This window comes from Arachis hypogaea, chromosome 3 (assembly GCF_003086295.3).
Source record: "Arachis hypogaea cultivar Tifrunner chromosome 3, arahy.Tifrunner.gnm2.J5K5, whole genome shotgun sequence".
Lineage (NCBI taxonomy): Eukaryota > Viridiplantae > Streptophyta > Magnoliopsida > Fabales > Fabaceae > Arachis > Arachis hypogaea.
Window position 1 is genome coordinate 91293113 of NC_092038.1, and position 72089 is coordinate 91365201.

The window sequence follows — 72089 nt, forward strand, 5'->3', positions numbered from 1 at the left end:
GAAAACATGAAGAAAACAAGGAAAAGTACACACAGCAAGGTGTGCGTGCGCACAACCCTGCGTGCATACGCACAAGCAAGAACTTTCATGTGTGCGTGCGCACGAGCACTTGTGCGTACGCACAGGAGGATTTTCAGCCGAGTGTGCGGACGCACACGTCTGTGCGTCTGCACAGGACCCAAAACGTGATTTCATTGATGAAACACATGCAGCGCATTTTCTGAGGCCTTATGGCCCATTTTGGAATGCTTGAAGGCTGAATTGGAGTGCTATATGAAGGGGGATTCAACACAATTCAAGAGAGCTCACTTAGATAGTTTTAGAGAGTAATTAGGAGTAGGAGTAGGAGTAGTGTAGCATTGCTCTCTTAGGGTTTTAGTTTCCATTTCAATTGTAGCATTTCATAACAAGCTTTGATCTTTGATTTTGCCTCTTTAATTGTAAGTACTCTCAATTTCCTCTTTAATTATAGTACATTTACTTTCATTTTCCTTGGTTCAAGTTACTTGTTTATAATTGCAATTTTGTGTTTCTTGAAGTTTTGATTGATGAATTTTATGTTTCATGCTTCCTTTATGTTTGATTTCTTGTTTACATTTGGTTTTGTTGATAGTTGGTTATGGTTTTCTAATTTTCCTTGCAATTTCCCATGTTTTACTTTTATGCACACAAGGTGTTTGTGAAAATGCCAACCTTAGATTTTGAGTAGATTTTCATACCTTGGCTTGTGGGTTGAATTCCTAGGATACTAGAGTCATAATGTCTGACATTTAGTGGTAATTCTTGGGTAGTTAGTTGACTCTTGTTTCCATTGATGCTAGCCTTTTATCAACTAATTTGGTAAGTTGGTTAGGACTTAGGGATTAAGGTCAATTATGCTTGCTTGATTTACAACTCGATGGTTGGGGTTGACTAGGCGAAATTGACTCATCATAATTACCATAGTTGTGGTTATGGCGATGATAGGATCTCTTGGATTCTCATTCCCAAGTCAAGGCTCGTTATTGCATATCTTGCATTTTTGCTATTTTTGATCTTGCCTTCTCTTTGATTGCATTAACTCCAATTTTGATCATTTTTTAGTTCTTTTATTTCTTAAGTTCTTTTAATCTTTCATTTCTTGCTTGAAAACCCCCCTTTTGCCTTAATAGCCAAAGAAATAACACTTCAATTGCGTCCTAGGTAGAGCGACCCGAGGTTTAAGTACTCTCGGTTTATATTGTGTTTTCAATTTTGACATTTGATTAAGAGAGTTCATTGTTGGTTTAGACTATACTACCAACAGATTGATTCTTGCTTTTGATCGATTCTAAACCATGCAAGAAATTCCTCTTCGTCATTTTTCACCAAAATTATTTCCTATATGTATGTATGATGCGATGGATGCAAATTTTTCAAAATTTTATAGTTCTTTCCCTAATTTTCAACAAGCAAAAATTAATCATGAATAATTATGATCAAGATAAACTAGGCATAAGCTATTCACATCATCCAATCACAATCCATATCTATCCTATGTACCATGCAATATCAAATGCAATATATATGTATATATCATGCGTGAGCATCTTTCCTATCTTTTCCTAGTGAATTTGCATCTAATTTGTTGAGTTTAATAACGAATTAATTATCTTTTAGCCATTATGGATTCTACTTTGAGTCTTTCGCAATTTTGGTTATTTTAGGTAGCATCGGCTGGATTTGATGGAGTTTTTGCAGCACAAGAAGAAAAGGAGATGGCAACGAGGAGCGACGCGTACACGTGACTGACGCGTACGCGTGATTTGGAGCTTTCCATGGCGACGCGTACGCATGACTGACGCGTACGCGTGATTTGAAGAAATTTACAGTGCCGCGTTCGCGTGACCAACGCGTCCGCATGACTCGCGAAAAAGACCATCGACGCGTACACGTGACATGCGCCACGTGCAAAAAATGCTGGGGGCAATTTCTGGGCTGCTTTTTACCCAGTTTTCAGCACAGAAAGTACAGATCAGAGGCTGCAGAGTGAAGGAATCAAGTGGTCCCCACCCATCAACTGAAGACTTGATGATTGTTATAATTAATTCTAATTTAAATTCAAATTTGAATTTGAAAATAGGAAAAAATATTATTTTAATTTTAGAAATTAGATTTTAAATTAATTAGGATTAGTTATAAAAAGGGGGAGATGTCTCTTCTATTAGGACATTCCATTAGGGGGATTCCATTAGGGAATTCTATACAAATTTACATTCCGTGAACCATGAGCAACTAATCCTTCTTTGTTAAGGTTAGGAGCTCTGTCTATTTGTATGGATTGATTTTATTGCTTTTTCTATTTTAATTTATGCATGAATTTATAATTTAAGAATTGTTTTCGCTCTTTATTTTATGAATTTGGGTGGAACGGAAGTATGACCCTCTTTCTATTTGAGTTCTTGTATAACTTGGAAAAACTCTATACTTGAACAACAGCTTGAAAACAACTTCTCCTAAATTTTAATTATCTGAATTTAACAGGATACGTGACATATAATCCTTTTATTTCTTGGGTAATTGATGTGTGGAAAACGATCCAACACAAAACTCACCGGCAAGTGTACCGGGTCGCATCAAGTAATAAAACTCACGAGAGTGAGGTCGATCCCACAGGGATTGAAGGATTGAGCAATTTTAGTTCAGTGGTGGATTTAGTCAAGTGAATCAAGTATTGGTTGAGTGATTTTGTATCCAACAGTAAGTAAATAGCAGAGAATGTAAAGGGAGAGGGAGGAATTGCAGAAATTAAAGAGAACTGAAAGTAAAAGAGCTGAATCTTAAAGAGCAAGAAATTAAATGACTGAAACTTAAAGTGCAAGAATATAAATTTCAGTAACTTAAAGTGCAAGAAATATAAATTGCTTGAATGGAAAAGGGATTTGAGGACTGGGATTTCAGAATTCAAGCAAGGGAAATTAAATTGCAACAATTGTCAAAGCAATAGATGATTTGAATTCTGTTAGATCTCAAACAGAAAGGGAAATTAAATTGCAGCAGGGGTTCACAGAAGAACCAATAGGGGAAATGGGATCTCAGGACTCCAGAGACTAAATAGCAAAGTCTAGATCTCAATTACCTTCCCAGATCCAAGTTCACAAAGCAATTAACAAGAAATTAAAGAAGAAGCAGTAAAGGAAATGTAATTGAACTCAATTATGCAGAAGAGAAATTAAAGAGAGCTTGAATGGAGATTGAGATAGAAATTCCTCAATTCTTCACACCCAAGACTCAAACAAGGAAAGTAAAAATGCTCAAGCAAGAACGAGGAAGAAGAGAGATCAATTCTCCTTCCCAATTCTCTCAATTCTCAGTTCAAAGCTCTCAGAGAAAATGAAGTTTCAAAATGTAAAAATTCTAAAATCAAAAGAAGGGTCAAAGGTCCTAATTACATCAAACTATCTCCTATTTATACACTTTCTATTCTTGGATTTTGGAATTTGGATGGGCTTTTGATTTGGTGAAGAAATGAATTAAATTGGATTTTTAATCCAATTTTCAGCCCATGAGAAATTTGCTTCTAGGAGGCTGCCCTGCCCTTGTGGAGGGCAGAGCAGGAAAATTGTGCAAGCGGCCTCGTGCGTGTGATGGGCATTCAAGATGCTGCAGGATGCTGCCCTGCCCTTGTAGAGGGCAGGGCAGTGTTGCCATGGTGCGCCAAGTGCTGCCCGTGCGTGCGTGCTTGCTGGCCGAGTGCTCATGTCCTGGCCATGCCAAAATGCTGCGCCATACACCAAGAAATGCTGCCCTGCCCTTGTGGAGGGCAGGGCAGCGTGCCAATGGTGAAGTCCCACGTTCGAAACTCGGTGGAGGCACATGCTGCTCCTTTTTCCTTGGTTTTCTTGGCACCAAAGTAACGCCTAGTTCCTTGCTTCCTCATGGTGCCGTGTTCGATTCTTGGGGATTGAAAGCAAGCCAATTTTTGCTTGTTTTCCTTGTGTTTGAGCGCTACTTTTTTCCTCTTTATTCTTGGGTTCGAAACCCATATGAAACACTAGGAAGCAATTTCCTTTGAATTATGCTTGGATGAAGCCCGATATTGCTCTTGAGGAGGGCAGGGCAGAGTTTTTGCTCCCTTTGGTCCTTGGCATCAAATTGTGCTCCGCCCTTGTTGTGGGCAGGGCAGTGATGATTTTCAAGGCTTGGTTCAATATGCTGCTCTCCTGGAGGGCAGTGTGCTCTTATGGAGGGCAGTGTTTGCCTCCTCCTACTATGTTGCACCACACTTCTCATTTCTTGACCACACTTTTTAAGCCACGTTTTTCTTCTTTTCTTCCTTTCTTTACCTACAAGAAACCAAAATAACCAATCAAAGTATCTCTAAACTCATAAGGTTTATAATTCATTAAAAATCAATTAATTTTTGCTCAAACCTCATGATTTAGCATCAATTTAATGGTGGTTGTTTGATTTAAAGAAGTTATGCATTTTCATTCCAAATCACTTACTTAGGATGCAAGAAAGTGCATAAAGACTAATGAAACAAGTGAAATTAGCTTGAAAAATGGGTATATGATGACCTGTCATCACAACACCAAACTTAATTCTTGCTTGTCCCCAAGCAAGCATCAAAACTAAGAGAAAATGAAATGAACAAGAAGAGAAAACATATCCTTTTTAGGCATATAGCAGAATTTGATTCATGGAGTTTTTATGCAGACAATGGTAAGTCAGTTATTGTTGCTGTTACATAATATACATTTTTCCTCAAAGGCTCACTAAACTTGCTGTTATAAGGTTTACTCTTTACTTGCTCCCTTGCTAACTTTTCTTTTCTCATTTTGCTTAACAAGCTTATCATTCTTTGAAGGCTTGGTGTCAAATGTTGTAGTAGTAGCCTTTGGCTTTATTTTTACTCACATCTTTCCACCACAGACACATGGCTCACTATTTCCTCCTAGGATCATTGATGCCCAACATCTCTTTGGATAACTAAATGTTCTGTATCTAGGTTGCTCTTTATTGTGGACTTTCAATTGGCCATCCCAAATCAGTTGATCTAAGTGACTGGGTTTTGAAATACCCCTCAGAATTTACTTGTCCAAGCATATCCTAGTACAAGAACACCACAGGCATGTGTCCTAGGGTCCAAGCTATTGGTGTCCAACCTTTATTCTTTGTTTTTTTTCTTGCCACATTGGCTTTTTCTTCTTCCTTTTCTTTCTGTTTTATTTTTGTTCTCAAGGGATTTTTCTTTATTGATAGGAACCTTTATAACAGCAAGGTAGCTCACACTTCAATGAAAATGACATTATGCAGCAATTATTTTATAAGTTATGCATTTAATCAGACACATACACCACCATTAACTTCCATTCTAACTTATGCAACATTGGATATTTACTTTCCAATTCAAACAATTCTCTTTTATTCAAGCATATGGGAAACAAAACAAAATTCAACTAGGTGATGAATGACAAGCTTCATGCAGATTAGCATTCTTAATCAAACAACTTCACTTGTAACTAGATAAACACTTTAGCAGGATATATAATGGTTCCCATGTTCAAAAAAATTCACAGCAGCAAGGATTAAGTTTAGATACAACCTTTGAAGTTGCAGCCCTTTGATTCTTCCTTTTGTTGTGTTTTCTTTGAGTTAAGATGCACAATATCTTCAATTGTGGACTCATGTCCTGCATAATTCTCAAAGTTGCTTGCTTCTCAAGCCCTTAATTGCATGGTTAGTATGCATAAATTGAGTGTGGCTCTTGAATTTATTTAGGTGTTGGAGACACCAAACTTAATTGCTTGCCACTGCCTCTGATGCAACAAGTTAACCATATGTGAAACCTTGTGTCCTTGCTAAAGGTTATGGAATTAAAGCTAGAAAGCAGTTAAATAGTTGGATAATTTGTTTGATTGCTTGGAGCTAGCATTATGCAAGAGGTGAGAATGTGTTTTTAAATGAAATTTTTGGTGGAACACCAAACTTAGAATCTTTCATTCTCCCTTAAATTGTTTTGGTGTGCAACACCAAACTTAGCTTATTGCAATGCATACCAATTATTCAACATTTTTATTGAAAAAGCTATGAAAAGAAAACTACCTCAGGTTGGGTTGCCTCCCAACAAGCGCTTATTTATTGTCACTAGCTTGACATCCTCCATTCTGCTGATCATGAAGATTGAAAATCACAGTGCCTTAGCTTGTCTTTCTTCACGGTGAACTTCCTTCCGGTTTCCTCTTTGATGACCTCTATGAATTCCTGTGGAAGGATCTTAGTCACAATGTAGTGATCAGACAGCTGTGGGGACACTTTCATGGTTTGAATGTTTATCATTACTCTATCCCCTAGTGAAAATTTTCCAGTGGGGATTTTCTGCTTTTCTTTAATTCTATCCTCTGTCTTTCCTTGTAAGAATTCCTTGTTGTGTTTTTCTTGGCTGGTACTTTCTTTGTCCAAGGTTTTCTTACTTTCATCTATGATCCTTTTCCATCTTTCCTTCTTTGCAACATCTTCGTTGTTAGTTGGTTTGTCTTCAGTGGCTCTGGGGAGAGTATTTGCCCTATTCTCACCCATTTCTGCAAAGAGCTTCGCCAGTTGAGCTATCTGCCCCTCAATTCTTCTGATTGAAATCTCTTGGTTTTTTGTTATCTCCTCTTGGTGTTTCATCATTCTCTCTATTAAGATCTCCAAGTTAGTGATCCTCTGAGAGTCTTGTGAGATTGGTCGGTTGTTGTTACTATAATGGTGTTTTTGTTGGTTTGTGAAGTTGGGGTTGTTATAATTGAAGTCCCTTGGTTCGTAATTTTGGTACTCGGTCCTTCTCCAGTTGGAATGAGTCTGGAAGTGTCTGTTTTGTGAGTATTGGCTTTGATTGGTATTAGTGGGTGAGTGATGTTGGTTGTTTGTGGTCATGGATTTGCCCTGGTTGGAACTTCTTTGTTCTTGATGTTGAGACTCCCCCATTCTCAGATAAGAATGGGGCCTCCATGGTGGAAATTGGGCATTCACTGCAGCAGACTGCAGGCAATCAACTTTTCTATCTCTCAACTCCATGTGTTGCTGTGTTTGATGGTGCATTTGTTTGTTCAGGTTCATGAATGCATTCATTCCTTCAAGATTCATCACTTCTCTTTCTGAAATTGCATTCTGTGGTTTCTCAAATGAGTGTTGGTTGTTGACTCCTTTGTCATTGAAATTTGCAATTCCTTGGGCAGTTGTTGTTGTTTTGAGTAGGCCATCTGAGAAGTAGTCCACTACTTTTCTTGTTTCTGGGGTTAATCCTTCATAGAAAGCTCGGAAACCCACTTTATCAGTTGCTTTCTTGTATCTTTCCCATGCCTTGAAGAGTGGTTCTTCTTCTCCTTGTGTGAATGGATATTCCCCCTCTTTCAGCTTGATGATCTGTCAGGATGAGGAGAATTTGGCCAGAAATTTGGTGACCAAATCGTCCCAACTAGTGATACTTCCTTGGGGAAAAATTTCAAACCATTGTGCAGCTTTACCCCTTAATGAGAAAGGGAATAACAAGATCTTATAAGTGTCATGATCTAGACCATCAGTTTTGATAGCACCACAAGTCCTCAGAAAAGTGGATATGTGCTGTTGAGGATCCTCCAATGGATTTCCGTCATAGGAACAATTGTTCTTGATTAGTGTAATGAGTGGTGGCTTCATGTCATGCTATTCTTCATCTGTAGAGACTTCTTTTCCAATGATAGTCTTTCCTCTAACTTCTCTACTTTCTTGTGGCACGCAAACAGTCAGGAGGAACAAATAGCAGCACTCTTGAGAATTGAGTGCAGTTAGTTGAGACAAACTCTCAAACAGTTAGTGAGTTGATAGAGGCAAATTTTCAAACAGTTAGTGTGTTAGTAAAAAAAAAAGAAAAAGTGCTTGATCTAGACCTCCACTTCACTTAATCATTGTCAATCTATTTCAATCCCCGGCAACGATGCCAAAAACTTGATGTGTGGAAAACGATCCAACACAAAACTCACCGGCAAATGTACCGGGTCGCATCAAGTAATAAAACTCATGGGAGTGAGGTCGATCCCACAGGGATTGAAGGATTGAGCAATTTTAGTTCAGTGGTTGATTTAGTCAAGCGAATCAAGTATTGGTTGAGTGATTTTTTATCCAACAGTAAGTAAATAGCAGAGAATGTAAAGGGAGAGGGAGGAATTGCAGAAATTAAAGAGAACTGAAAGTAAAAGAGCTGAATCTTAAAGAACAAGAAATTAAATGACTGAAACTTAAAGTGCAAGAAATATAAATTGCAGTAACTTAAAGTGCAAGAAATATAAATTGCTTGAATGGAAAAAGGATTTGAGGACTGGGATTTCAGAATTCAAGCAAGGGAAATTAAATTGCAACAATTGTCAAAGCAAGAGATGATTTGAATTCTGTTAGATCTCAAACAGAAAGGGAAATTAAATTGCAGCAGGGGTTCATAGAAGAACCAACAGGGGAAATGGGATCTCAAGACTCCAGAGACTAGATAGCAAAGTCTAGATCTCAATTACCTTCCCAGATCCAAGTTCACAAAGCAATTAACAAGAAATTAAAGAATAAGTAGTAAAGGAAATGTAATTGAACTCAATTATGCAGAAGAGAAATTAAAGAGATCTTGAATGGAGATTGAGACAGAAATTCCTCAATTCTTCACACCCAAGACTCAAACAAGGAAAGTAAAAATGCTCAAGGAAGAACGAGGAAGAAGAGAGATCAATTCTCCTTCCCAATTCTCTCAATTCTCATTTCAAAGCTCTCAGAGAAAATGAAGTTTCAAAATGTAAAAATTCTAAAATCAAAAGAAGGGTCAAAGGTCCTAATTACATCAAACTATCTCCTATTTATACACTTTCTATTCTTGGATTTTGGAATTTGTATGGGCTTTTGATTTGGTGAAGAAATGAATTAAATTGGATTTTTAATCCAATTTTCAGCCCATGAGAAATTTGCTTCCAGGAGGCTGCCCTGCCCTTGTGGAGGGCAGAGCAGTAAAATTGTGCAAGCGGCCTCGTGCGTGTGATGGGCGTTCAAGATGCTGCAGGATGCTGCCCTGCCCTTGTAGAGGGCAGGGCAGTGTTGCCATGGTGCGCCAAGTGCTGCCCGTACGTGCGTGCTTGCTGGCCGAGTGCTCATGTCCTGGCCGTGCCAAAATGCTGCGCCATGCACCAAGAAATGTTGCCCTGCCCTTGTGGAGGGCAGGGCAGTGTGCCAATGGTGAAGTCCCACGTTCGAAACTCGGTGGAGGCACATGCTGCTCCTTTTTCCTTGGTTTTCTTGGCACCAAAGTAACGCCTAGTTCCTTGCTTCCTCATGGTGCCGTGTTCGATTCTTGGAGATTGAAAGCAAGCCAATTTTTGCTTGTTTTCCTTGTGTTTGAGCGCTACTCTTTTCCTCTTTGTTCTTGGGTTCGAAACCCATAGGAAACACTAGGAAGCAATTTCCTTTGAGTTATGCTTGGATGAAGCCCAATATTGCTCTTGAGGAGGGCAGGGCAGAGTTTCTGCTCCCTTTGGTCCTTGGCATCAAATTGTGCTCCGCCCTTGTTGTGGGCAGGGTAGTGATGCTTTTCAAGGCTTGGTTCAATATGCTGCTCTCCTGGAGGGCAGTGTGCTCTTGTGGAGGGCAGTGTTTGCCTCCTCCTACTATGTTGCACCACACTTCTCATTTCTTGGCCACACTTCTTAAGCCACGTTTTTCTTCTTTTCTTCCTTTCTTCACCTACAAGAAACCAAAACAACCAATCAAAGTATCTCTAAACTCATAAGGTTTATAATTCATTAAAAATCAATTAATTTTTGCTCAAACCTCATGATTTAGCATCAATTTAATGGTGGTTGTTTGATTTAAAGAAGTTATGCATTTTCATTCCAAATCACTTACTTAGGATGCAAGAAAGTGCATAAAGACTAATGAAACAAGTGAAATTAGCTTGAAAAATGGGTATATGATGACCTGTCATCATAACACCAAACTTAATTCTTGCTTGTCCCCAAGCAAGCATCAAAACTAAGAGAAAATGAAATGAACAAGAAGAGAAAACATATCCTTATTAGGCATATAGCAAAATTTGATTCATGTAGTTTTTATGCAGACAATGATAACTCAGTTATTGTTGCTATTACATAATATACATTTTTCCTCAAAGGCTCACTAAACTTGCTGTTATAAGGTTTACTCTTTACTTGCTCCCTTGCTAACTTTTCTTTTCTTATTTTGCTTAACAAGCTTATTATTCTTTGAAGGCTTGGTGTCAAATGTTGCAGTAGTAGCCTTTGGCTTTATTTTTACTCACATCTTTCCACCACAGACACATGGCTCACTATTTCCTCCTAGGATCATTGATGCCTAGCATCTCTTTGGATAACTAAATGTTCTGTATCTAGGTTGCTCTTTATTGTGGACTTTCAATTGGCCATCCCAAATCAGTTGATCTATGTGACCGGGTTTTGAAATACCCCTCAGAATTTACTTGTCCAAGCATATCCTAGTACAAGAACACCACAGGCATGTGTCCTAGGGTCCAAGCTATTGGTGTCCAACCTTTATTCTTTGTTTTTTTTCTTGCCACATTGGCTTTTTCTTCTTCCTTTTCTTTCTGTTTTATTTTTGTTCTCAAGGGATTTTTCTTTATTGATAGGAACCTTTATAACAGCAAGGTAGCTCACACTTCAATGAAAATGACATTATGCAGCAATTATTTTATGAGTTATGCATTTAATCAAACACATACACCACCATTAACTTCCATTCTAACTTATGCAACATTGGATATTTACTTTTCAATTCAAACAATTCTCTTTTATTCAAGCATGTGGGAAACAAAACAAAATTCAACTAGGTGATGAATGACAAGCATCATGCATATTATCATTTCTCTAGCTATTTATTAAGAAAATAAGAAAAAAAAATTGCATGAAAATGAAGTAAAAAGAAATAAACAATGGAGGCATGTCATGTTTCAAATATGCATCTCCTTATTAGGAGTATGAAAGAAGAAGTATGAAAGAACTTTGCCACCTTCTAATGATTGTGGCTGCTGCTTGATTCTCCCTTTTTCTTCTTTCTCTTCCCTAGCTTGGAGTAGTCTCGGACTTCTTCACCAGGACATCTTCTATCCCAGACAGAATCTAAGAGTCCTGAGAGCCCAACTTCTTCCAATCTGTTAAGTGTTACCTCCATATAATGATGAGACCTTGCTTTCTGCTTGGCTTCAAATTCAGGGCATTGCTCAAATGGCTTGATCTGTGGATTGAGTGTTGGCAAATTGTGAGTCAAGTACTCCAACCTCGCTTGCATGTTTTCATCACTTTCCATTCTTTGCACATATCTAACTTCTTCCATGGTGTGATGAATATTCTTCCATTGATACAGGTTGTGACTATATTCCCCTGCTTTAGCTTGACTAAAATACAGCTTATCATACGATTCGTTGAGTTCTTTGTATTGCTCTTTTTGTCCTTCAAGAATCTGTGCTTGAAACTCTTGCTGCTGAGTCATCATTTGTTGTTGCCATCTCTCTTGCTTCTCCTCCATTTGACGCTGCCAAGCTTCTCGTTCCTCTTTATCCCTCAAATATTGCCCCCTAAACTCTGGATGGGGCTCTAGATATTGCTCTTGGCGCCTTGATTTTGCTCTTGTTGAGCTTGCACGAGTTGCTGAGATTGCTCTTCAATTGCTCTTTGTAGCTGGTTAATGTTTATGGCACCATGAGCTTGCTCTTGTCCTTCTTCTCTTTGAGATCTTCTTTGTCTAGGAGCTACCACTCCCTCTTGATCATCTTCTTCATTCAACCCTTCCATGCTCCTCTTGGTGATTCCTTTCCCTTTTTTCACTTTTTTCTGTGTCCTCATCTTCAAAGATTACTCCAGCTTTATTGCACAGTCTGAGAATTGTACTTGGATGGCCAAGACCACTTGATTTGCTTGTGCTGTTGGCCATCTCTTGAATACTGTCGGATATGAGTTGTGCAAGGTTGATTTCACCTCCATGTAGGATGCAGTATGTCAAGAGTGCTCATTTGATTGTGACCCAAGAGGCGTTTCCAGTAGGAAGGATAGATCTCCTTACTATCTCATACCATCCCTTGGCCACAGGAATGAGATTTATTTTTTTCAAGTGGCTTGGGATCCCTTTTGAATCTCTTTCCCAGTCTGTGTTTTCCATACATAACCCTTGCAAGATTTCATCAGGATTGTTTTCCATCTGCAATCTGGTCTCATAACTAGGCTCTGCATAAGTTATGGTTCTCAACTTCAGGGCCCTTGTAATGGCTGCTGGACTGAAATTCACTTCAACTCCTCTGACATAACTCGTATAGGGGACACTATCTTTGTTCTCTTTTACAGCATTTGCATAGAATTCCCTGATCATAACTGCACTAATGTCAACGAGAAGAGCACATAAAAGTTCCCACCTTCTTTCTTTAGTGATCTGCCTCATGATGGGGTAATCCCCGTCCTTCAACTCAAGGCCCTTCTCATAAATGACATTCTTTGTCTTCATGAACCTATGATATCTCCCTTCGTGAAATTGGGACCTAAATTTTCTTGCATCATATGATGGAGGCTCAGTCACCATTGGTTCTTTTCCTGGCCTTCTTTTTGAACTTGAGGAGGCCATTAGATTTGAGGTGGGAAGAAGGGAAAAGTGGGAGTAAAGGAAAAATGTTGGTGTTTGGGATGATGCTCGGTTTTGTTGTGCAAGAGAAGGGAATTATTGGCTTTAGTTTTGGGAGTAGAAGAGATTATGGTTTACAAGTGAATGTAGTTTGTATGAATGTGTGAGCCATTTAGTGCTAACGGCTATTTATAGGCAAATCCTTCAAACTTTCTAACAAAACAATAATGAATGAGGAAGGAGTTCGTTGGTGCATTATGAAGGGTTGAGATTGAGTTGATCATATAGAAGGCTCATGGATTGAACGGTCTGCATGCATTATTGAAGCTTTGACGAGGATTCTCTTCTCATTGGTTGCATGCATTTAGGTGTTCGATGATGCATGCATGCGGATTCTGCTTCCCAAGGAACACGCTTTTCTAGGCACATGTGACCACTCCTCACTTAGCTTGTCCTAGCCGTGGCCCCTCCTTGTATTTCTCTCAATCTCTTTCTCCTAAATAAACCAAAACAGCTAGCCTTAGGATATGAATATATATGTTAGTAAGTGAATTGCAATAAAGAAGAAAAATGTAATGATGCATGATCCCTCTCTGTATGATTTTGATTCCATGAATAGGAAATTATCCTCTGAACATTGTTACATATGCAGACACCAAACACTTTGTTCATATGCTTCATCAAAAATGATTATGCATATGTTCTAAGAATAACCCCCCTCTTTTTTTGAAAAACAAATATTGGGTGTGCTTTAAGGCACACCAAACTTAGAAGTCTGACATATGCTCTAAAACGATGTATGCATTTATGAAAGTTCAAAATCATGCTCAGGTGATCATAGCTTATTAAATAAAAGAAAGGACAGAAATCTTAAATCATGGGTTGCCTCCCATGAAGCGCTCTTTTATTGTCACTAGCTTGACATTGAACTCCCTTTAAGGTGGTTGATGCTGGTGATGTCTCAACTTGTCCCCTCTCACTGTAAGCTTTCTCTGTGTGCCTTGATGCTCTATTTCAATGTGCTCGAGAGAGAGTACTTGGTTAACAGTGTAATGGTCTTCTGCTCCCAACTGTTGATATACTAATTGCACCTTGTCACCTTTGGAAAATCCTTCAGTTGGGATTTTCTTATTCTTCCACCCTTTGTAAACCTTCTTCTTGTTCTTCATCTTTTTCTTTTTTTGTTGACCTTTCTCCCTTGACAGTGACTTGAGTTGTGATACCTCCCTTTTTGTTTATCATTCCGGCTTCTTTTTGAATTCATTCTCCTTCTTGCACCTGCTCATTTTTCTGTTCTACCGTGTTGTTGGTTGCTTACCTTGGAAGAAAGTCACTACTTTTCTTGCTTGTTCCTTCTTTACTTTGTGATTCTGGAAATACTTTCAGGGTGATGCTTTCTTCATGCATCCTGAGGGTTAGCTCTCCTTGCTCTATATCTACAATGGCTCTAGCAGTGGCCAAAAATGGTCGACCAAGTATTATGGAATCATTCTCATTCTCTGCTGAATCTAGGATCACAAAGTCTGCCGGAAAGATGAACTTGTCAACCTTAACTAAAAGGTTTTCAATCAACCCTTTAGGATATACCACTGATTGGTCTACCAATTCCAAGGACATCTGTATTGGTTTCACCTCTCCTATGCCAAACTTTTTCACTAAGGAAGATGGAATTAGATTTATACTTGCTCCTAAGTCACACATCCCCTTGTTGATGAATAGGCTTCCAATAGTGCAAGGTAGGAAGAAACCTCCAGGATCTTCAAGCTTGGGAGAAAGTCCTTTTCTGATTAGTGCACTACATTCTTCAATGAGCATTACAGTCTCCTTCTCATTCTAACTCCTTTTCTTGTTGATGAGCTCCTTTAAGAACTTGGCATATAGAGGCATTTGCTCCAATGCCTCAGCCAAGGGTATGTTGATCTCTAGCTTCTTGAAAGTCTCAAGGAATTTGTGGAAATGTTGATCCTTTGCTTCTTTTTGGAATCTCTGTGGATAAGGTAATGGAGGTGTAAGACTCTTCTCCACTTGCTGCTGCCTTGGATTTGGTTCTTCCATGATCTGCTTTCCCTTCTTTAAATTCTGTGGTTGGTTGTTCTCTTCTGTGAGCTTTTCTGGGATATTCTTGCTTGTTATGTCCTTGTTGTTAGCTCCATCTTTCTCTGTTGGCTCTTTGTCATTCTCCATGAGTTTCTTGGTTGCTCCTTGGTTGCCATCTACCAATGTCCTTCCACTCCTTAATTGCACAGCTTTGCATTCTTCTTTTGGATTAGGAATGGTGTCACTTGGTAGTGAGCTTGAAGGTCTCTCAATAGAAATCTGCTTGGAGATTTGTCCAATCTGCCTTTCTAGGCTCTTCATGGAAGCTTCTTGGTTCTTTGTTGTTAATTCTTGGTTCTTCATCATCTTCTCCATAAGCATTTCTAGATTGTAATCCTTTGAGAATCTTGTGAGATTGGTTGGTTTTGGGGTGTTGATGGATGATGGTGAGTGTTTTGGTTAGTTGGGTGGTTATTGGGTGGATAATAGTTAGAGTTGGGGTAATTATTTTGGGGTTTTCTGTAAAAGTTTTGGTTAGTTGGTTGTTGGTTGTGATTTTGGTTGTTTCTTGGAGTGTTTTGAGCTGAGTTTCTTTGCCATGGTTGTTGGTTTTGGTTGTGGTTGTCTCCCCACCTAAGGTTTGGGTGGTTCTTCCAAGATGGATTGTAGGTGTCACCATACACTTCATTTGATCCAGAATTTTGGTTGTTCATATAGTGCACTTGCTCTTGTTGCTGTTCTTCTTGGTCCTCTTCATTCTGCCCCCAAGGAGTTGATGGTTGGCTTGTGGCACTCACTGATGCAACCTAAAGGCTATCAATTCTCTTGGCCATTTGCTCAAATTGTTGCTGAATCTGCTGCTGCATCACTTTGTTCTGAGCTAGGATTGAATCCACTCCTTCCAACTCTATTACTCCTCTCCTTTGTGATGGTTGGCGTTGCCTTTGGTGAGCAAAGAAATATTGGTTGTTAGCCACCATATCAATGAGGTTCTGAGCTTCCTCTGCAGTTTTCATCAATTGCAATGATCCTCCTGCTGAATGATCAAGTGCCTCTTGAGCCTTCAGAGTAAGTCCTTCATAGAAGTTCTGCAGCTTGTCCCACTCAGTGAACATCTCTGGTGGACATTTCCTTAGCAGAGCCTTATATCTTTCCTATGCCTCATATAAATTTTCAGCATCCATTTGAGTGAATGTCTGCACCTCAGTCTTCAATCTTATGATCCTTTGAGGGGGATAAAATTTAGCAAGAAACTTGCTCACCAAATCATCCCAAGTGTTGATGCTCTCCTTTGGAAATGTTTCTAGCCATTGAGTGGCTTTGTCCCTGAGAGAGAATGGGAACAACAGCAGCTTGTATATGTCAGGGTGCACTCCATTGCTCTTAATTGTGTCACAGATCCTCAAGAAAGTGGATAGATGTTGGTTCGGGTCCTCCAATGGTCCTCCTCCAAAAGAGCAGTTGTTTTGGACCAATGTGATGAGTTGTGGCTTTAGTTCAAAGTTGTTTGCATTGACATTAGGGGTAAGAATGCTACTCCCACAATGTCTAGCATTTGCAAATGTGTAGGAGGCCAAAACTCTCCTCTGTGGTGGATTGTTGTTGTTGTTAGCTGCTCCTCCTGGTGGATTGGTTGAATGTTCCTCCATGTCTTGAAATTCTTCTTCTGATTCCTCCTCTCCAACAATGTTTTTCCCTCTTTCAGCTCTTCTTAATCTCCTGAGGGTTCGTTCGTCTTGTTCATGAAAGATGGGTGTAGCTCTTCTTATATCTGTCATATAAATAAAACATAAGAAACACACAAAACCAGAAAACCAGAGAAACTTCAATCTATTGCTAGACTGAAGTTTTAGTTAGTTTAAGCAAAGATTCAAACAGTTAGTGTGTTAGTTGAAAATTAAAGAAACAGAAAAGAAAAAGTGCTTGATCTAGACCTCCACTTCACTTAATCATTGTCAATCTATTTCAATCCCCGGCAACGGCGCCAAAAACTTGATGTGTGGGAAACGATCCAACACAAAACTCAACGGCAAGTGTACTGGGTCGCATCAAGTAATAAAACTCACGGGAGTGAGGTCGATCCCACAGGGATTGAAGGATTGAGCAATTTTAGTTCAGTGGTTGATTTAGTCAAGCGAATCAAGTATTGGTTGAGTGATTTTGTATCCAACAGTAAGTAAATAGCAGAGAATGTAAAGGGAGAGGGAGGAATTGCAGAAATTAAAGAGAACTGAAAGTAAAAGTGCTGAATCTTAAAGAACAAGAAATTAAATAACTGAAACTTAAAGTGCAAGAAATGTAAATTGCAGTAACTTAAAGTGCAAGAAATATAAATTGCTTGAATGGAAAAAGGGAGTCGAGGACTGGGAATTCAGAATTTAAGCAAGGGAAATTAAATTGTAGCAATTATCAAAGCAAGAGATGATTTGAATTCTATTATATCTCAAACAGAAAGGGAAATTAAATTGCAGCAGGGGTTCACAGAAGAACCAACAGGGGAAATGGGATCTCAGGATTCCAGAGACTAGATAGCAAAGTCTAGATCTCAATTACCTTCCCAGATCCAAGTTCACAAAGCAATTAACAAGAAATTAAAGAAGAAGCAGTAAAGGAAATGTAATTGAACTCAATTATGCAGAAGAGAAATTAAAGAGATCTTGAATGGAGATTGAGACAGAAATTCCTCAATTCTTCACACCCAAGACTCAAACAAGGAAAGTAAAAATGCTCAAGCAAGAACGAGGAAGAAGAGAGATCAATTCTCCTTCCCAATTCTCTCAATTCTCAGTTCAAAGCTCTCAGAGAAAATGAAGTTTCAAAATGTAAAAATTCTAAAATCAAAAGAAGGGTCAAAGGTCCTAATTACATCAAACTATCTACTATTTATACACTTTCTATTCTTGGATTTTGGAATTTTGATGGGCTTTTGATTTCGTGAAGAAATGAATTAAATTGGATTTTTAATCCAATTTTCAGCCCATGAGAAATTTGCTTCCAGGAGGCTGCACTGCCCTTGTGGAGGGCAGAGCAGGAAAATTGTGCAAGCGGCCTCGTGCGTGTGATGGGCGTTCAAGATGCTACAGGATGCTGCCCTGCCCTTGTAGAGGGCAGGGCAGTGTTGCCATGGTGCGCCAAGTGCTGCCCGTGCGTGTGTGCTTGCTGGCCGAGTGCTCATGTCCTGGCCGTGCCAAAATGCTGCGCCATGCACCAAGAAATGCTGCCCTGCCCTTGTGGAGGGCAGGGCAGTGTGCCAATGGTGAAGTCCCACGTTCGAAACTCGGTGGAGGCACATGCTGCTCCTTTTTCCTTGGTTTTCTTGGCACCAAAGTAACGCCTAGTTCCTTGCTTCCTCATGGTGCCGTGTTCGATTCTTGGAGATTGAAAGCAAGCCAATTTTTGCTTGTTTTCCTTGTGTTTGAGCGCTACTCTTTTCCTCTTTGTTCTTGGGTTCGAAACCCATAGGAAACACTAGGAAGCAATTTCCTTTGAATTATGCTTGGATGAAGCCCGATATTGCTCTTGAGGAGGGCAGGGCAGAGTTTTTGCTTCCTTTGGTCCTTGGCATCAAATTGTGCTCCGCCCTTGTTGTGGGCAGGGCAGTGATGCTTTTCAAGGCTTGGTTCAATATGCTGCTCTCCTGGAGGGCAGTGTGCTCTTCTGGAGGGCAGTGTTTGCCTCCTCCTACTATGTTGCACCACACTTCTCATTTCTTGGCCACACTTCTTAAGCCACATTTTTCTTCTTTTCTTCCTTTCTTCACCTACAAGAAACCAAAACAACCAATCAAAGTATCTCTAAACTCATAAGGTTTATAATTCATTAAAAATCAATTAATTTTTGCTCAAACCTCATGATTTAGCATCAATTTAATGGTGGTTGTTTGATTTAAAGAAGTTATGCATTTTCATTCCAAATCACTTACTTAGGATGCAAGAAAGTGGATAAAGACTAATGAAACAAGTGAAATTAGCTTGAAAAATGGGTATATGATGACCTGTCATCAGTAATTAGAGTTTTTGTGGCATATAAACTAGAAGACGGATGTAAAAGCAAGGTTTGGGACCCTGGGATTCATTCCCACAATCAACACTCTTGGGGCCTTGTCACTTGCTTCAACTTGCTCGAAGGCGTTATGCGCCTAGTTTGGGATCCCGGTAGCCATTGGAATTACAAACATTGGTGGAGATTCCTGGACCAGAACAAGCATAAGCCACCATGACAAGGAGCTCACCACATGTCCAAATTAAGGACTTTAACTATAAGTGCTTGGTGGGAGACAACCCACAGTGATATGATCGTTTCTTTTCATTCTTAGTTGTTTTTCGTAATAGTAGTTTCCTTATTTATATGATTCTTATTAAGTTCTATCTGATCATGCAGCTATTTTAGAAGCAGGAACTGAATATAAAAAAATGTGCACATGATGCGCAAGCGTCGCTGACGCGTATGCGTCATATGTGTGTGCGAGAAAAATGAATTTGAATAGAGAGTTGTGCGGGAATGGTGCAAGAATGATACCACTAGCACAAACAAACCCACGCGTATGCGTACCCCACGCGTGCGCGTCGTTTGTGATTCATGCGGGCGCGTCAGCGACGCGTACGCATGACCTAATAAATTGACGTAAAACAGTGTTTGAGCAGAGAGTTATGCTGGCTTGGGGCAGGAAGTATGATAGAAGCACAAATTTGGTCATGCGTACGCGTCCTTAACGCGTGCGCGTGCATGACGCGAACGCGTCGTATGCCAATATTGGTGCCCTAGCCACGCAAACAGAGAGTTGCACGTGCATGCGGCTGGCTTCGCGCGAATCGCACAAAACCCAAGGCATGCGGACGCGTGCCTGACGCTCACCCGTCATCAAGAAAATCTCGCGACCCACGCGTACGCTTCGCCAAATTTTTTTTCTCTCTCTCCCAATCCTAATTCTCTCTTGTTCCTTTATCCTTTTATTCTTCTTTCATCTTATTATTTGTTTCGTTTTCAGATTCTCTTTGCTTGAGGACAAGCAAACATTTAAGTTTGGTGTTGACACTTTGCTTAAAGCTTTTTTGTTTAACATCAAAGGGAGATGAACGTTCTTCATGGAGGAATGAGATGGCCACCAACATAAATAAGGTGGTTAAGTTCCTTTCATTCTATTTCTCTTCCATTCCTATTTTATTGTCCTCTGTTTCTGTTGCTTTGATTGCATGCATGATTTTTAGTACGTTTAGTTCTTAGATTTAGATTTAATTATAATAAATTGTCTCATGAACCACTCACTGAGCTATAATTTAAAAAAAATTTAAATGATGTATTGCATGAGAAATGGAGTTTAATTTTAAGAATAGTCTTGTTTACTTAAAGGTGGTGGTATTTTCTGTGATTTTTGAATGCATGATATGAACAGTGCATATTTAAATTTGAATCAAGGGATGTTGATGTATAAGGAACATAAATTTAGAGAATTATTATGACTTCTCTGAAATAAACAAAAATTTAATCCTTGAAGCAAAAGAAACAGCAAAAAAAAAGAGAAATAAATAATAATAAAAGCAAGGTCCAAGGCTCTGAGCATCAATGACTAGGGAGGTCAGACATGATTAAAAGCTCAAAGAGTTGTTTCCCTAGTCATATGCTTGTGGTGTGATTATGTCAAGTAATCCTTGAGACAGAACACTTAGAGTCAAGACCAAATGCGTTTAACAGAGTATGCCAAAGGCTTTGAGCACCACTGTCTGGGAGTAACTGAAAGAAAAATCAGGACTCAAAGAGGGTCCCCCAGTTAAGTGCTTGTGGTGTTTTTGTGTCAAGTAATCCTTGAGACAAAACATTTAAAGTCACGGCTAGGCTCAAGGTGCAAAGCACCAAAGAAAAATAAATTAAAGTCTATTTTGCTGTGTTCAAGGATTAAACTTAAATGTAAAGATCAGAGAATTCATAATATTATTCGGATTCTAATTCTGAATGACAACGGCATCCTTCTGATTCAAAGAAAAGTGAGATGCCAAACCCATTCAGAATTACAGTTATAAACCCCACTATAAAAAGAGTCATGAGCTTAATCGAACTCTCATTCTCATGCAAATTCACATCCTAAGCTTATATTAATTTTGGTTGCTTGAGGACAAGCAACAATTCAAGTTTGGTGTTGTGATGCGTGAGCATCTTTCTTATATTTTCCTAGTGAATTTGCATCTAATTTGTTGAGTTTAATAAAGAATTAATTATCTTTTAGCCAATATGGATGCTACTTTGAGTCATTCGCAATTTTGGTTAATTTAGGTAGCATTCGGCTGGATTTGATGGAGTTTTTACAGCACAAGAAGAAAAGAAGATGGCAGCGAGGAGTGACGCGTACGCGTGACTGACGTGTACGCGTGATCTGGAGCTTTCCATGGCGACACGTACGCGTGACTGACGCGTACGCGTGACTGACGTGTACGCGTGACATGCGCCACGTGCAGAAAATGCTGGGGGCAATTCTGGGCTGCTTTTGACCCAATTTTCAGCCCAGAAAGTACATATCAGAGGCTGCAGAGTGAAGGAATCAAGTGGTCCCCACCCATCAACTGAAGACTTGATGATTGTTATAATTAATTCTGATTTAAATTCAAATTTGAATTTGAAAATAGGAAAAGATATTATTTTAATTTTAGAAATTAGATTTTAAATTAATTAGGATTAGTTAGAAAAAGGGGAGACTTCTCTTCTATTAGGACATTCCATTAGGGGGATTCCATTAGGGAATTCTATACAAATTTATATTCCGCAAACCATGTGCAACTAATCCTTCATTGTTAAGGTTAGGAGCTCTGTCTATTTGTATGGATTGACTTTATTGCTTTTTCTATTTTAATTTATGCATGAATTTATAATTTAAGAATTGTTTTCGCTCTTTATTTTATGAATTTGAGTGGAACGGAAGTATGACCCTCTTTCTATTTGAGTTATTGTATAATTTGGAAAAGCTCTATACTTGAACAACAGCTTGAAAACAACTTCTCCTAAATTTTAATTATCTGAATTTAACAAGATACGTGACATATAATCCTTTTATTTCTTGGGTAATTAGAGTTTTTGTGGCATATAAACTAGAAATTGATTATCACCCTCTAATTGAAATTAATTGACCGAGGAATTGGCAGTTAATGAATTTTAGAGGAGACTAGGAAGGTCTAAGGAATTAAGGTCTAGTCACATACAGTTTGCCATAAATTAAATCCTGCATAATTAAATTAGTTAGTGAGAAAAGTTAATTCGGAAAAATAGATAACTCTGAAACCTTAACTGTTTTCTCCATATTTTATTCCCAACTTAATTATTTGTCTATTCTTTTTATATTCTGAGTTGCTGTTTAATGCTCTTTGAACATTCAACATACTATTCTGTTTATCTAACTAAGTAATTTAATCAACCATTGTTGCTTGATCCATCAATCCTCGTGGGATCGACCCTTACTCACGTAAGGTATTAGTTGGTACGACCCGGTGCACTTCCCGGTTAGTTTGTGGGTTGTAAAATACTGCACCAACATACAAAAATAAAAGTGCAATAGTCAAAGTACTATAAATATCCAGAAAAGCATAATAAAGACTAAAGTAACTAAATAGACTTGGTTTGCTCAAACGTGAATCACACTTCGTCATAATTCCGCACAACTAACCAGCAAGTGCACTGGGTCGTCCAAGTAATACCTTACGTGAGTAAGGGTCGATCCCATAGAGATTGTCGGTTTGAAGCAAGCTATGGTCACCTTGTAAATCTCAGTCAGGCATATTCAAATGGGTGATAGAGTTTTCATAATTAAAAGATAAATAAAACATAAAGATAAAGATAGAGATACTTATGCAAATCATTGGTGGGAATTTTAGATAAGTGTATGGAGTTGCTTCATCCTTCTTGAATCTCTGCTTTCCTACTGCCTTCATCCAATCCTTTTTACTCCCTTCCATGGCAAGCAGTATGTTGGGTTTTATCGGCGTCAATGGCTACCTCCCGTCCTCTCAGTGAAAAAGGTCCTCTACGATTTCCCACATGGCTAATCAGTTGTTGGTTCTTGATCATGTAGGAATAGGATTTACTATCCTTTTGCGTCTATCACTACGCCCTACAGTCACAAGTTTGAAGCTCGTCACAGTCATCCCATCTCAGATCCTACTCGGAATACCACAGACAAGGTTTAGACTTTCTGGATCTTAGGAATGGCCGCCAATAATTCTAGCTTATACCACGAAGACTCTGATCTCACGGAATGGAAGGCTCGGTTGTTAGGTGAGGCAACCATGCGTCGTGGACCAGGAATCCAAGTGATACACGCTCAATCTTAAGTAGAACGGAAGTAGTTGTTAGGCACGCGTTCATAAGTGAGAATGATGATGAGTGTCACGGATCATCACATTCATCAAGTTGAAGTACGAGTAAGTATCTTAGAACAAGAATAAGCTTGACTTGAATAGAAGAACAATAGTAATTGCATTAATACTCAAGGAACAGTAGAGCTCCACACCTTAATCTATGGTGTGTAGAAACTCCACCGTTGAAAATACATAAGAACAAGGTCCAGGCATGGCCAAATGGCCAGCCTCCCCAAAATGTGATCAAGAGATCAAAAGATGATCAAAAGATGAAAATACAATAGTAAGAGGTCCTATTTATAATGAAACTAGCTACTAGGATTTACAGAAATAGGTAAATAATGCAGAAATCCACTTCTGGGCCCACTTGGTGTGTGCTTGGGCTGAGCATTGAGCTTCACACATGTAGAGGTTTCTCTTGGAATTAAACACCAGCTTTGGTGCCAGTTTGGGCTTTTAACTCCAGCTTTTATGCCAGTTCTGGCGTTTTGACTTCAGAATAAGGCAGAGAAGGGGCGTTTGAATGCCGATTTGCGTTATCAAAACTCAGGCAAAGTATGGACTATTATATAATGCTGGAAAGCTCTGGATGTCTACTTTCCAACACAATTGAGAGTGCGCAATTTGGAGTTTTGTAGCTCCAAAAAATCCACTTCGAGTGTAGGGAGGTCAGAATCCAACAGCATCAACAGTCCTTTGTCAGCCTCTGAATCAGATTTTTGCTCAGGTCCCTCAATTTCAGCCAGAAAATACCTGAAATCATAGAAAAACACACAAACTCATAGTAAAGTCCAGAAATATGAATTTTGCATAAAAACTAATAAAAACATACCAAAAAGTAGCTAGATCCTACTAAAAACTACCTAAAAACAATGCCAAAAACCGTATAAATTATCCGCTCATCACAACACCAAACTTAAATTGTTGCTTTTCCCCAAGCAACTGAAAACAAAATAGGATAAAAATAAGAGAATATACAATGAATCCCACAGTATCAATGAAACTTAGTTCTAATTAGTTGAGCGGGGTTTGTAGCTTTTTGCTTCTGAATAGTTTTGGCATCTCACTTTCTCCTTTGAAATTCAGAATGATTGGCATCTATATGAACTCAGAATTTTAGATAGTGTTATTGATTCTACTAGTTAAGTTTGTTGATTCTTGAACACAGCTACTTTATGAGTCTTGGCCGTGACCCTAAGCACTTTGTTTTCCAGTATTACCACCGGATACATGAATGCCACAGACACATAACTGGGTTAACCTTTTCAGATTGTGACTCAGCTTTGCTAAAGTCCCCAATTAGAGGTGTCCAGATTTCTTAAGCACACTCTTTTGCGTTGGATCACGACTTTAACCACTCAGTCTCAAGTTTTTCACTAGGACCTGCATGCCACAAGCACATGGTTAGGGACAGCTTGATTTAGCCGCTTAGGCCTGAATTTTATTTCCTTGGGCCCTCCTTTCCATTAATGCTCAAAGCCTTGGATCCTTTTTACCCTTGCCTTTTAGTTTAAAGGGCTATTGAGTTTTTCTGCTTGCTTTTTCTTTTTCTTTTTTCGCCATTTTTTCTTTTTTCTCTCTTTTTTCCTTTTTTTCACTGCTTGTTCTTGCTTCAAGAACCAATTTCATGATTTTTCAGATTATCAATAATATTTCTCTTTGTTCATCATTCTTTCAAGAGCCAACAACTTTAACATTCATAAACAACAAGATAAAAAATATGCACTGTTCAAGCATTCATTCAGAGAACAAAAAGTATTGCCACCATATCAAAATAATTAAACTAATTTCAAGATAAATTTTGAAATCCAAGTACTTCTTGTTCTTTTGTAATGAAGCATATTTTTCATGTAAGAGAGGTGAGGGATTCATGGAGTTATTCATAGCTTTAAGACATAGACACTAGACACTAATAATCATGTAGTGAAGACACAAAACATGGATAGCACATAAAGCATCAAAAACCAAAAACAGAAAATAAATAGACAAGGAGATTAAGGAATGAGTCCACCTTAGTGTGGGTGGCGTCTTCCTCTTGAAGATCCAATGGTGCTCTTGAGATCCTCTATGTCTCTTCCTTGTCTTTGTTGCTCCATCCCTAGTGATTTTGGTGCTCCTATCTTTAGTTGCTCCCAATAGTTGGGTGGAGGAAAATGTATCCCTTGAGGCATCTCAGAGATTTCTTGATGAGGAATTTCCTCATGCTCTTGTTGAGGTCCATGAGTGGGCTCTCTTGATGTGCAGTCAAATGCTCTACTACTGAGCTATGGACCCTTGAGATGAATCTCTCCATCTTCCATGACTCGGAGGTAGAAGCAATTGCCTTCCCTTTCCTCTTTCTTGAGATTTCTCCGGCCTTAGGTGCCATAAATGGTTATGGAAAAATAAAAAGCAATGCTTTTACCACACCAAACTTAAAAGGTTTTCTCGTCCTCGAGAAAAAGAAGAAGGAAAGAAGGGGAAGAAGAAGAGAATGAAGGAGATGGAGGGAGAGAGTGAGAGGTGGGGGAGGTGGGGATCCTGTGGGGTCCACAGATCCTGAAGTGCCAAGGAATTCTTCATTCCTGCTCTAATTGGGCGTTCACATCGCCTTAGAGTGCAATTCTGGCGTTTAAACGCCAGTTTGCTGCCCTGTTCTGGCGTTTAAATGCCAGCTTTCCTTCCTGTTCTGGCGTCTAAACGGCAGTTTGTTGCCCTGTTCTAGCGATTAAACGCTAGTCTGGTGCCTTATTCTGGCGTTTAAACGCCCAGAAAGGTGCCAGATTGGAAGTTTAAACACCCATTTTGCTACCCTTACTGGCGTTTAAACGCCAGTAAGTCCTTCCTCCAGGGTGTACTATTTTCAATGCTATTTTTTATTTTTTCTTTACTTTTGTAATTGTCTTTGTGACTTCACATGATCATCAACATAAAAAGAAAACAAAATAGTATAGATAAAATTAAAATAAAATTGGGTTGCCTCCCAATAAGTGCTTCTTTAATGTTAATAGCTTGACAGTGAGCTCTCATGGAGCCTCACAGATGATTAGAGTATGGTTGAGATCTCTCAACACCAAACTTAGAGTTTGGTTGTGGCCTCCTAATACCAAACTTAGAGTTTGAATGTGGGGGCTCTGTTTGACTCTGTATTGGGAGAAGCTCTTCATGCTTACTCCCTATGGTTACAGATGGAGAACCTTGAGTCTTTACTACAAGGCATTCTTCATTCACATGAAGGATCAACTCTCCTCTGTCAACATCAATCATAGCTCTTGCTGTGGCTAGGAAGGGTCTTCCAAGGATGATGGATTCAACAGGGAAGTAAAGGATTATGAAATCAACAGGGAAGTAAAGGCCTTCAACATTCACTAGCACGTCCTCTACTAGTCCATAAGCCTTTTTCATAGATTTATCTGCCATCTCCAATGAGAATTTGGCAGCCTGTACCTCATAGATTCCCAGTTTCTCCATTACAGAGAGTGGCATCATGTTTATCCCTGACCCTAAGTCACACAGAGCTTTTTCAAAGGTCATGGTGCCTATGGTACAGGGTATTAAGAATTTGCCAAGATCGATCCTGTTTCTTTTGAGGTAAATTTTGCTGAACCAATGTATTCAGTTCGTTGGTGAGCAAGGGAGGCTCTTCCTCCCAAGTCTCATTACCAAATAGCTTGGCATTCAGCTTCATGATTGCTCCTAAATATTGGGCAACTTGCCCTTCAACAATGTCTTCATCCTCTTCAGAAGATGAATAGTCATCAGAGCTCATGAATGGTAAAATGAAATCCAAGGGAATCTCTATGGTCTCTGTATGAGCCTCAGATTCCTTTGGTTCCTCATTAGGGTATTCTGTACTGATCATTGGATGTCCCCTGAGGTCTTCCTCATTGGGATTCACGTCCTCCTCCTCCTCTAAGGTTTCGGCCATGTTGATTATATCAATGGCCTTGCACTCTCCTTTGGGGTTCTCTTCTGTATTGCTTGGGAGAGTTCTAGGAGGAGTTTCAGTAACCCTTTTACTCAACTGGCCTACTTGTGCCTCCAAAGTTCTAATGGAGGATCTTGTTTCATTCATAAAACTAAGAATGGCCTTGGATAGATCAGAGACTATGTTTGCTAAGTTAGAAGGATTCTGCTTAGAATGCTCTGTCTGTTGCTGAGATAATGATGGGAAAGGTTTGCTATTGCTAAACCTGTTTCTTCCACCATTGTTATTATTGAAGCCTTGCTTCTGTTGATCCTTCCATGAAAAATTTGGATGATTTTTCCATGAAGGATTATAGGTGTTGCCAAAGGCTTTACCCATGTAATTCACCTCTACCATTGCAGGATTCTCAGGATCATAAGCTTCTTCTTCAGAAGATGCTTCTTTAGTACTGTTGGATGCATTTTGCAATCCATTCAGACTCTGAGAGATCATATTAACTTGTTGGGTCAATATTTTGTTCTGAGCCAGTATGGCATTCAGAGCATCAATTTCAAGAACTCCTCTCTTTTGAGGCATCCCATCACTCAAAGGATTCCTCTCAGAGGTGTACATGAACTGGTTATTTGCAACCATTTTAATAAGTTCCTAAGCTTCTGCAGGCGTTTTCTTTAGGTGAATGGATCCACCTACAGAATGGTCCAGTGACATCTTGGAAAATTCAGACAGACCATTATAGAATATATCTAATGTGGTCCATTCTGAAAGCATGTCAGAAGGACACTTTTTGGTCAGTTGCTTGTATCTATCCCAAGCTTCATAGAGGGACTCACCATCTTTTTGTCTAAAGGTCTGAACATCCACTCTAAGCTTGCTCAGCTTCTGAGGAGGAAAGAACTTGGCCAAGAAGGTCGTGACCAGCTTATTCCAAGAGTCCAGGCTATTTCTAGGTTGTGAGTCCAACCATGTTTTAGCTCTGTCTCTTACAGCAAAAGGAAAAAGCATAAGCTTGTAGACTTCAGGATCAACTTCATTGGTCTTAACAGTATCACAGATCTGCAAGAACTCAGTTAAGAACAGATAAGGGTCTTCTGATGGAATTCCATGAAACTTGCAGTTCTGTTGCAGCAGAGAAACTAATTGAGGCTTTAGCTCAATATTGTTTGCTCCTATGGTAGGGATTGAGATGCTTCTTCCATAAAAGTTGGAAGTTGGTGTAATAAAATCACCAAGCATCTTCCTTGTATTGTTGTTTGGTTCGGCCATAGTTGTTTTTTTTTGCTGCTTCCTTTTCAAAAATTTCAGTGAGGCCCTCTTCAGAGTTTTGTGCTTTAGCTGCTCTTAGCTTTCTCTTTAGAGTCCTTTCAGGTTCAGGATCAGCTTCAATAAGTATGTCTTTATCTTTGTTCCTGCTCATATAAAAGAGAAGAAAACAAAGAAAATATGGAATCCGCTATGTCATAGTATAGAGATCCCTCGAGCTGTCAGAGGAAAATAAGAATTAAAGAAGGAGGTAGGTAAGAAAGAATTCGAACACTCAAAGAGAGATGGAGTTCGAATTGACAATGGAGGAGGAATCTTTAATGTTTAAAAAGATGAGAGAGGGGAAGAATTTTCGAAAATTAACATTTAAAATAATTAGTTAGTTGAAAAAGATTTGAAAATTAATTTTGAAAAGATAGGAAGTTTAGAAAAGATTTTTGAAATCAAATTTTTGAAAAAGATATGATTTGAAAAAGATATGATTAAAAAGATATGATTGAAAAACAAATTAAAAAGATTTGATTTTTGAAAAGGATATGTTTGAAAAGATATGATTTTGAAAAGGATATGATTGAAAATATTTGATTTGAAAAAGATTTGATTTTGAAAGAAAAAAAAATATGAAGATTTGAAAAAGATTTGATTTGAAAATAAAATTCCTCTCATTGTGTCATCCTGGCGTTAAACGCCCAGGAGCTGCATGTTTTGGGCGTTTAACGCCCAATTGTTGCATGGTTTAGGCGTTTAAACGCCCAGCCAGCTACCCTGGCTGGCATTTAAACGCCAGTTTTCCTTCCTTACTGGGAGTTTAAACGCCCAACCAGGTACCCTGGCTGGCGTTTAAATGCTAGTTTTCCTTCTTCACTGGGCGTTTTGAACACCCAGCTTTTTCTCTGCAAATCCTCTGCTTTATGTTCTTGGATCTTCATTTTGCTATATCCTTTATTCAAGAAGATATATTTTCAATTTTGAAAAACAACAAAAGGAGTCAAAACATATAGCTCTTGGATCAAAACACAAGATATATGCAAGAACATTATGAATGTCAAGATGAACACCAAGAATAATCTTGAAGATCAAGATGAACATCAAGAACTTAGTTTTAAATAAAAGAAAACATATAAGACACCAAACTTAGAATTTTCTCATGTCTGGGCCATATGCTTTGCAAAAATGCACATGTAAAACATCATGCAGTGTAAAACAAGAAATCATGTAGATCAAACAGGGCAATTCATCAAGAACAGCTTGAAGATCATCAAGAACACAATGAATGTGTTTCGAAAATTGCAGGACAATCAAAATCATGCAATTAACACCAAACTTAGAATTTGGCACTAGATTCAAACAAGAATCATGAAATATTTTTGGATTTTTATGATTTTATTAATTTTTTTGGTTTTTTTTGAAAATTATTTTTGGAAGAATGAAAAATGAAGAAAAATTTTTTGAAATATTTTTGAAAACCTTTTATTGAATAGAAAATAAAATTTACCTAATCTAAGCAATAAGATGAACCGTCAGTTGTCCAAACTCGAACAATCCCCGGCAACGGCAACAAAAACTTGGTGCATGAAATTGTGATCATCAACAATGGCACCAATAGACTTGGTACGCTCAAACGTGAATTACACTTCGTCACAATTCCGCACAACTAACCAGCAAGTGCACTGGGTCGTCCAAGTAATACCTTACGCGAGTAAGGGTCGATCCCACGGAGATTGTCAGCTTGAAGCAAGCTATGGTCACCTTGTAAATCTCAGTCAGGCGGATTCAAATGGGTGATAGAGTTTTCATAATTAAAAGATAAATAAAACATAAAGATAAAGATAGAGATACTTATGCAAATCATTGGTGGGAATTTCAGATAAGCGTATGGAGATAACTTGTCCCTCTTGAATCTCTACTTTCCTACTGCCTTCATCCAATCCTTCTTACTCCCTTCCATGGCAAGCTGTATATTAGGTTTCACCGGCGTCAATGGCTACCTCCCGTCTTCTCAGTGAAAAAGGTCCTCTATGGTTTTTCGCATGGCTAATCAGCTGTTGGTTCTTGATCATGTAGGAATAGGATTTACTATCCTTTTGCGTTTGTCACTACACCCTATAGTTGTGAGTTTGAAGCTCATCACAGTCATCCCATCTCAGATCCTACTCGGAATACCACAGACAAGGTTTAGACTTTTCGAAACTTAGGAATGGCTGCCAATAATTCTATCTTATACCACGAAGACTCTGATCTCACGGAATGGAAGGCTCGGTTGTTAGGCGAGGCAACCATGCGTCGTGGACTAGGAATCCAAGAGATACACGCTCAATCTTAAGTAGAACGGAAGTGGTTGTCAGGCACGCGTTCATATGTGAGAATGATGATGAGTGTTAAGGATCATCACATTCATCATGTTGAAGTGCGAGTGAGTATCTTAGAACAAGAATAAGCTTGACTTGAATAGAAGAACAATAGTAATTGGATTAATACTTGAGGAACAGTAGAGCTCCACACCTTAATCTATGATGTGTAGAAACTCCACCGTTGAAAATACATAAGAACAAGGTCCAGGCATGGCCGAATGGCTAGCCTCCCCAAAATGTGATCAAGAGATCAAAAGATGATCAAAAGATGAAAATACAATAGTAAGAGGTCCTATTTATAATGAAACTAGCTACTAGGGTTTACAAAAATAGGTAAATAATGCAGGAATCCACTTCCGGGCCCACTTACTGTGTGCTTGGACTGAGCATTGAGCTTCACACGTGTAGAGGTTTCTCTTGGAGTTAAACTCCAGCTTTGGTGCCAGTTTGGGCATTTAACTCCAGCTTTTATGCCAGTTCTGGCATTTTGACTTCAGAATAGGGCAGAGAAGGGGTGTTTGAATGTCGGTTTGTGTCGTCAAAACTCGGGGCAAAGTATGAACTATTATATATTACTGGAAAGCTCTGCATGTCTACTTCCAACGCAATTGAGAACGCGCCATTTGGCATTCTTTAGCTCCAGAAAAGCCACTTCGAGTGCAGGGAGGAATCAGATTTTTGCTCAGGTCCCTCAATTTCAGCCAGAAAATACTTGAAATCATAGAAAAACACACAAATTCATAGTAAAGTCCAGAAATATGAATTTTGCATAAAACTAATAAAAACATCCCAAAAAGTAGCTAGATCCTACTAAAAACTACCTAAAAATAACGCCAAAAGCGTATAAATTATCTGCTCATCATACACCCAAAAATAGAAGATTCTCCCCCACACTTAAGTCATGCACTGTCCTTAGTGCCCAAAATAGTCAATTGGGGGGATATCAACCATGAGAAGCTCTACCATCGGATGGTGGTGGGTGGTGGTGACGCTGGTAAACAATGAGATCAGTGGACGGCCGTGGTACGGGATCTACTCTAGACTCAGATGCAACTGTCTCTGCCGCTCTCTCAGCACTTGGCTCGGGATCAGCTGCCGGCTCCTCAACTCTAGGCTCCTCAATCATCTTATCTGTAGGCTCCTTTACTGTGGCCTCTGTTGCTGCCTGCTCAATGGGCTCATCTGCCTGGCCAGCTTCAGCTGCTGGCTCCTCCGCTGCTGGTTCCTCAGGCTCAGGCTTTAGTGTGTCTGGAGAAGGTGGCCCAGGATTGCGACTGTCAAACTTCGCCACTATCTACTAGAAGTGGCGAGTGTTGCAGCGCTCAATGCAGTGCAGAGTCTGTAAGATCTTCCGACCCAACTCATAAGGCGTTTCGAGTCGGGGTGTGGGCACAGGAGGTGCTGGTGGTGCTGATGGCTCTGCTAACAATGATGGAGGCTCAGTAGTCTTCCTCATCTTCTGTGGCAATCCATCGTAGTCACCGTACGGAAGGAATGGCTGCTTGCTTATCAGGACAGACATCCGGTCGGTCTGATATCTGTCCACCCCAGACATTGTGGCTAACCTGGTGATCAACGATGGGAAGAGAATGTTATACTTCAGATGCTGTGTCACCTTCTACATCGAATCTCTGATGAGAAGAAGAACAGAAATCCTCTTTCCTTCCAGAATGGCCCAAAGGAGGACTGCCACTAGGACCCAGATGTGTGTGGCATGCATGCTCGAAAGAATATAGTCAGCGATGATCTGTTGCCAAATCCTCACCTCCGGGTTGAGGTCAGTGCACGCAATGCTCTGAGGGACCGAATTTTCTCCCATACTGTACTCCCATCTAGCCTCAGGTGTGCCTGACGTTAGGATTTTTGCTAGTAAAAAAATTTGTAAAAATATAGTCGCGTTGTGAGTATAGATTCTAAACCAACAGAAAATCCCTTCGTACAAACGTTTGGTTGTCACAAGTAACAAAACCCAATAAATTTATAAACTGAAGTATTTAAACCTCGGGTCGTCTTCTCAAGGAATTGCAGGGAAGTATGATTTATTATTGGTTATGGAAAAACAGTGTTTGGGTTTGAAAAAGGTTTTAAGCAAGATAAATAGATTGCAAGAATTAATAAATTAATAACTAATAAAACTCTTGGCAAGGTATGAAAACTAGAAGTCCATCCTAGTTATCCTTATCAATTATGATGAGAATTGGATTTTTCTCCCACTAAGTTAACCTCTAACTATGAAGGTAAGTCAAGTGGATGGAATAAGTTTGGTTCCTCAGGTCCTAGTCTTTCCTTGGAAAAGGCTAGAGGTAGTGGAACTCGAGTTAATTCTTGAAGAATTCCAATTTTCAGTCAACAATGAGTTTGATAACTCAAGAGTTACCAATTAATCAATTAAAGCCAGGAATATAAAAAGCTAAATTGAAATCATAAATATCCGGAATACCTCAAATTATATTGAATGAAGATGTCAATTCTAACATGGACAATATTCATAAGCCAATTGGGCAACATAAATCAAACACAAATAAAAGCTTCAGAGTAAACAAAAATAGAAGAGAAACATAAATTATTGAACCTGGTATGAAGAAACAATCCTAATCCTAATAGAAATCCTAATCCTAATTCCTAAGAGAGAGGAGAGAACCTCTCTCTAAAAAACTACATCTAAAATTATGAAAAGTGTGTTATAAATGAATCCCCGTTGTATGGATGGACTTTCCCACTTTATGGCCTCTAATCTATGTTTTCTGGGCCGAAAACTGGGTCAAAAACAGCCCAGAAATCACTGATTGTGAAATCTGGTCCGTACAGGTCGCGGCAAAGTGACGCGGAGGCGTCATCCATGCGTTTGTGTGAAATGAGATTCGTAGATGTGACACGTCCGCGTGGAGCACGTTCGCGTCGCCGATCTATACGGCCACTATGGCGAATTAATATCAAATCGAAGCCCCGTACGTTAGCTTTCCAACGCAAGTGGAACCGTATCATTTGGACCTCTGTAGCTCAAGTTATGATCATTTTAGTGCGAGAGGGTCAGGCTGACAGCTTTGCAGTTCCTTCAACTTCTTGTATTCCTTCCACTTTTGCATGCTTCCTTTCCATCCTCTGAGCCATTCTTGCCTTGTAATCTCTGAAATCACTTAACACACATATCAAGGCATCTAATGGTAATAAAAGAGGATTAATATTAGCAAATATAAGGCCAAAGAAGCATGTTTTCAATCATAGCACAAAATCAGGAAGGAGAATGTAAAACCATGTAAATCATATGAATAAGTGGGAAAGGACTTGATAAAAACCACTCAATTGAGCACGAGATAAACCATAAAATAGGAGTTTATCAACCTCCCCACACTTAAACATTAGCATGTCCTCATGTTAAGCTCAAGAGAAGCTATAAAGGAGTGAAGAGGAATGATAGAGAGTATGCAATACAACCTATCTTTGTGAATGCAACTACATGTAAAATGTTTCTACCTACTTGGTTAAAAGTAAATAAGTTCTCCAAGACAGATATAAATCAAATTCCACTAATTCAAATTACACAATAAAAGACAAGTAAACTTGTAGGAAGATAGCTCATAAAAGCAGGGAACATAGAATCAAGCATTGAACCCTCACTGGTAGTGTATGTCTCACTCTAGTCTCTCTAGTGTATAGGGTAATCACTCAATTCTTCTCTAATCATGCTTTCTAAACTTTGTTCTTCATCTAACCAATCAACAAATATTTAATGTACCAATACAAACATCATGAGGTCTTTTCAAGGTTGTAATGGGGCTAAGGTAAAGGTGAGGATATATGTATAAGGCTAAGTGAGCTAACAAAGTGAATCCTTGATTAGTCTAAGATTTCACCTAGCATACACACTTTATATAATTTAAAATGCTTTACCTAGTTACCCAAATTTTTCACTTTTGTATTACATGCTCATGTATCAAACTTATTTTTGAATTTTGTCCCATGTGCATTGATTCTTTTTATTTTGCATTTGGGATAATAAATTTTTTTTTGTATCCCTTTATTTAATTACTTAATAAATTTTTTTTATTTTTTTATTTTTTTTATAAATGCACATGGTAATTTAATTATTTTAATTTCACATGAGCATGCTTCCCAAATTTCCAAATAACGTATTCAATTCAATTCCCTACTTTTTTTATCATCCCATGTTCCCGTAAAATTCCCCACACTTAAATTATACACAATATCTATCTTAAGTTAACTAAGGATTCAACTTGGGATTTTTAATTTGTTTTTCTGCTTAAGGCTAGTAATGTGGTTATAAAACAAAAGGGAAAAAAAGCTCAAAGTGGCTAACAAGGGTGACATAAAAGGGTAGGCTTAATTTGGGATAAGTGAGTTAATAATCAAATATGGCCTCAATCATATGCAAGCATGTACATACACTAAATAATAGACATATAGAATGGCACAAAGCAACGATTGCAATCATAGAGAAGAAAACACACAAGAATAAAAATTTATGGTTAAATAATGTAACCATGTAAATAAGCTCAAATCTCACAAATTGTGTGTTCTTTAGCTCAAAAACCATGTTCCAAATACAACTTCAAACAAATTTAACACATAAAAAATTTTAATTTTTAATTTAAATTAGTGAAATATTATAAAATAAAGTCTTGAAAAGAAATTTATTACTTCAACCAAGTGGTGGTAAAATATGCACAAAGTCTAACTATAATGCAATCAAGCATGCGAATGCAAGAACTAACTATAGAGAAGTTTAAACATTGGTGTTGAGTCAGAAAATAACTAACCCATGGAGATCGGTATCGACCTCCCCACACTTAAAGATTGCACCGTCCTCGGTGCATGCTAAGATGTATAAGTGGACGGGCTACTCCAACTGATGCCTTTCGCTATAGATTGTGCAGATTGACTTGTTTGTCTCCCCATTTAGAAGCTTTCCCTTTCCCTTCCTCGGTGGCCATCCTGAAAGAAGAAGAAAAGAAGGAAAGTAACCCAGAAGTAAAGATAAGAACATAAATAAAATAAGGGTGTTAATGCCAAATAATAAAGGTCTCAATTACATGGTAGCTACAACATGCAAGGGAGAAAATAGTGGAAGCAAATGGCAAATTAAGAGTGCAAAAATTGCAACAATAGGGAAGAGAGTGGGTAAAGAGAGATAATATAAATTAATTCATGTCAATGCAAAATTAATATAGGTATAAAAGATAGGCATTGATTTAATTAATATTACCTAACAAGAATAAAACAAATCACTAAGCACCAAGATAATACCAGAAAAGATACAACAGTTGAATAAAAAAATTTAACATCAATGGAAAAGAAAAAGAAAGTAAGAAAGGAGGAAGAAAGAAGAAAAGATAGAAGAAATTAGGATTAGAAAAGAAAAGATAAGATAATTGGCGCTGGTTTGGATAAGCTGTGCGTCGCATATGACGCGGACGCATGGTGCACGCGATCGCGTGGGGTGTGATAAATTCAAGTGACGCGGACGCGTGACTCGATTTGTGCTAGTGGCGCGAGAGTAGCCTTGCGTACGTTACAACTCTCTGTTTAAATACATTTTTTTTTGCCAAAAATCTGGGGTGACGCGGTTGCGTGGTTGACGCAATCGCATGGATGGCCTAAATTTGAAAACGGCGCGGACGCGTGGGGTACGCGTACGCGTGGTAGGGCTTGTGCTTCTAGCACGAGTCCAGCCCAATTCTAGCTCAACTTTCGGCTATACACCCTTTTTACGTCGATTTATAGGCACGCATTCGCGTGGGTGACGCGAACGTGTGGGAGGCGTTTTTCCCACATGATGCGGATACGTCAGTGACGCGGTCGCGTCGGTCAAATTGTGCCAAAGGCACGCCTCCAGCCACGCGCTCGCGTGACTCTCTGTTCAATCTTATTTCTTCCCCACGCACTTGTGACGCGGATGCGTCAGCAACGCTGTCGCGTCGCGTGCTCTCTCTTTTTTTTATGCAGTATGCAGAATGCAAAATGCAGTGAATGTCATGCAAAAATTCAAGTTCAAACAAAATTCAAAAACAGAGCAAAATAGAGGGGGAACGATCATACCATGGTGGGTTGTCTCCCACCTAGCACTTTTAGTTAAAGTCCTTAAGTTGGACATTTGATGAGCTTCCTGCTATGGTGGCTTGTGCTTGAATTCGTCCGGAAATCTCCACCAGTGTTTGGAATGCCAGCATCTTCCGAGGTCCCAGACAAGGTACGTAAAGCCCTTATGTGAGTTCAAACAGGCTTGCAGGCTCCTGGAGTGTTGAATGGGAGAATAGATTCCAGGATCCCAAACTCTACTTGTACACCGGTCTTTGTCTTTATCTGTATTTTTCGAGCCGGGTGATAAGTAATCGGAATTCTCACTGCAGTGACCAAACAGCTTTCGAGATCCTTCCAATTGAGCTTGACACCAATTCCTGCACCTCAAATTGAAGTGCGAAACCTCATTGAATCTTGCATACCAGCGCTGAGTGCGAGTCATTTTCCTTTTTCTCTTAAAGCCGCAAAGAGCTCTAAGCTGGCCATCTGTCTCAAGCAAACCATATTCAAGTGGAAAATTGAAGATAAAGGTCAATGATTCTACCCACTTGAAGTTTGTGTTGGGTGGTAGTGGCCTTGGGATTAGTGTTTTCAGTAGTTCTGCAAGCTCTACTCCCTTGTGGTCTTCTATGAATTCCTCCACTTCTTAGCAATTTTCTTCCAATTCAACCATATCTTGATCAAAGTCACTGATATCTTCCTCATCACTTGAGTCATAATTGGGAGGTTGAGAAAAGTCGACCTCTACATCATCTTCGTATTCACTTGGGGAAGATTCTTCTGTCTCAAGGAATTCACTTGCGGATGCAAGTTCAATACCAAGAGAACTTGACTTGTGATCATCATCATTAAGAAACATGTGTCTCGGGTAATTCCGTCTAGTTCTCCATAAGATACCTGCTTTGGGGGTTGTGCACTATCCTCCTTAGCATCAATTGTAACGTCCTTGACGGAATTCTCTACAACTCTAGATTTAGATGGCAGTTCGGCATCTCCTAAATCTTCAACCAATTCTTCCTCTTCTACAATGACAGCGTCCTCTACTTGTTCTAGTACGAAGTTATGCTCTATGCTGTCCACTGGAGTTTCTAGTGTCTTCTTCACGCTACGTTTTTCATTAGATTCTCGACATGAAGCCATGGGAGTCAGTTGAGTGTCCGAACGTCTGGAAGATAATTGATTTATTGCTTGCTCCAGTTGATGAAGGATTGTATTAAATTGGTCTACTGATTTTTTGAAGCGAACCTGTGATTCTTGGCTTGATGGATATGGACATGGCGCATAGGGGACTGGTGGTTCTAGGGAGTAATTGGATTGGCGTTGGAGTGGATAAGGATCATGTGGTAGTGAATGGTGAAAAGAAGCTTGTGAGTGTGGTGGTTCGAAGTTATGTTGAGAGGATGGTCTCTGAGCACAGGGTGTGGCTTGTTGGTAGCTACGAGGCGGTCCACCAAATCTATCAGTTGGGCATGCATTGTAGAATGGTCTTTGTCCATGATATCTAGGAGGATGTTGTTGCCTAAAGGGGTGATCAGATCCTCGTGGCTCCATCCTTCTTTGATTGCTTAGACCTTGATGCATAGTCCTGTTATAGCTTCCATTCCTTGCAACAAAATTAGAACTAAATTTAAAGTGAGAGGGGTGAGAATTCATAGTAGTTATCAGAAATGAGGAGGCAAGAGAAGAAACAAATAAACAAGTAAAAGAAAAATATTTACAATAACCAATAGTAAGGCACACGTTTGCAATTCCCCGGCAACGGCGCAATTTTGACGTTAGGATTTTTGCTAGTAAAGAATTTTGTAAAAATATAGTCGCATTGTGAGTATAGATTCTAAAGCAACAGAAAATCCCTTCGTACAAACGTTTGGTTGTCACAAGTAACAAAACCCAATAAATTTATAAACCGAAGTATTTAAACATCGGGTCGTCTTCTCAAGGAATTACAGGGAAGTATGATTTATTATTGGTTATGGAAAAACATTGTTTGGGTTTGAAAAAGGTTTTAAGCAAGAGAAATAGATTGCAAGAATTAATAAATTAATAACTAATAAAACTCTTGGCAAGGTATGAAAACTGGAAGTCCTATCCCAGTTATCCTTATCAATTGTGATGAGAATTAGATTTTTCTCCCACTAAGTTAACCTCTAACTATGAAGGTAAGTCAAGTGGATGGAATAAGTTTGGTTCCTTAGGTCCTAGTCTTTCCTTGGAAAAGGCTAGAGTTAGTGGAACTCGAGTTAATTCTTGAAGAATTCCAATTTTCAGTCAACAATAAGTTTGATAACTCAAGAGTTACCAATTAATCAATAAAAGCCAAGAATATAAAAAGCTAAATTGAAATCATAAATATCCGAAATACCTCAAATTATATTGAATGAAAATCTCAATTCTAGCATGGACAATATTCATAAGCCAATTGGGCAACATAAATCAAATACAAATAAAAGCTTCAGAGTAAACAAAAATAGAAGAGAAACATAAATTATTGAACCTGGTATGAAGAAACAATCCTAATCCTAATAGAAATCCTAATCCTAAATCCTAAGAGAGAGGAGAGAACCTCTCTCTAAAAAACTATATCTAAAATTATGAAAAGTGTGTTATGAATGAATCCCCGTTGTATGGATGGACTCCCCCACTTTATGGCCTCTAATCTGTGTTCTCTGGGCTGAAAACTGGGTCAGAAATAGTCCAGAAATTGCTGATTGTGAAATCTGGTCCGTACAGGTCACGACAAAGTGACGCGGAGGCGTCATCCACACGTTTGCGTGAAATGAGATTCGCAGATGCGACGCGTCCGCGTGGAGCACGCATTCGCGTCATCTATCTGTATGGCCACTATGGTAAATTATATATCAAATCAAAGCCCCGAACATTAGCTTTCCAACGCAAGTGGAACCGCATCATTTGGATCTCTGTAGCTTAAGTTATAATCGTTTTAGTGCGAGAGGGTCAGGCTGACAGCTTTACAGTTCCTTCAACTTCTTGTATTCCTTCTACTTTTGCATGCTTCCTTTCCATCCTCTAAGCCATTCCTGCCCTGTAATCTCTGAAATCACTTAACACACATATCAAGGCATCTAATGTTAATAAGAGAGGATTAATATTAGCAAATATAAGGCCAAAGAAGCATGTTTTCAATCATAGCACAAAATCAGGAAGGAGAATGTAAAACCATGCAAATCATATGAATAAGTGGGCAAGGACTTGATAAAAACCACTTATTTGAGCACAAGATAATCCATGAAATAGGGGTTTATCAGTGCCAATCTTTCTCAGAATGACGTCTAGAGATAGCTCGCCCGATAACAGATCTTTCACTATCTGAGGATAAGCATCACGAGTCTTAGGAATATGCGGGATGCCTAAGAGTGCCTCTAAAGCAGTATTAGAGGTGTTCAGAGTGACACCTCTGAGAAAGACAGTGGGGGCATCTCTCTGCAGGAGATTCGCATAAAATTCTTTGACCTGGTGTTTATTAACTTCCACCGGATCGAATTTTACGAACTTCTAATGATAAAAATTCAGTCTATCCAAAATTTGGTCCGTATATTTCTCAGGCAGGTTTAGCTTTCGCTCATAGTGAAAGGCCTTGTTTTCTATTTTCTTGTGTTGTTCTTGGGCTTCAGCATTTATAAATACTTCAGGTTGAGTGCTGGGAGGTGTAGGAGGAGCACGAGCCAAAGGATTGGCTTTCTCCTTCCCCTTTCTACGCTTCCTAAAAAAGACAAAAAGAAACAGGGTACAACTTAGGAGAGGAATACAGAATTCACAGAAATTCAGAGTTAATAATCAAACAATTCATTAAGAGCCAATGAGGTAAACAGATACTAAATCAAGGGAAGAACATGTATGCAGCAGTGAAATAGTCAAAGAAAGCAACATGTTTTCCTAAATTAAGCAACCTAAGTGACAAATCAATGAATGAACAACAATTAAAGCATACGTGGGATTTAGGTGCTTATTATAAGTGAATTGATTTGAAAAAGAAGTGATTATTCCAATTGTGCCATGGTATTGGAAGAGTTTGCAGAAATGAGCACAATGGGTAATAATCAAAGATGTAGTGAGAGCATGACATATTCATGTTTAAAAGCAAAAGAAATTATCGCATATGCATAGCTTCTTCTCCAAAGCAAAATCCGATTGAATAACGGATTGTGTTTCTCAAAAACTTAAAGAAACAAGTTGCTATGTATAAGGCCAAGAATGTTAAAGAAACATGAACATGCAATTTGTCAATTCACAAAGAAAGCATTGTATGTACTGCTCATGACACCAAGCAGGTTCCCAATTTTTTCAAGTTTAATCTCAGTTTGGCGTGGAACAAAAAAATAGGGCAGGCAGTACATCATGCGGTCAATCAACCAGCTATACACTTACAAGTACCAAATACAAGGCTGAAAACAATTCATTGCAATTCAATTGGTTTCAGGAACAAAAACAAGTGCATAGGTACAGGGTAATTATTATAGGATGATAAGCACATCAATATGGGTATCAAACAAGAAAATCACAAAGCAGAACGAAGTTTAGTTTGATATTTCAGCATGAACTTAAAGTACATCAATCATCTCAGGCAGCATTTCGAAAACAGCAGAAAACTGCACAAGTTTGAAGTAAACATGCCAATCAAAAGGAAATGCAAATTTTATGTTGATCAGACACAATAAATGGGGTCAAAAATCCAATCAGGCATTTTTATGAGCATATTATGTGCAAGAATAAGGAGCAACAATCACAGTTCACTCGACATGGTAGCAGTCACAATTAGATAACACAGCACTCAGTCTCAGCAACATTATTCTCCAAAATTAGCCAGCATCACATGTCCAATATAGCAATGACAAGTCATCTAACCTAAAACTACCTAGATTTTAAAGCAGAAATTAAAGGCAGAAATAAACAAAAGCAGCAAAATAAAATAAAAGAGAAGGGAACGAAACAGGGCAGAAATGAAACCTGCAATGTATAAGAGAAGAAAGGAAGCAGATGGAGGGGAGGTAGCTGACAGTCGCGGCGGCACAGAAGCTCGCCGCCGCTGGTGGTGTCTGGCGGAGCAGAGAGGCGTGGCCTGAGGGCTGATGTTGGCGCGCGATAAAGACAGGAAAGAGAGGAAAAAGGGAAATGTAGAGGAGAGTTGAGAAAAAGAGGGTGAGGGGAAAGAGAGAGAAGAGGTGCGACGGCGGCGGCGCGGGGGTCGCCAGTAGTTGGTCGCGGAGGAGGGAGGTGGTGGTGAATGAAGGGACCCGTCCGAATTCACACAAGGAGGAAAGAAGGGTTATGCGCACGCACAGGGTTGTGCGGGCGCTACGAGCAGAAGGTGAAACACAACTTGTGCAAAAGCACAAGGGGGTGTGCGCTCGCACGGAAGAGGAAAGGGAAATGGGTTCCCACGCACGGTGATGACTTCTATCATCTATCTTTCTTTCTTGCATAAAAAGGACCATAAAGGAGCATAATCTCATTTATCATTGCAATTCATGCAATATTTGATGAATATTATAGTACATTGCTTTGAAATGGGTTGTGCTGAATTTTAGGTGAAAAATACAACAAAAATGGGAAGAAAACAACAAAACAAGCTGGGCGTGTGAAATGGGCGTGCCACTTGAAGTAAACGCCACAAAAATGCACTGGCGTGGCACGCCAGTATTGAAGTCCAGAGGGGGTTCTCAAGCAATTACATGGGCGTGGCACGCCAGAAGCTGGGAGTGGCACACCAATACATTTTTCCAGAGGGCAACAATAAAGGTCATTAAAGGGGTGTGGCATGCCAGGTTAGGCGTGGCACGCCTAGCTCATCACTCACTATAGGTGTGCCACTTAGTGTCGAAGGCGTGGCACGCCAGCTTCAAAAGTCACTTGGGCATGCCACTTGAGGAGTCAAGCGTGGCATGCTAGGCTTGAGAAAGCACCAAATGAATGGGTGTGCCACTTGAGCAGCATGGTGTGGCACGCTAGTACAAGATTCTAGAGAGGAAGTTGAAGGTTGAAAAAGGCCTGGGCGTGCCACTTGAGATCGAAGGCATGCCACGCCAAGCTCTCACCCTCACTTGGGCGTGCCGCTTGAGCATCTAGGCGTGGCATGCCAATGTACAAGACAACCAAAGCAAGGGATGGGTGTGCCACTTGGTATTGAAGGCGTGGCACGCCAGCTCAAAAGTCTTACTATGGCGTGCCACTTGCATGCTGGGCGTGGCACGCTAGCTATTGAAAGCAAGGCAAAATGACGGGCATGGCACACCAGCCTCTGGTCGTGGCACGCTGGTTATATTTTCCAGAGAGGAAGTTAGGAGGCCAACCATAAGGGTGTGCCACTTGGTATCGAAGGCGTGGCACGCCAGCATCCATCGTCCACCCAGGCGTGCCACTTAAGTCTCAGGCGTGGCACACCATCATCACCAATTAACCAAGAAAAGGGCTGGGCGTGCCACTTGAATGTTGGGCGTGGCACGCCAGCGAAGGAGCCAAGGCACACAAATGGGCGTGGCATGCCAGATCTTGGGCATGCCATGCTAGTTTAACTTTCTAGAAGCAAGAAGAAGATGGAGAAGACCTGGGCGTGCCACTTGGGCTCGAAGGCGTGGCACGCCAGGGAAGCTAATGAAGGAGGGCGTGCCACTTGACGAGCTGGGCGTGGCACGCCAAGCCAGAATCAGAAAAAGGCGTGGCACGGCACTGAAGCGCCAGCCACACGCCAGCTGGAAGATCACGTTTATTGAGTTCTTTTCCTTCCAAATTGTAATTTTCCTTTTCACTTTTTGTATTTCTTTTATTTCTAGAATTAGGAGTAGTATAAATAACCCCAAGAAGTATTGAGAAAGGGGTTAAGCAGTTAGAAGAGCTTTTAGTTTTACTTCTCACTCCATCTTGAGTACTTTTCTCTAAGCTATGAGTAGCTAAATTCCCTCTCATTGAGAGAGGGAGCTCTATTGTACTTGATGGATTAATGATAGTGAATTTCTTCTTCTCTTCATCTTCTCTTTGATTTGCTAGAAGGAATTTCGTTTTTCATGCTTACTGTTCAATTATCTTGGAAAAGAGGTTGAATGCCAAATGGGTTTTATGGGAACCTTGGAAAAGAAATTATGAAACCATGCTAGAAATCCCTTCTCACACTTGAGTAGGATCTGGGTTTTGGTGTTTGGATGTGGTGACATAAAATCCTCCCTCTACCTGGACCTATGGTGATGTGTGGTATAATCAGGACCAAGCATATCTCTCTTTATGAGCAATTAGACCAAGGAATTGGCTATTGATCAAGATCTGAGAGATTGAGTCACCAAGGGATTGGGATTCAATCAATCATGATTGCCAAGAGGTCAATGAGTTGCATGATTGAAGAGGATATAAGCTGGACTTAATCCAAAGAGACAACATCTCCTGATCTCAATGAATTCCTCCTATTCTCATCTATCACTTTCTTTATAGCTTCCATTTACATTCTGCAAATCCCCATTCCCGTTTATAATTTAGTCCTCATTTCTTCATGAGTTCTCCTACTTTGCATGCTTTTCTCCTCACATCTTCCATCCTTATGAACCTGAAATCACTCAACAAACATATCAAGGCATCGAATGGAATTAAAGTGAGTTAAATTTAGTTATTTTAAGGCCTAAAAAGCATGTTTTCACACATAAGCACAAATCTAGGGAGAATTACAAAATCATGCTATTTCATTGAATAAATGTGAGAAAAGTTGATAAAATTCTCCAAATTAAGCACAAGATAAACCACAAAATCGGGGTTTATCACTGGGCTACTATAAGCTGGATTCATTAAAAAGCTCGAGTACTCGACGTGGCTGTCCAACGTCGTCCTCATCAAAAAAGCCAGTGGGAGGTGGAGAATGTGTGTCGACTACTCCGATTTGAACAAAGTATGCCCTAAAGACTCTTTCCCCCTCCCCAACATTGACACTTTGGTGGACTCGGCAACTGGATATCGCTTCCTCAGCTTCATGGATGCGTACTCCGGCTATAACCAGATCCCGATGAACCGACCTGATGAAGACAAAATGGCGTTCATAATGCCAGGAGGCACCTACTACTACAGGGTAATGCCATTCAGTCTGAAGAACGCAGGAGCCACCTACCAAAGGCTAATGAGCAAAGTCTTCCACGACCTCATCGGTAAAACGGTAGAGGTTTACGTCGACGACATCCTAGTGAAGACAACAGAACCGAATAGCCTTATAAACGACCTCCAAGCCGTCTTCAAGGCACTAAGGAAATTTAAGATGAGGCTCACGGTGGAAGCTCCACGTTGACGGAGCAACCAACCAAACGTTCGGAGGGGCTGGAATCATCCTTGAGAACTCGGCAGGAGTAGCTTACAAACAGTCGATCAAATTCGACTTCCCAGTCTCCAACAACCAAGCAGAGTACGAAGCACTGATAGGAGGGTTAATTCTAGCAAGAGAGGTCGGAGCATCAAGGATAGAAGTCAGCAGCGACTCCCAGATCGTCACCTCCTAGATAAACGGCAGCTACTAGGCCAGGGACACACTTCTACAAAAATACCTAGAGAAGGTAAAAGAGCTATGCAAAAGTTTTGAGGAAGTCGTGATTCAGCATGTCCCTAAAGAAAGGAACGCCCGAGCAGACCTCCTCTCCAAGCTAGCAAGTACCAAGCCCAAGATGGGAAACAGATCTCTAATCCAAGGGCTGGCAACTGAACCAGCAATCATCCTATGTGCAACCTAGACGCCGAGCCCACCCCCATAGATAGACCCTATCCTCCAATACGTGGAACGCAGCGAAGCTCTCGAGAACGAGAAAGAAGCACAAGCCACTAGGAGGGAAGCCCCCAAATAAGTGATCATACAAGGGCAGTTATACAAGCGAGGGCTCCACCAACCCCTACTCAAGTGCCTACGCCCCGACCAAATGGACTACGTCCTAAGCGAAGTCCATGAGGGGTGTTGTGGTCACCACATCGGAGGAAAGTCGTTGGCAAGAAAGCTCATCCGGGCAGGGTATTATTGCCTACAATGATGTCGGACGCCCAGCAGTTCGTCAACAAATTCAAAAAGCTCCACACGAGGAACTCAGTCTAATGATGGCACCACGACCTTTCGCCCAATGGGGAGTCGACCTCCTGGGGCCATTCCCACCCGGGCTAGGACAAGTAAAATACTTAACAGTAGCCAAAGACTACTATACCAAATGGATAGAAGCTGAACCACTGGCTAGCATATCTTCGGCTAATTGTCAAAAGTTCATGAGGAGGCAAGTAGTCACCAGATTCGGAATCCCATAATATGTCATATCAGACAATAGGACACAGTTCACCGACAAGAAGTTCAAAGAGTTCCTAGCAGGACTAGGAATCAAGCAGAAGTTCTCCTCAATCGAACACCCCCAAAGCAACGGCTAGGTAGAAGTAGCCAACAAAGTCATCTTAAAAGGGATAAAGAAACGAATTAAAGGGAAGAAGGGCTCCTGGGCAGATGAGCTAGCCTTAGTCTTATGGTCCTACAGAACCTCCCCCCAATCATCTACTGGCGAAACCCCTTTCTAACTCACATACGGGGTCGACGCAGTCATCCCAATCGAGATTAGGGAGCAAAGTGCGAGGTTACTCCTGGGAGGGGGAAACAAGGCAAATGGCACATCTGACAAAAACATCAATTCAGCAAAGGATAGTCCTAAGGTACAACAACAAAGTGCTAAAGAGAAACCTGGGAGAATTTTCAATGAAGTACCAAACTCTTCTCTTAGATCCAACCAATTAATCACTAGTCCAACCCTTATATCTAACTCTTGAAATCCCAACCTTGATGAGTCTTAATTTGCAACTCCAACCACTAAACATCCTTTTCTTACACTTAATTCCACAAAGCCTCATAAGTTGGCCATCCATTTCAAGCATACCATACTCAAGTGTGACAATAAAGCTAATAGAGATAAGTTTTACCCACTCAAATAAAGGAGTAGATGGCAACCTAGGTAGAGAAGTCTCCAACGATCTTGTCAAAGCATATTCAACTCCCATTCATCCTTTTCAAAGGACTTCCACCACCACATCATTCTCAAACTCAATCAGAGAAGGTTCTTCATGCTCAAGAAGTTCATTTGCGGATGTAGATTCATTATTAGGAGGACTTGATTCATGATCATCATCACCAAGGAAACTTACCTTTTGATCTATTCCGCCCAATTCTTCATAGGGAACATGCCTTGGAAGTTGTACACCTTCTTTCTTAAACTCTTTTTCAAGTCCAATAGGGGAGGATTCAATTTTAGCTAGACATTCATCAATTATTGAATCCATCTCTTGATCAACCTCCTCAATGTCTTCAACCATGATATGCTTTGGAGGTTGTACACCTTCCTCAACATCAAATTCAAACTTCTTGGAAGGAGGCTCTACGACTTGAGGTTCCCATGGACTCTCAACATCTCCAAAGTCTTCAACCACTTTTTTCTCGTCGACAGCTACAGCTTCCTCCAATTGTTCTAGTACAAAATCACACTCCTCATTTTCCACCAGAGCTTCTAATCTTTCCTTCATGCTACACTCCTCATTAGGTTCTCCATATGTGGCCATAGGGTACTTTGAGTGTCGAAGTGTAGGGTTACTAAATTATTTACTACCTCGGTCAAGGTAGCCATGAGTTCTAGTGTCGTCCTTTGCATCTCTCCTTGTCCTTGAAGTAGTAAAGTGAGAGAATCATCTATTGGGGCTTGGAGTGGTGATACAAGTATTTTCGTATGGTTAGGAATTTCACACAAAATAATTTCCGTTGGTAGTATAGTTCCCAACCAACTAACAATACTCAAATTAAATTTAAAAGATTTTTGGTTGTCACAAGTACAAACCCTAATGAAAATTTTAATCGAAGTATTCAAACCTCGGGTCGTCTCACAAGAAATTGCAATGAAGTGCTCAATTATTGGCTATAAAAGGGGCAAGGGGTTTGGTTTTATATTTTGGCAAGAAAATAAATGGCAAGAAAAGTAAATGAACAATTAACTAATAAAAGAAATGGAAAGAACTTTTGGCTAAGACATGGGAATTGAGATCACCATCCTTGTCAACAAACCATATATTGACAATTATGAGAGACCAACATATTAAGTCTACTTCTAAGCTTTAAGTACGTCAATAATCTACACCTAAGCTTGAAGTACATCAAATAGGCTCGATCAACATCAATCCAAAAGTCCTAACCTAGCTACTAATCGACTTAGTAGTAGGCTAGTGTCAATGGTTATCAAATTGACCACCAAGGGTTCTCAAATCACCAATTCAATGAGACCCAATGACTCAAGGTCACTCAATTCCCTTAGCCTAGGCTAAAAGTAAAGAAAACTACTAGAAAACTAGTGTAAACATTTTATCAAACACCTAGAGTACAAGAAAACTAATCATCATAAAATGTAAGAATTAATGGAAACAATAACTATCACAAGCAAGAAATCAACAATAGCAACTAAGATAAACATAAAAGAGACATGGAAACATAAAATTGCATTAAAAGGAAATTGGAATCAACATGAGTGCATGAACATAAAAGCAACAAAATAAAGGACATAACAAGTAAAACTAGAATAGTAAAGAGATACCAACAAGAAATTAAAAAGAAAAACTAAAGCAAAACAAGAATTAAAAGTTGGATATAAGAGAATTAAACCTAAACTACCTTAAATTCTAGAGAGAAGGGAGAGCTTCTCTCTCTAGAATTCTACCTACAACATGATGAAAACTAAACTATGAGTCACCCTCCCGCCATTCCCTTGCAATCTTTGGGTTCAAAAGCATCAAAAATGAGTTGGATTTGGGCCTCCTTGAGCTCAGAAATCGCCCCCAACGTTTTGCCTTTAGTGAGGTCACGTGCCGCTTGTCACGCGTACGCATAGGTCACGTGTACGCGTCGCTTGCAACTTTCCTGGTCACGCATGCGCGTGGGGTGACGCGTGGGTGTGGCCTTCAGTTCAGCAAATCCTCATTATTCATGAATTCTCCATTTTTTCATGCTTTTTCTTCATTTCTTCAACCCAATCATTGCCTTCTAAACCTGAAACCATTTAAACATATCAAGGCATCGAATGGAATTAAAGTGAATTAAATTCATCAATTTTTGGGCTTAAAAAGCATGTTTTTACTCTTAAGCACAAAGTAGGAGAAATTCACAAAACCTACCATCACTACAAGAAAAAGGCGCATTTGTAACAAAAAATATTGTTACAAAACGTCAAAATTTTGAAACAAAAGTTTTTTGTAACAAAAAAAGAGTCCATTGCAGTAAGTCCCGTTACAAAAAGTTTTTGTAACGAAAAATGAAACTGTTACAATTCAATACCATATTTTGTAACAATTTTTTCTGATACAAAAAACCAGAAAGCATTACAAAAGTGGTAACAAATTTTGATCTTGAAGGTATTTTTCGTGACAGTCAATTTTTTTCCTATCAAAAAATTTTGTTACAAAATGTAACATGATTTTGTAACATTTTTTTTCTTTAGTTACAAAAGCAAATTAATTATTTTGTAACAACTTTTTTTATCACAAATTACATGCATAATTTACTAAATTATTTTTTAAATTAACTAACATATTAACGATTTTAATAAGCAAGTTTACATGTATATAATATGCAAAAACATACATAAGTCAAACAAGATCCTTTTAGCTAAAATCGTCTTGAAACAAAATAACATTAGCTAGTGAGTACATTGATTAGTTCAACCAAAACATAAAAGTTCTAACATGAAAGTTCAACCAAAACATAAAAGTTCTAACATAGATTAGTGTCTCTATGCATCAAAACATTCTTGAGCCCTCAAGGTAGCATATGGTCACCATTTCAGCACTCTTGTAAATAAGAAAAAGCGAAACAAAAAAGTTAGAAACAAGATATAACACTAATTATAATTTTTTCACTAAGTTTTATCCAAAATGTTTAGAAAATTTTCGACAGAACTTCCCCTAAAACTTGGATATTTTCACCGTCCACGGTTCCAACAAACACAACCAATTCACAACTTATGTCTCAGCCATACCCAACCAAATTTATCAAACCATGACAATTTGTCATTTTTCAACCATGACACAAGTAAAATGTGATAAATAGATCCATATACAAATTAAAGTATATTAATATAAAATGGAAATCATCTATGAAAATATCCCGTTTAATATATAAATTTCTAAAAATTTATTTTGAATAAATATAATAAATCATAAATGACTTATTATTTAATTTTTAAAATAATTTTAAACTCGAAATATCATTAATTTGACTTAAATATTTTTAATAAAATAAATTTTTGAATATAAAATTTTAAATAAATATAATAAATCATAAATAACTCATTAGGTTAAATTTCAAAAATTCGAAGTCTTACATTTAATATGTTAAAACAAAATTTTTTATTAATTACAAAAAATCTTTGAACTTTGTGACAAATAAATAACTTGTTACAAAAATATTGTATTATGTGATAAATTAATTTTTTGTTACAAAATATTTAGAGCTTTTGAAACAAATAGATATTTTTGTTACAAAATGTTTTGAATTTTTACAACAATATGATCTTTTGTTACAAAACATTATAATATTTTGTAACAAAACAACAATTCGATACAAAAGCCAACATAATTTGTAACAAAAGAAATCACGTTGTTACAAAATATTGAAATATTTTGTAACAAATTTTCTTGTTGTTACAAAATATTCTTATTTTGTAACAATAACTAATTATTGTTACGAAAAAACTATTATTTGTAACAATTTTAAATTTGATACAAATTTTTTGTTACAAATGTTTCATTTTCTTGTAGTGCATGCTATTTCATTGAATAAATGTGAGAAAAGTTGATAAAATCCCCTAAATTCAACACAAGATAAACCACAAAATTGGGGTTTATCAAACCTCCCCACACTTAAACTAAGCATGTCCTCATGCTAAACTAAGAAAGACAAGAAAAGGGGTATCAACATTTATTCAATGAACATAAACTATATGAACATATCTACATGCATGTAACTAAATGCAAAATGCCTCTACCTACTTGGTCAAAAGTAAATCAATCTCCAAGAATATATATGAACAAGTAGGGCTAAGTAGTATGATAACTCATGAATCCTACCAATTCAAATAATAAAATAAAGTTCAAATAGACTTTCAAGAAGAAAGATCGTGAAAGCCGGGAATAAGGAATTGAGCGTTGAACCCTCACCGGAAGTGTATCCGCTCTAGTCGCTCAAGTGTATAGGGTTGATTCACTCAATTCTCTTCTATTCTTGCTTTCCATGATTTATTTTTCATCTAACAATCAATAGTTATTCAATGCACGCATACAAATATAATGAGGTCTTATTCATAGGTTGTAAAGGGGTTAGGGTCAAGGTAACGTTATTTATGGCAAAGTGAGCTTGAAATTTGCATCTTTGATTAACCTAAGCTCTCACCAAACACATATAACAACCTATACAATTCTAATACACGACCTAGCTACCCATGATTCCCACTTTTTTACATATTCATGCATTCTCTTTAATTCACATTCCATATGCATTGTTATTATTACTTTACTTTGGGGCATTTTTGTCCCTTTTTTATTACTTTCTTTTTCTATAAATTTTTCTTTCTTTTATTTTTCTATTTCTTTTTCTATATTTTTTTTCACATTTTTTTCACAACAAAGTACATACAAACGTATCAATGTATATGGTTTTACATATTTAATGCATAAGCACGTACCCAATCCCATGATTTTCAACAAGAATACAAAATACACTTTTACCTCAACCAATGTTCCAAGTTTCTCATACCCAAATGATACACACCCTCACTAGCCTAAGCTAGTCAAAGATTAAATAGTGACGTGCTAAAATTAAGAAAAAAAGGGATTAAATAGGCTCAAAATTGGCTAACAATGATTGATGAAAGGTAGGCTATTTGGGTAAGTGAGTTAAATGAAATGATGGCCTCGATCATATAAATGCAAGTATACATGGAATAATGGACATAAAGAATCAAACAAATCAAAGATTACAATCATAGAAAGAGAATAATGCACACAAGAATGGAAAACAGTGGTTATAAGATTTAACCACACAATTGGGCTCAAAACTCACATGCTTGGGCGTTCTTAGCTCAAAAAGCATGTTCCAAAATAAATTCTTTCAAGCAAGTTCAACACCAAAAAAATTTTCAAATTGGTAGGGTGCGCTAAAAATAGTTTCTTAGAAAAGAAATCTTCACCCTAACCAAAGAGTCCTAACATAAAAAGAAGTGGTGAAATATGTACAAATTCTAACTAACATGCAACCTATCATGCAATGCAACACTAATTAACAAAGAAGATTAAGAATTATTGTGAAAAATGAAGTAATTGCCCACAGAGATTGGTCAGACGACCTCCCCACACTTGAAGATTGCACCGTCCTTGGTGCATGAAAAGAAGAGCAAGGTGGACGGGTTGCTACAATTGATGAGTTCCTTCAAAAGATTGTGGGGGTGGACTTGTTTGTTGCCCTATTTAGAAGCTTTTCTATTCCCTTCTTGGTGACCAGCCTAAAAGGAGAGAAAAATAAAAAAAATTAAGCCTACAACAAAGATATCAAAGCAAATAGAACATAGGCAGGGGCTAATGCCAAATAAGAGTAAGGTTCTCTACTACATGGTAGCTACAACATGTGAGTGAGAGTGTAATGTAAGAAAATGGCATATCACTGAAACTTTATGCAAGAATAAAATCAGAGCATAAGTAAATGACATGAAGAGCAAGTTGAGCATCAAGTTCAAACAAGAAAGAGTTGACACAAACAACATTAGTGATAAGCATGAGAGCAATTGGTCCTATACTAACTCAATGATAACGAGGCACAGAAACAAAGAATAATGAGTTAGGAATGACTAAAGCACTAATCTTGTGTGTGAAACAAATATTACAAGTAATGCTAAACAAGTCATGAAGCACCAAAACAATGCAAGAAATTCTCAACAATTGTGTAGAAGAATTTAAAACCAATATTAAAATAAGAAACTTAGAAAAGAAAATAAAAACAAGCTACAAATACAAAAGTAAAATGCAATGAATGAGAATAAGCAAATGTAACACACAAAAGAAAATAAAAAATATGAAAGATAGAAAGTGAAAATTAAAAAAGAGGGAGAAAAAGAACTAGAAAGAAGTAAGAAAGAAATGATGAGAAAGGTGAGAAGAGAAGATAGAAAGGGAAGAAGAGAAATGGGAGAAGGGAAGAGAAGAAGAAGAAAGAAAGAGGGAGAGACGAAGAAAGAAGAAGAAAGAAACAAAAACAGGGCACGGAAGCGACGCGTAAGCGTCGCCCATGTGTGCGCGTGGAAGGCAGGAGAGGCAAGCGACGCGTAAGCGTCACCCATGCGTATGCGTGGGTCTAGATTATGCTATTCGCACAAATCTTGCACCACTCCAGCACAACTCTATAGTTTTTGTACCAGGAGTCCAAATATGGCACACGACGCATGCGCGTCGGCCACGTGCACTTTTTTTTGAGAGGCGTAAAACAGAAACAAGGCAATCTCCTAACCTATAAACACTCTAAATCAACCAAATTTTAAATTTAATAAAAAATCTTTTGGTTTTTGAAAAATTTTCAAATACAAAACAAACAAAACTTATACTTCAAGAAAAATACAATTTAACAACAACCAACCTACAACTTAAAGCACAAATCTAATCAAACAAACTAACAACCAAAATACTAAAACAAGAATATTGATAAACCTCAATTTTGTGGTTTATCTTGTGCTTAATTTGGGGGTTTTTGTCAATATTTCTCGCACTTATTCACAAGAAATGCATGGTTTTGTGTTCACTTCCTAATATTGCTCCATGATAGAACGCATGCTTATTTTGCCTTAGAATTGCTATATTTTGATACTCTTTATTGCCATTCGATACCGTGACATATTTGTTGAGTGATTTCAGAATTAATAGGGTAGGAATGGCCTAGAAGAGAGAAGGAAAGCATGCACAAGAGGAAGGAACATGAAGATTTGAATTTTGGGAACTGCAGCATCGACGCGCACGCGCACATGACGCGCATGCATGGATGAGGATAGCTGGAAGCGGCGCGCAAGGATGGACGCATCCGCGCAGGCCAGAGAATTCCAACTGATGCGCACGCGCACTTGGCGCGCACGCGTGGATCACAAAAGCAATCGGCACGCACGCACGCATGGCACGCACGCGCGGGAAGCTGCACGTGACTTCATTAAAGGAAATCGTGCCTGGCGATTTTTGAGGCTCATTAAGCCCAATTTCAAGCTGTTTCTGCATGGAAAAAGACCCAAGGATGCTAGGGAGAAGGGGGATCAATCATTTTTACACTAAGACACATTTTCTAGTTTTTTGGGTTCTTTGTTCTTCTAGAGAGAGAAACCCTTATTCTTCTCTAGATCTAGCTTTAATTTGATCTTCCCTTGTTGAACTCTGAATTGAATTTTGTTAATTACTAGTTTTGATTGTTTAATTTGAATCCCTTAGTATAATTTTGCTTAGATCTTGTGTTAGTTTATGGATTCTTGTCAATTGTCACTTTATATCCATTGCATGAATGTTGTGAATCTTGACATGTTGATGTTACATTGATGATTCCTATGATTAATTGTGTTATTTGAGTGATTGTAAGTTGATATTTGTTAGTGGGTATTTGTTAATTTCAATCCAATTGCAATTTGAACATGTTTTTTGTTAATTCTTACTATGTGTTTGATGAATTGTTTACCTTGATTATAGAGTAGTTCTTTTTACTCTTGGCTTAGGCCAAGGAAATTCGGTAAACTTGAGTCATTGGGTCTAATGGATTTGATGATTTGGGAATCCTTAGTGGTCAATTTGATAGCCATTGACACTAGCCTACTACTAGGTTAATTAGTAGTGAGGTTAGACCTTATGGGTAGATGTTGACCAAACCATTTAACTTACTTCAAGTATAGAAGTAGATTTAATGAGTTTGGCTCCTCATAATTGTCAAGATATGGTTATTAGGCAAGGATAGTGACCCCAATTCCCATGTCTAACCAAGAGTTGTTTTTATCATTCTTATTTGGAAAACCAAAAATCTTTATTGCCTTGCCTTAGTTATAGTTATTGTCTAGTTGAGAGTAGAATTAAATTGAATGTTATCTTCTTAGTTTGAAATTGCTCACATCTTGCTTAGTTATTTGAATTAGTTCTTTGCACTTTAGATTACTTGTTTGCTAAGATTCCTAGTTTACTTTCTTGCTCATGACTTACAACCCTGGATTTCTAACCAATGTTGAAGCACATGTTTGCCGATTCCTTGTGAGATGACCCGATGTTTGAATACTTCGGTTACTTTATTGGGGTTGAACTTGTGACAACCAATTCCTTTTTAAATTTGATCCTCGAGGATTGTTGTTGGTAGAGCTATACTTGCAATGCAACTTCATTGAGAAATTCTCTTCCGACATAGTCCACGGGTGTCCATCAAATTTTTGGCGCCGTTGCCGGGGAATGGTTGCAACATATGCCTTGATATTGGTTATGTGAATATGTGAATATTGTAGATAGTTTGTTTGCTTTTAATACATAGCTATAGTTTAGCTTCTTTTATTTTTGTGCTATGACTCTCAAGTTTGATGACTCGGTCTCAACCGAATTCTAGCTTAGCCGATTTTGATCCCGAGATTGAAAGATCTTTGTTACACACTCGACAAGCTATATTGCGGTTGGACTATACGGCTGGTACTTCGGCCTCTCTTGAGGAACATACCGAATCCCTAGACAGTGCCGAGAGTGACTTGGAGTCCGCTACTTCCTATTCTTCTGTTGGCACTACTAATACATCTTTGCATCCTACTAAGACATGGTTTTATTCGCTATCGGATGAAATTGCTACCAATTAGGATTTCTTGAGAAGAGAGTTTCTAGATAAATTCTTCCCACCAGAGAAGACCGACTACATCCGAAAAGAGATTTCGGGTATAATGCAAAGAGACCAAGAGAGTTTGTACGAGTATTGGTCTCGGTTCAAGAGGCTATTAGAATCTTGTCCACACCATGGAATGAACACTCACTTGCTCATTAGCTACTTCACCGGAGGTCTTTGTGTGGAAGATAGAAGATTGCTCACCGCTTCTAATGGTGGTTCCCTCTCGAAAAACAAGACGGAGGGAGAAGCTTGGAGTTTGATAAAGAATGTTGCCGAAGCTACGCAACATACAAGGGTGAGAAGTAATCCTCTCAAGGGTGTGGTAGAACCGTCCCCTTCTGAATCAAGCCTAACCAAAGCACTTGGGGACATGACCACCATCCTCACAGAGATACAAAAGGATCAAAAGAAATTCTACTCCATCCAAGCCGTCTAAGCTCCACCTCCAGTTGCTCAACTTGAAGGCCCTCCTAGGATTTGTGGTTTGTGCTCTAGCACTACACATTACACCGATCAATGCCATCAAATTCAAGAGGAACATGCCCTTGTAGTGGCCAATGTGAATTATAACAATCGTCCACCCTATCCCTCTCAAGGCCAAAACCACTACCCTCATGGTAGTAATCAACATCAAGGGTGGAGGGATAATGCACAAGGGAGCAATCAAAACCAAAGATGGAACAACTCTTCTTCTCATCACAACAACAACCAATCTTCATCTCAATACCACCACAACAACAACAACTATCAAGCCAACCAAAATCACCACAACTAAGACCAAAACAACTACACCAAGTACCAAGCACCACACCATAGACAACAATTTAACCAAACCTCTCCATCTTCCACCAATCAAGCTGACGAGCATAAAGCAGCTGTGGATAAACGGGATGAGGGCTATAAGGCTCAATTCGAGGCTATGAGTGCTCAATTGGCCAATCTTACCGACATGATTTCGAAGATGTCCATGTCCTCCTCCAACAACACCAACCAACCCTCAAGTTCTTCTAACCTTCCATCCCAACCCCAACCAAATCCAAAGGGCGATCTCAACGCCATCACTCTACGGTCGGGAACTACATTGAAGGAGATACCTCCAATGGTCTTAGAGGGCATTCATGAGGAAGAAGTGATTGTTGAAGCTCCACATGAAAAGGGGGAGGTGGACAAAAGGCATGAGAAAGAAGGAGTAAACCTCAAGGAACCCAAGAGGAAAGCTCTAGTGGATGAGTCCATCCCTATTCCATTTCCTTCCATGGTGAAGAAGGCAAAGAAGACACCAGAATTTGATTTGAACATGCTTCAAGTATTCAAGAAGGTTGAGGTAACCATACCACTTCTTGATGCTATTCGACAAATTCTAAAGTATGTAAAATTCTTGAAAGACTTATGCACACACAAGGATAGGATAGGAGAATTGGAGACATTATCCTTGGGTAGTTCAATTTCTTCCTTGATGGAACCTATTCCAAAGAAATGTGGTGACCCTGGGCCTTGTTTGGTGTCTTGTTGTACTAGTGGACGCACTTTTCATGATTGTATGTGTGACCTTGGAGCTTGTGTAAGCATCATGCCTTTTTCTACTTTTGTGCGGTTGAATTTAGCTCCATTAAAGAAGTCGGCGGCAAGGTTTGTCTTAGCTGATAAAAATGTGATCATGGTAACAGGAATAGCCGAAGATGAACTTGTGGCGATCAAGGATTTGATCTTTCCGGTTGACTTTTACATCTTTGAAATGCCTCCAATAGAAAGTAGAAGCTCATCCTCCGTTCTACTTGGTAGACCCTTCCTTAAGACCTCTAAATTCAAGTTAGATGTCTTCACCGGCACATATTCCTTTGAGGTTGGAGACAAGACTATCAAGTTCAATTTAGAAGAAGCCATGAAGCATCCTCCCGAACATGGTAGCAGAAGTGCAAGAAGAAGACCATAACAAGTTGTGCTACCATATTGTTGAAGAGACGGATGACCAAGAGGGTGAACATGAGAAAGTTGTTGAGAATAAACTCTGTGAGCCTGACGAAAAGGAACCTTAGCTTGAGGCAAAGAGTGAATTGAAGCCTCTCCCATCTCATTTGAAGTATGCTTTCTTAGAGGACAACCAGAAGTTTCCGATCATTATTGCTAGTGAGCTTTCTAGTGAAGAAGAAGAAAAGCTCCTAGGTGTTCTCAGAAAGTACAAGAAGGCAATTGGTTAGAGCTTAGCTGATATTGTGGGGATTGACCCTCGTAAGTGCATGCATCGTATATTTCTCCAAGAGGGAGCTAGGCCGGTTAGGCAATCGCAAAGGAGGCTCAACCCAACCATCTTCGATGTGGTAAAGAAGGAGGTCACTAGGCTACTTGATGCGGGTATCATATACCCGATTTCTGATAGTGAGTGGGTGAGCCTGGTCCAGGTTGTTTCCAAGAAATCAGGCATCACTGCGGTTATCAAGGATGATGGTGAAGCGGTCACAAAGAGAGTACAAAATGCATGGCGAGTGTGCATCGACTATAGAAGGTTGAATGCCGCTACAAGGAAGGACCACTACCCTTTGCCCTTTATCAATCAGATGTTGGACCGTTTGGTGGGTAAATCCCATTACTGCTTTCTTGATGGATTCACTGGTTACTTCCAGATTCACATTTCTCCTGAAGATCAGGAAAAGACCACGTTCACTTGCTCTTTTGGCACCTTTGCCTACAAAAGGATGCCATTTGGACTATGTAATGCACCTACTACTTTTCAGCGGTGCATGACCAGTATCTTTTCTGATCTAATAGAGAATTATCTGGAAGTCTTTATGGATGACTTCAGTGTTTATGGAACCTCATTTGATTGTTGCTTAACGAACTTCGCCAAGGTCTTAGCTAGATGTGTTGACATTAACCTTGTCTTGAATTTTGAGAAATGTCACTTCATGGTAAGACAAGGTATAGTGTTAGGACATGTAGTATCTAGTGAAGGAATTTCGGTAGACCCGACGAAGGTCGATGTTATCACCACTTTATGTCACCCCTCATCTGTGAGGGAGGTCCGCTCGTTTTTAGGACATGCAGGATTCTATAGGCGCTTTATCAAAGATTTCAGCAAGATCGCTTTGCCATTGTCACGCCTACTCCAAAAAGATGTGGACTTTGAGTTTGGCAGTTAATGTGTGAAAGCTTTTGAAGAGCTAAGGAGAGATCTTACCACGGCACCGATTGTGCGAGGCCCTAACTGGATGTTGCCATTTGAGATAATATGTGATGCGCCAAACCAAGCTATAGTGCCGCGCTTGCACAACGCGATGGTAAACTCCCTTATATCATTGCATACTCTTCTAAAACACTTGATGCAGCACAATCCAACTATACCACTACTGAAAAGGAACTCCTAGCTATTGTTCATGCTTTAGATAAATTCAGATCTTATTTGCTAGGATCAAAGATAGTGGTATACACGGATCATGCAGCTTTGAAATACTTATTGACAAAGAATGAGTCAAAACCTAGGCTCATATGTTGGATCTTGCTTTTGCAAGAATTCAACATTGAGATTAGGGACCGGAGTGGATCTCAAAACTTGGTTGCAAATCATTTAAGCCGCCTTGAGAATTTAAAATTTGATCCATTTCCGATCAATGACTCATTCCCATTGGATAGTTTGCATGCTGTGTCAGATAGCTTCCCTTGGTTTGCCCCAATGGCGAACTACTTGGTTGCGAAACTCTTCCTTCCCAACTTTTCTAAACACCAAAGGGATAAGTTGAGGAGTGATTCTAAATACTACATTTGGGATGACCCTCACTTGTGGAAGAGGGGAGTGGACCCAGTAATTCGAAGATGTGTCCCAGAGTCCGAAATCTAACCCATTCTAGAAGCTTGCCATTCGTCCGAATGTGGTGGCCACTTTGGCCCACAAAGGACCGTGAAAAAGGTGTTGGATTGTGGATTCTGGTGACCAACCTTATTCAAGGATGCTAACCAGTTATGTATGTCTTGCCATCAGTGTCAGAAGTCGGGAAACACATCCCAAAGGGATGAAATGCCTCAACAACCTATGTTGTTCTGTGAGATATTTGATGTATAGGGCATTGACTTTATGGGACCGTTTCCCAACTCAAGTGGGTATCTATATATTTTGTTAGCGGTTGACTACGTGTCAAAGTGGGTAGAAGCAATACCTACCCGCCTTGACGACGCCAATACCGTCATTTCTTTTATTAGGAATAACATTGTATGCCGTTATGGGTCACCACGAGCAATCGTGAGTGACCAAGGATCCCACTTTTGTAACAGGAAAGTAGAAGCACTGCTCAAGTGCTATGGGGTAATGCATAAGGTTGCCACTGCTTATCATCCGCAAACCAACGGACAAGCGGAAGTGTATAACTGGGAGATTAAGAGAATCTTGGAGAAAGTGGTCAATCCACAAAGGAAGGATTGGAGCCTCCGGTTAGGAGATGCGCTATGGGCGTATAGAACGGCCTACAAGACTCTGTTAGGGATGAGTCCCTTCCGGATCGTCTATGGTAAGGCATGCCACCTTCCAGTGGAAATTGTGCACAAAGCCTATTGGGCAGTAAAGCAGTGCAACATGGATTTGACCCAAGCCGGAGTAGCCAGAAAATTGCAGCTAAAGGAGCTTGAGTGTTTGAGGAACGAAGCATATGAGAATGCCCGGATTTACAAGGAAAAGACTAAAGCATTCCATGACCATCACATCCGAGAGGAGGACTTCTAAGAAGGTGATGAGGTTCTCATCTACAATTCGAGGCTTCGTTTCATGCCTGGCAAGCTTCGCTCTAGATGGGAAGGACCTTTCAAGGTGAAGGAGATAAAGCCCTATGGAGTGGTGGAGTTATTTGATCCTAAAAGTGAAGCAACTTTCAAGGTGAATGGACATAGAGTGAAGAAGTACTATGGCTACAAACTCCCAAAAGAGCTAGAGGTGTTCCTATTGGAAGATGCACCTAGAGAAGGAGAAGCTTGAGCAACTAACCGTCCAACTTAAGGACGTTAAAGAAAAGTTCTTGGTGGGAGGCACCCCACCGTGGTAAGATCTTCCTTGTGTATACCATTTTGCTTCTAGCTTTAGATTCTTGTGAATTTTGTGACTTCTTGATGTTGTTGATTGCTTAGGAATTCTAGTTTGTTGATCTTGTTAGATAACTAGGATATTTAGATAGATTTCTGATGAGCGGATATTTTATACGTTTTTTTTTTTGGGTAATTTCATGTAGATTTTAATGTGTTTTAATTAGTTTTTAGTATATTTTTATTAGTTTTTAGGAAAAATTCATATTTCTGGACTTTACTATGAGTTTGTGTGTTTTTTTGTAATTTCAGGTATTTTCTGGCTGAAATTGAGGGAGCTGAGCAAAAATCTGATTTAGGCTGAAAAAGGACTGCAGATGCTGTTAGATTCTGACCTCCCTGCACTCGGAATGGATTTTTTGGAGCTACAAGAGTCCAATTGGCGCACTCTTAATTGGGTTGGAAAATAGACATCCAGGGCTTTTCAGCAATATTTAATTGTCCATACTTTGCGCGAAGATAGACGACGTAAACTGGCGTTCAACACCAGTTTCATGTTGCAGTCTGGCGTTTAGCGTCAGAAACAGGTTACAACCTGGCGTTCAACTCCAGAAACAGCCCAGGCACGTGAGAAGCTTAAGTCTCAGCCCCAGCACACACCAAGTGGGCCCCAGAAGTGGATTTCTGCACTATCCATCTTAGTTTACTCATTTTTTGTAAACCTAGGTTACTAGCTTAGTTTTTAAACAACTTTTAGAGAATTATTTTGTATCTCATGACATTTTTAGATCTAAATTTTATACTCTTTGACGGCATGAGTCTCTAAACTTCATTGTTGGGGGTGAGGAGCTCTACAGCGTCTCAATAAATTAATGCAATTATTTCTGTTTTTCCATTCAAACATGCGTGTTCCTATCTAAGATGTTCATTCGCGCTTAACTATGGAGAAGGTAGTGATCCGTGACACTCATCACCTTCCTCAATCCATGAACGTGTGCTTGACAACCACCTCCGTTCTACATCAGATTGAATGAGTATCTCTTAGATTCCTTAATCAGAATCTTCGTGGTATAAGCTAGATTGATGGCGGCATTCATGAGAATCCGGAAAGTCAAACCTTGTCTGTGGTATTCCGAGTAGGATTCAAGGATTGAATGACTGTGATGAGCTTCAAACTCGCGATTGTTGGGCATGATGACAAACGCAAAAGGATCAAGGGATTCAATTCCAACATGATCGAGAACCAACAGATGATTAGCCATGCTGTGATAGAGCATTTGGACCATTTTCACTGAGAGGATGAGAAGTAGCCATTGACAATGGTGACGCCCTAGATACAACTTGCCATGGAAGGAACTTTGCACTTTTGAATGCAAGGAAGCATTATGTTGCAGAGATTCAAAAGACAAAGCATCTCTAAAACTCCAACATATTCTCCCTTATTGCGTAACAATTATTTAATTTATGGCCTCTTTCTTTTTACAATTCAAACTAAGAATTATTATTGATATTATATCCTGACTAAGAGTTACAAGGTAACCATAGCTTGCTTCAAGCCAACAATCTCTGTGGGATCGACCCTTACTCACCTAAGGTATTACTTGGACGACCCAACGCACTTGCTGGTTAGTTGTGCGGATTGCAAAAGTGTGATTGCAATTTCGTGCACCAAGTTTTTGGCGCCGTTGCCGGGGATTGTTTGAGTTTGAACAACTAAAGGTTTATTTTGTTGCTTAGATTAGGAATAGAGTATTGATGCTACAGAGTCATTAAATTTGAGTCCTTTAATTTCTCTTCAAAAATTTTTCAAAAATATTACTTTTCCTTATTAATTTTTAATTTTTCGTGAGTTAGTGTCTTGTTCTAAGTTTGGTGTCAATTGCATATTTTATATTTTCCTTTTTAAATTTTCGAATTTGTGTTCTTTGATCTTCAAGTTATTCTTATTTATTTTTCTTGTTCTGTGTCTTTTCTTGTTTTTCTTGTGCTTTTCCAAAGCATTAGTCTTCAAAAAAGAAATTATTTTTGGTTAGTGAAAATACCTCTTCAAAACAAGTGTTACCTTTATTGCCCAATTGGCTAGAGCGTTGGTCTATGTTCTTGGTAATTGGGTATCTTTTTTTAAAATCTTTTTCAAAAATAATTTTTCTTTGATTGAATCTTGTGCCAAACTTTAAGTTTGGTGTTTTATTGTTAATCGTTTTATAATTTTCGAGAATTTTGTTGAAGTTTTCTAAAAATTTTAAGTTTGGTGTTCTTTCTTTTGTTCTTATTGTTCTTGTGAATCTTTAAAGTGTTCTTGAGTCTTCTTTGTGTTTTGATCTTAAAATTTTTAAGTTTGGTGTTCCTTGGTGTTTTCCCTCCAAAATTTTCGAAAATAAGGAGCATTAGATCTAAAAATTTTAAGTCTTGTGTCTTTTGTGTGTTTTTCTCTTTCATCATAAAAAAATTCAAAATTCAAAAAAATATCTTTTCTAACTATTTTTAAGCCATATTTTCGAATTTCTCTATAAAAATTCATATTTCAATTTCAAAAATTTAATTATATCTTTTTCGAAAATATCCTAACCACTTTCTCTCTCCTCACTTTTTCGAAAATCTTCATAAAATATTTTTAAATTCCTTTTTTTATTTTATTTTTATTTTTATTTATTTTTATTTTATTTGGTTTTCTAATTTTTGAATTTTTATTTAATTTTCTATTTATTTTATTTTATCTTCCTTTTAATTTTCGATTTTCAAAAAAAAAAAAAATTTAAATCCACATTACCTCCTTTACTCTAACATGGACCTAAGTGGAAGGGAACAGTTCAGAAGGACTCTGGGGTCATATGCTAACCCCACTACTACTTCATATGGGAGTAGTATCTGTATACCCTCCATTGGAGTTAGTAGTTTTGAGTTGAACCCTCAGCTCATTATCATGGTGCAGCAAAGTTGCCAGTATTTCGGTCTTCCACACGAAGAACCTACAGAGTTTCTGGCACAGTTTCTACAAATTTCTGACACAGTACATGATAAGGAAGTAGATCAGGATGTCTACAGATTGCTACTGTTTCCATTTGCTGTAAAAGACCAAGCTAAGAGGTGGTTAAATAACCAACCTAAGGACAGTATAAAGACATGGAAACAGCTGTCAGAAAAATTCTTGAATCACTATTTTTCTCCAAAACGGATGACACAGCTAAGGCTGAGCATCCAAGGCTTCCAACAAGGAGATAATGAATCCCTTTTTATGATGCCTGGTGCACGAAATTGTGATCAATACTTTTCACAACTCAATTAATCCCCGGTGATGAACCCAAAAACTTGGTGTTCAATACCATGGCATAAACACAACTTCGCACAACTAACCAGCAAGTGTACTGGGTCGTCCAAGTAATAAACCTTACGCGAGTAAGGGTCGATCCCACAGAGATTGTTGGTATCAAGCAAGCCATGGTCACCTTGTAAATCTTAGTCAGGCAAACTCAAATGGGTATGAATGATGAATAAAACATAAAGATAGAGATAGAGATACTTATGTAATTCATTGGTGGGAATTTCAGACAAGCGTATGGAGATGCTTGGTCCCTTCCGTCTCTCTGCTTTCCTACCGTCTTCATCCAATCCTTCTTACTCCTTTCCATGGCAAGCTGTATGCAAGGGTTTCACCGTTGTCAGTGGCTACCTCCCATCCTCTCAGTGAAAATGTTCAACGCACCCTGTCACGGCACGGCTATTCATCTGTCGGTTCTCAATCAGGTTGGAATAGAATCCAGTGATTCTTTTGCGTCTGTCACTAACGCCCAGCCTTCAGGAGTTTGAAGCTCGTCACAGTCATTCAATCATTGAATCCTACTTAGAATACCACAGACAAGGTTTAGACCTTCCGGATTCTCTTGAATGCCGCCATCAATTCTAGCTTATACCACGAAGATTCCGATTAAAGAATCCAAGAGATATCCACTCAATCTAAGGTAGAACAGATGTGGTTGTCAGGCACACGTTCATAGGTGAGAATGATGATGAGTGTCACAGATCATCACATTCATCAAGTTGAAGAACAAGTGATATCTTAGAACAAGAACAAGCGGAATTGAATAGAAGAACAATAGTAATTGCATTAATACTCGAGGTACAGCAGAGCTCCACACCTTAATCTATGGTGTGTAGAAACTCCACCATTGAAAATACGCAAGAACAAGGTCTAGGCATGGCCGTGAGGCCAGCCTCCCAATGATCTAAGAACTAGATGTCCAAAGATGATCCTAAGATCGAAAAATGATCCAAAGATGAAAATACAATAGTAAAAGGTCCTACTTATAGAGAACTAGTAGCCTAGGGTTTACTGAGATGAGTAAATGACATAAAAATCCACTTCCGGGCCCACTTGGTGTGTGCTTGGGCTGAGCATTGAAGCATTTTCGTGTAGAGACTCTTCTTGGAGTTAAACGCCAGCTTTGGTGCCAGTTTGGGCGTTTAACTCCCATCCTTGTGCCAGTTCCGGCGTTTAACGCTGGGAATTCTAATGGTGACTTTGAACGCCGGTTTGAGCCCTCAAATCTTGAGCAAAGTATGGACTATCATATATTGCTGGAAAGCCCAGGATGTCTACTTTCCAACGCCGTTAAGAGCGCGCCAATTGGACTTCTGTAGCTCCAGAAAATCCACTTCGAGTACAGGGAGGTCAGAATCCAACAGCATCTGCAGTCCTTTTTAGTCTCTGAATCAGATTTTTGCTCAAGTTCCTCAATTTCAGCCAGAAAATACCTGAAATCACAGAAAAACACACAAACTCATAGTAAAGTCCAGAAAAGTGAATTTTAACTAAAAACTAATAAAAATATACTAAAAAATAACTAAAACATACTAAAAACATACTAAAAACAATGCCAAAAATCGTACAAATTATCCGCTCATCACAACACCAAACTTAAATTGTTGCTTATCCTCAAGCAACTGAAAATCAAATAAGCTAAAAAGAAGAGAATATGCAATGAATTCCAAAAACATCTATGAAGATCAGTATTAATTAGATGAGCGGGACTTTTAGCTTTTTGCCTCTGAATAGTTTTGGCATCTCACTCTATCCTTTGAAATTCATAATGATTGGCTTCTTTAGGAACTCAGAATCCAGATAGTGTCATTGATTCTCCTAGTTAAGTATGATGATTCTTGAACACAGCTACTTATTGAGTCTTGGCCGTGGCCCAAAGCACTCTGTCTTCCAGTATTACCACCGGATACATACATGCCACAGACACATAATTGGGTGAACCTTTTCAGATTATGACTCAGCTTTGCTAGAGTCCCCAATTAGAGGTGTCCAGGGTTCTTAAGCACACTCTTTTTGCCTTGGATCACACTTTTATTTCTTTCTTTTTCTCTCTTTTTTTTTTCTTTTCTTTTCTCCCTTTTTTTTTGTTTTTCTCCTCTCTTTTTTTTGTATTCACTGCTTTTTCTTGCTTCAAGAATCATTTTTATGATTTTTCAGATCCTCAGTAACATGTCTCCTTTTTCATCATTCTTTCAAGAGCCAACATTCATGAACCACAAATTCAAAAGACATATGCACTGTTTAAGCATACATTCAGAAAACAAAAATATTTCCACCACATCAAAATAATTAAACTGTTATAAAATTCAAAATTCATGCAATTCTTCTCTTTTTCAATTAAAGAACATTTTTCATTTAAGAGAGGTGATGGATTCATAGGACATTCATAACTTTAAGGCATAGACACTAAGACACTGATGATCACATGACACAAACATAGATAAACATAAGCACTAAAATTCGAAAAACAGGAAAATAAAGAACAAGGAAGTTAAAGAACGGGTCCACCTTAGAGATGGTGGCTTGTTCTTCCTCTTGAAGATCCTATGGAGTGCTTGAGCTCCTCAATGTCTCTTCCTTGCTTTTGTTGCTCCTCTCTCATGATTCTTTGATCTTCTCTAATTTCATGGAAGAGAATGGAATGTTCTTGGTGTTCCACCCTTAGTTGTCCCATGTTGGAACTCAATTCTCCTAGGGAGGTGTTTAGTTGCTCCCAATAGTTTTGTGGAGGAAATTGCATCCCTTGAGGCATCTCAGGGATTTGATGATGAGAGGGGTCTCTTGTTTGCTCCATCCTCTTCTTAGTGATGGGCTTGTCCTTATCAATGGGGATGTCTCCCTCTATGTCAACTCTAACTGAATAACAGAGGTGACAAATGAGATGAGGAAAGGCTAACCTTGCCAAGGTAGAGGATTTGTCCGCCACCTTATAAAGTTCTTGGGATATAACCTCATGAACTTCTATTTCTTCTCCAATCATGATGCTATGAATCATGATAGCCCGGTCTATAGTAACTTCGGACCGGTTGCTAGTGGGAATGATTGAGCGTTGGATAAACTCCAACCATCCCCTAGCCACAGGCTTGAGGTCGTGCCTTCTCAGTTGAACCGGCTTTCCTCTTGAATCTCTCTTCCATTGGGCGCCATCTTCACAAATGACTGTGAGGACTTGGTCCAACCTTTGATCAAAGTTGACCCTTCTAGTGTAAGGATGTTCATCTCCTTGCATCATGGGCAAGTTGAATGCCAACCTTACATTTTTCGGACTAAAATCCAAGTATTTCCCCCGAACCATAGTAAGCCAATTCTTTGGATTCGGGTTCACACTTTGATCATGGTTCTTGGTGATCCATGCATTGGCATAGAACTCTTGAACCATTAAGATTCCGACTTGTTGAATGGGGTTGGTAAGAACTTCCCAACCTCTTCTTAGGATCTCATGTCGGATCTCCGGCTATTCACTCCTTTTGAGTTTGAAAGGGACCTCGGGGATCACCTTCTTCAAGGTCACAACTTCATAGAAGTGGTCTTGATGCACCCTTGAGATGAATCTCTCCATCTCCCATGACTCGGAGGTGAAAGATTTTGCCTTCCCTTTCCTCTTTCTAGAGGTTTCTCCGGCCTTGGATGCCATAAATGGTTATGGAAAAACAAAAAGCAATGATTTTACCACACCAAACTTAAAAGGTTTGCTCGTCCTCGAGCAAAAGAAGAAAGAAGAGAGTAGAAGAAGAAGAAATGAAGGAGATGGGGGAGGCTTTGTGGTTCGGTTATGGGAGGGTGGGTTTGGGAGGGAAAGTGGTTTAAATTTGAATGGTAGGGTAGGTGGGTTTTTATGAAGGATGGATGTGAGTGGTGAAGAGAAAGATGGGATTTGATAGGTGAAGGGTTTTTGGGGAAGAGGTGTTGAGGTGATTGGTGAATGGGTGAAGAAGAGAGAGAGTGGTAGGGTAGGTGGGGATCCTGTGGGGTCCACAGATCCTGAGGTGTCAAGGAAAAGTCATCCCTGCACCAAGTGGCGAGCAAAAATACCCTTTGTGCCAATTCTGGCGTTAAACGCCGGGCTGGTGCCCATTTCTGGCATTTAACGCCAAGTTCTTGCCCTTCTCTGGCGTTTAACGCCAGTCTGGTGCCCCTTTCTGGCGTTAAACACCCAGAATGGTGCCAGACTGGGCGTTAAACGCCCATCTATTAGCCTTACTGGCATTTAAACGCCAGCAAGTTCTTCCTCCAGGGTGTGCTATTTTTCTTTCTGTTTTTCTTTCTATTTTTGCTTTTTCAATTGATTTTGTGACTTCTCATGATCATCAACCTACAGAAAACATAAAATAACAAAGGAAAATAGATAAAATATAACATTGGGTTGCCTCCCAACAAGCACTTCTTTAATGTCAGTAGCTTGACAGAGGGCTTTCATGGAGCCTCAGGGATGTTCAGAGCAATGTTGGAACCTCCCAACACCAAACTTAGAGTTTGAATGTGGGGGTTCAACACCAAACTTAGAATTTGGTTGTGGCCACCCAACACCAAACTTAGAATTTGACTGTGGGGGCTCTGTTTGGCTCTGTTTTGAGAGAAGCTCTTCATGCTTCCTCTCCATGATGACAGAGGGATATCCTTAAGCCTCAAACACAAAGGATTCTTCATTCACTTGAATGATCAATACTCCTCTATCAACATCAATCACAGCCTTTGCTGAGGCTAGGAAGGGTCTGCCAAGGATGATGGATTCATCCATGCACTTCCCAGTCTCTAGGACTATGAAATCAGCAGGGATGTAGTGGTCTTCAACTTTTACCAGAACATCCTCTACAAGTCCATAAGCTTGTTTTCTTGACTTGTCTGCCATCTCTAGTGAGATTTTTGCAGCTTGCACTTCAAAGATCCCTAGCTTCTCCATTACAGAGAGAGGCATGAGGTTTACACTTGACCCTAGGTCACACAAGGCCTTCTTGAAGGTCATGGTGCCTATGGTACAAGGTATTGAAAACTTCCCAGGATCTTGTCTCTTTTGAGGTAATTTCTGCCTAGACAAGTCATCCAGTTCTTTGGTGAGCAAAGGGGGTTCATCCTCCCAAGTCTCATTACCAAATAACTTGTCATTTAACTTCATGATTGCTCTAAGGTATTTAGCAACTTGCTCTTCAGTGACATACTCATCCTTTTTAGAGGAAGAATACTCATCAGAGCTCATGAATGGCAGAAGTAAATCCAATGGAATCTCTATGGTCTCAGTGGGAGCCTCAGATTCCCATGGTTCCTCATTGGGGAACTCATTGGAGGCCAGTGGACGTCCATTGAGGTCTTCCTCAGTGGCGTTCACTGCCTCTCCCTCCTCTCCAAATTCGGCCATGTTGATGGTCTTGCACTCTCCTTTTGGATTTTCTTCTGTATTGCTTGGAAGAGTACTAGGAGGGAGTTCAGTAATTTTCTTGCTCAGCTGACCCACTTGTGCCTCCAAATTTCTAATGGAGGACCTTGTTTCAGTCATGAAACTTTGAGTGGTTTTGATTAGATCAGAGACCATGGTTGCTAAGTCAGAGGTGTTCTGCTTAGAACTCTTTGTCTGTTGCTGAGAAGATGATGGAAAAGGCTTGCCATTGCTAAACCTGTTTCTTCCACCATTATTGTTGTTGAAACCTTGTTGAGGTCTCTGTTGATCCTTCCATGAGAGATTTGGATGATTTCTCCATGAAGGATTATAGGTGTTTCCATAGGGTTCTCCCATGTAATTCACCTCTTCCATTGAAGGGTTCCCAGGATCATAAGCTTCTTCTTCAGATGAAGCTTCCTTAGTACTGCTTGGTGCATTTTGCAATCCAGACAGACTTTGAGAAATCATATTAACTTCCTTAGTCAATATTTTGTTCTGAGCCAGTATGGCATTCAGAGTGTCAATCTCAAGAACTCCTTTCTTCTAATTGGTCCCATTGTTCACAGAATTTCTTTCAGAAGTGTACATGAATTGGTTATTTGCAACCATTTCAATTAGTTCTTGAGCTTCTGTAGGCGTCTTCTTCAGATGAAGAGATCCTCCAACAGAGCTATCCAAAGACATCTTGGATAGTTCAGAGAGACCATCATAGAAAATACCTATGATGCTCCATTCAGAAAGCATATCAGAGGGGCACTTTCTGATTAATTGTTTGTATCTTTCCCAAGCTTCATAGAGGGATTCTCCTTCCTTCTGTCTCAAGGTTTGGACTTCCACTCTAAGCTTACTCAGTTTTTGAGGTGGAAAGAACTTTGCCAAGAAGGCATTGACTAGCTTTTCCCAAGAGTTCAGGCTTTCTTTAGGTTGTGAGTCCAACCATATTCTAGCTCTGTCGCTTACAGCAAAAGGGAATAGCATAAGTCTGTAGACCTCAGGGTCAACCCCATTAGTCTTGACAGTGTCACAGATTTGCAAGAATTCAGCTAAAAACTGATGAGGATCTTCCAATGGAAGTCCATGGAACTTGCAATTCTGTTGCATTAGAGAAACTAATTGAGGCTTAAGCTCAAAGTTGTTTGCTCCAATTGCAGGGATAGAGATGCTTCTCCCATAGAAATCGGGAGTAGGTGCAGTAAAGTCACCCAGCACCTTCCTTGCATTGTTGGCATTGTTGTTGTTTTCGGCTGCCATGAGTTCTTCTTCTTTGAAGATTTCTGTTAGGTCCTCTACAGAGAATTGTGCCTTAGCTTCTCTTAGCTTTCGCTTCAAGGTCCTTTCAGGTTCAAGATCAGCCTCAACAAGAATGCTTTTGTCTTTGCTCCTGCTCATATGAAAGAGAAGAGAAGAAGAAAATATGGAATCCTCTATGTCACAGTATAGAGATTCCTTGAGGTGTCAGAGGAAAAGAAAAATGGAAGGAAGAGTTAGAAAATTCGAACTTATCAAGAAAGATGGAGTTCGAATTGTGCATTAAGGAATAGTGTTAGTCCATAAATAGAAGGATGTGAGAAGAGGGGAAGAAATTTTCGAAAATTAAAGTAAAATATTTTAAAAACATTTTGAAAAACACTAATTGATTTTCGAAAACCAAGATAGAGAAGGAAGTAAAGTGATTATTGAAAAAGATTTTGAAATTAGAAATCAAAAAGATTTGATTGAAAACTATTTTGAAAAAGATGTGATTGAGAAGATATGATTTGAAAAACTTTTTAAAAAGATTTGATTTTAAAAAAATAATAACTTGGCTAACAAGAAAATATATGATTCAAACATTAAACCTTTCTCAACAGAAACGGCAACATAACTGAATTGTTGAATCAAATCATTAATTGATGGCAAGTATTTTTAAAAATGGAAAGAAATTGATTTTGAAAAAGATTTGATTGAAAATATTTGATTTGAAAAAGATTTGATTTTGAAAAATTTTGAAAACGTGAAAAAATTTGATTTGAAAACAAAATCTTCCCTCTTGTGCCATCCTGGCGTTAAACGCCCAGAATGGTGCACATTCTGGCGTTTAACGCCCAAACTACTACCCTTTTGGGCGTTAAACGCCCAGCCAGGCACCCTGGCTGGCGTTTAAACGCCAGTTTGCCTTCCTCACTGGGCATTTTGAACGCCCAGCTTTTTCTGTGTAATTCCTCTGCTGAATGTTCTGAATCTTCAATTCTCTGTATTATTGACTTGAAAAGACACAAATTAAAAATATTTTTGGATTTTTAATAATAAGGAATAATCAAAATGCAACTAAAATCAAATAACAATGCATGCAAGACACCAAACTTAGCAGTTTGTATACTACTGAAGCTAACAACATGAGAATGCATATGAGACACATAAGCACTCAAGTCAAGAGAATTTAAAAATCAGAGCAAGTAAATCATCAAGAACAACTTGAAGATCACTGAAGACACGTGAAAAATGCATGCAATTGACACCAAACTTAACATGAGACTCTAGACTCAAACAAGAAATATTTTTGGATTTTATGATTTTGTAAATTTTTTTTTTTTGAAAATTAAGTGAAGAAGAAAATAAAGATATCAAAATTCTTAATGAGAATTCCAGGAATCATGCAATGTTAGTCTAAGACTCCGGTCCAGGAATTAGACATGGCTTCATAGCCAGCCAAGCTTTCAAAGAAAGCTCCGGTGCAAAACACTAGACATGGCCAATGGCCAGCCAAGCCTTAGCAGATCACTGCTCCAACAGCAAGATTGATAGAAATCAACAAGCTCTTGTGATGATAAGTTGAAACCTCGGTCCAATAAAATTAGACATGGCTTCACAGCCAGCCAGACTTCAACAGATCATCATGAAACTCTAGAATTCATTCTCAAGAATTCTGAAAAAAAAATACCTAATCTAAGCAACAAGATGAACCGTCAGTTGTCCATACTCAAACAA

The 72089-nt window shown here is 39.1% G+C and overlaps 2 non-coding genes across 2 annotated transcripts; both read left to right on the forward strand.

The window, feature by feature from the left end:
• The first annotated feature begins 27639 nt into the window (after nt 1-27639).
• LOC112793384 (small nucleolar RNA R71) lies at nt 27640-27747 on the forward strand. Its single transcript, XR_003198078.1, has one exon. It is a non-coding gene; the product is annotated as a small nucleolar RNA R71 (small nucleolar RNA).
• A 42113-nt stretch (nt 27748-69860) lies between these two features.
• On the forward strand, nt 69861-69968 carry LOC112793272 (small nucleolar RNA R71). Its single transcript, XR_003197973.1, has one exon. It is a non-coding gene; the product is annotated as a small nucleolar RNA R71 (small nucleolar RNA).
• The last annotated feature ends 2121 nt before the right edge of the window (nt 69969-72089 follow it).